Below are 72,089 nucleotides of genomic sequence, written 5' to 3' on the forward strand. Positions count from 1 at the left end.
CGTACCCTGGTGCTTAGACTGGTTTAACTACTCCAATTTTTTTTTGGATCATATCCAAGCTTCCAGGGATGATTTTCTCTGCCATTTCAAATAATCATGACAAATTTGAACTTATTCAGAAATCTTTCTACAAAGTACGATGAGTTTTTGTGAAAATATTTAAATTTTTCTCAATTCTTTCTGTGAATGTTTTCTTGCAATCCACTTATATCCATGGTTGGTTTTCTATGTAATTGATATTTTTCAAACAAGTACACAGGCTTGGCAAAAGTCATCGTCATTAGTCATAAAACTGTGACTGTGAAGCCTCTTGGTCCGTCAAACTCAATTGACTGTTCCACAAACGCCAGTTTGCCAGTCACTCATCTGACTCATCCCCCAATCGTTTAAACTAAAGGAAATTCATAGTCAAGCATTCATGATTCGTATTCAAACGACCGAAGACGAAAAAGAAACGCATTTATTATTATTGTTGCTCCTGCCAGCAAGCCCGTTTTCAGTTTTTTATTGTTAAATTTTTGCTCCCTATTAGCAAGTCGTTCAATTAGTTGTACCTGCCGTCAGCAGCCGATCGAAGTGTCATTCGCGGGCGAGTGTTTTGAACAAAACGGACGTTTTCATAGTTTGATCTCAAAAAGTGAAGTTTTTGTCTTGCGATAGTCTCTCAGACTATTACCTTCGATGCTTTTTTTAACGGAATCTTTCTTCAGGAAGATAAAAAAAAGCGAATACTATCAGAAAGAATACGGTCAAATTGGTCTTGGGACCAACCAGCAAGGTGCCTTCGCACTTAGAAGTACTAAAGTTTGTGATAAACAACCTGAAACTGTCTGCAGCCAGCGTACACATCATCTACAAAGAGGAAAATGGAGGCCAATTCTACGTTAAAATGATCGATGAAACAATTTTTAAAGCATTCATAGCCAGTATGGACGAGACTTACAATTTTCACTTTGATGACGGTTCGGTGAACCCAGTAGAAATTGATCAAGCCTCATGAATCTTCACGTATGTCCGCCTATTTAACCTACCACCAGAAATCGAAGACCGTGAGATACAGTACGTGCTCGGTCAATATGGTTCAATATGGCAACATGTACAGGAACCCCAAGCAACCAATAGTTCCATTAATGAGTACCATAGAAGCTTAATCAGCTTCTGAAGGTGGTTTTAGAGAATGCTAATCAGCCTAAAATTTAAGTTCTTAAAGAAACTTTCAAGTTCCATCAATCGTTTGAATAGAATGCTTTTCAGCTTTAAAGCGATTTTTAAGTGCCCCTTTTGGCACCTTCTTCATTTTTTGACAGCTCTGAAAAAAAAAGTTTGACAGATGGTGATCTGACAGTCTGAAAACCGAAAAAAATAGCTTGAATTTACTTGATCATTGTATTTTTCTGCGCATGACAAGGACGGTGTTCAGTCCGACCAATGCCAGTGGACTGAAGTTGGAGAGAGCGACGAAGAAAACACGCGAGAGTACCGCACTGAGAGAGCAAGACGGCTGCTCTCGCTGAAAGCGGGATGTTTGCGCCTGGAATGTTCTAGGTGGATCCATCTGGCGCGAGCACGTGGTTGTGTGCTTGCTCCTTAGCCTATTTAAGGGCGCATTCTTTATGCGCCTAGGAGTCAGTCTTTATCAAACCGTCAAGAAGGACGGTAGTGTATATAGTGTAAATAGTTAAGCAGAGAAATAAATTAGTATTTAACCAGAGATAAGTGCCTTCTTCTTGGCTGCTTCGCTCCGTCGCCTTGCTCCCGGGTCCAGCTGCCACAATCGGCTCTTTTCAGAGCCCTTCCATTCAGAAAGAGTTTTGGATCTTGGTCAACCAGGCGATCGAGATCCCCCCGAGCCTCGGCCGCCAGGCATCGTCATGAGGACCTGCCTCCACTGATGGGACAACCATGCGTGGTTGTCTCTTCAGGTCCAATCCCAAGAGGGGAGCGGACCATCAGTGGTAGTTTTCCCGAGCGCTCACATTGTCCCGGCCTTGGCCCCCAGGCAGACAGTCTGCGGACCTGCCTCCACTATTTGGCAACCACCAGGGGTTGTCAAAACCTTATCCCTGAGGGGGAAAAGGCAAGCAGTGGTAGTTTTGCCAAGGCCCCTCCGTCCTACAGTCCTATGGCTTTTCATGGCCACAACAGACGGGAACTAGTTTTTTGGCATCTCGTTCTTTTGATAACGTTTGACTGCATGAGTTCGTATTTACATTGTGTTGCAATTTGTTCCGGAAAATGAGAATCGATCCGCTAATATTGTGATTGACGAGTAAGTGTGCTAGCCACTTGACCGTATCGGGTTAATTTTTTCGTTTGTCTAAAGTTGTATTTAAATCAACAATTTCGTACAGAGCATTTTGTTTGAAACTTAACCGTACTGTTTATTTCCAGCTAGTCCATTATGTACGCGATTGTCCAAACTCTAGATGGAAAAGGTCGAAAGGAGCTCACTGCCGTTCCAGCTAGTTGGGTTAAAAAATTCAACTTTGGGCATGTCCTCCGGTGGCCTAACACCAAATCTCATTCCGAACTACAAGATTTACTTCGAAATCCATCTTCGAAGCCAAAAACAGCTTGGACTCGAAGTAAATGTAAAGTGAAACGGAATGGTTTGTGTGCATTGGCAGAAGCTAATCAACTCCTGTATTCGATGTCCGGGGAATCGAACACTGATTCCAAGATTGTGGATGCCAGAAAACTGAAAAAAAACTGGAGCTGCTGAGCACCCAAATTTTCAACAACTTATAAACGATTCTGTTGGCGCATTTTTGCCTTCCGAATCGGTCCAAATTTTTGCATATGATAAGCCATCCACATCAAGCGCACCAATAAATAGCAATTCATCTTCACCGCTCCATTCATTGTACTCGTCATCAAAATAGATTTTGGTTAAGACTCAACCCACGTTTGCCTCTCTAACTGGAGATTTAAACTCACCAATAAATGGTCAGCTAGATGAGATTCTCAAGTTGCTTCGAGAAATGTCGGAACGACAACTTCAAATGGAGAGACAGACATTAAACCATACTGTTCAACTAGATTTTATTATGAACACATTACAAGAATCCAGAATTTCAAATCCACCTGTGGAAGAAACATTTCAAGCAGTTAACAGTGAAAAGGAATTGGATGATTTAGAGAAAAAATTTGAACAAGAGCAGTTCAAGACTGATTATGTGAGTACCTATCAAAAAGCCATTTTTTATGTTTCCAAGTTATATAAATTAACGTAACTTACGTAAGTTAGAACTAATAAAGTTAGAAGAAATAAAATATTTGCCCGATCTGATACTCCAATTTAGTCGACAATTTATTTCGGTATCGAAATTTGACGATAACTATAGAAAAAAAAAAACAAAACAAACATTGGCAAGCAGAAAGTTGAAAGTGGAATTTGATTATTTGAGTCTCCAACAGCAACAGTGAGTATTTTTATAGTTAGAAGTAAATATATGTAGATACTTGTTATGTTGCAACGAACTTGCATTTTTCTTTTTTTAGGTGACACTAACTTCCCTAGAAAGACTGGATACGATGGTAAATCAGAAGCCACCGTCATTGGCGCAGGCTCTTCGAATTCTCGACCCGTGGATACGACAACCCTGGCAAACGATTTGCCACCACTTTGCAGCGCCCGAGAGAACGAAACTGTCGGACTAGTTGTTGTTTTGATGGTTTGTCTGCTGAATTCTCCGATGTGTTCAGCGGATGTTGCTGAATCATCTGCAGAGGTGGTTTAGGTGGAGCTGAACCATTGTGTTTGGGATTCCTGATTACTCCCGGTTGGGTGCTAGATGCGAAGACATGCTCGCAATCATGGTCATGCTTCTATTGAGCAAATAGTGCATATGTATGGTAAGTTGATTTTCATTTCTGTTAAGATCGCTGGAACAAGTCGCAACTCTCCGATTTCCAGGAAGTTCAAATACCCGTTCAGAAACTAATGCTTTTCCGCAAACCTAGTCTTAGAGAAGCGGCACTCTGGGTTTTAGTTAGTACAATAAAAGTAAATGTAAACATTCTATAGATGAAAATAAGTGATGTAACTACTGTTTTTTATGCAATTCTCTCTTTATTTTAGGTTATCGAAGTTTTAGCTTGTCTTTCGATCGAAGACATGGATGTGGATAACATTCTTAGCATGAAGTATTACTTACTGATGAGAATATATTGGCTTTGGTCATTTTCATAAGGAATTGGATTTTTATCCTGAAGAAATTTACATTTATGATTCATCAAGTATTAACTTATAAGCTATCAAGTGCGAGTCAAGAAGGTTAAATTTAATCCTATCATTTGAATCACAATCATGTGAATTTAGAACGTAATCAAATAAAAAGTTAGATGTTATTTCCTCCTTAAACTTTGTTGATTTATGTTAGAGTACTCTTTGGTCAATTTTGATGTTAACAGTTAAATCCATTCACACATATCGTTTAAGTAGGCAATTTGAAAAAAAACTATATTTTCCACTTTTAAGATGAAATGGACTGCTCTGATAACAGGATGCTATCAGCGCTGGATTTAATGCTCACACTTGAATTCCAAGCATCTTGTACGTGGACTGGAAAAGTCGTAAAGGACCGAAAATTGCTATGATGCCGAATCGTAGAATTCTGTCAATTTTCCAAAGAATTGGGCAGACAGAAACTGAAACAGTTAACCAAGCTAAGCTGACGGCGTTTTTCAAGAAGAAGCCTCAAAATGCTTTCAAAAGGTTGTCGAACAGCGGACAACGTCGCGATTCTCGTCACGTCAAAACTAAAATACCAAAGCTTGTGCAAGAAAAACAAGGGAACGATGATTCGGATTCGACGGATATTTCATGTGACGAATATGAATATTTAGAAGACCGAATGGATTTTTCTCAACATGACAACACTGATGAATCTTCATAAGTTTTTAATATTCACGTTTATTAGTATTAACAACAGCTTACATACTATGATAACATGAGATATTTTTTTTTTATTTGCTAGGTAACATTAAATCATTTGTTTTACTGCTAGATAAGTGTTGTTCAATTCATTTGAACTGTTTTAGTCTAAAATCTAAGTAATAGGTAAATAAGAAATAAAGAACATTCAGGAAGGTTTTGCGATTGATTTTGATGATTGCGATTCCATTGGTCCTCTACAATTAGAAGTTAGTCAAATTTCATCTGTGGTCAAATGAACATAACATATATTTTTTCCTACCTCTGTTCTCAGCAACGGTTTAATTCTCCTCTTCCCATTTTTGTTCCAACCTTCTTCGTCGATAGTAAAATAAGCCAGATTTTTTAATTTTCTTTGAGTATTCCATTTTTATTTTATCAATATTGACAGCCAACAGCGAGTAAATAAATTGTAAAGCAACAACTCCAACAACAAAAACATCCACAACAAATTCTGAAAATTTTGACAAATCGCTTAAAAGTCCCATAAAAGTTTTTTAAGTACTTCCAAGTAGCTTAATGATCGCTTACAAAGTCCACAACTCATGGGGTGTAGACCAGTTGCATGAAAAGCACTTAGAAGTTCCGTGTCCAACTTTTTTGCCTTTCAGAAGGCACTTAAGGTTTCAAGGTACTTTTTACGTAACATGAGGACCTAAAAGTGGCGAAAATGCTTTTTTCAGCCAAGTGTGAACTTGGGAATTCCATGTTTAAGTAAGTAGGCGACTTTTGGTTGCTTGGGAGGGTTCCCCAATGAAGCTAAAGTGAACATCTACACCATACCAGCAAATATCTTCATAGATCACTTTAAGGCTCGTATTTTCTATATGGGCCTAAAAAAACAGGTGTTTCTTTTGCAAAGAAGACAACAACATGAAGTCCAAATGTCCAAAACTGGCTTTGATTAAAAATTCACAAACCCGATCAGTCCAACTTCCCGATCTTGGAATTCCAAAAAAAAAACGATCGTCGATCGGTCGACCCCGAGAACATCTAAAATGACGATCCTGAAATGCAGCATATACTCTACTCAAGCCACCGGTGAAAGCTCGGGTGCACAATCCCCATCGTATATTGGGCAATCTTTATCACCCACTTTGCTGTTCAAAACGCTGATCTCGGAATCATCAAAACAATCATCATTAAGCAACACTCCAAAGCCGATCACAACAGATGAGAAGACGACGATTGACATCACCCGACAAGTATTTAGCCGATAGAATCAAAACACACGCTCTTTTTTTTTAACTCAAAATTAAGTATGACCGGGGTTTAAAACATAGTTCAATTCTATGAACTTAAAGTTAAGTACCATTTTTCCTCCTTGCGATGGATCAAAACGGAGTTCGAACTGCGAACTCAAAATTGATCCCTTTTTTTCCTTCGGCGAGGGATCAAAGCTGAGTTCGACCTTATGAACTAAAAATTGAACTCTCTTTGTTGGACGGAAAACACTTAGCGAGTTCAGTCCGAACCGGAACAGCAACTAACGAACACGTCGCAAAATTTTGTCGTTCCGGAACAATTATCGGAAGACTATGAAGGAAATTCATAATGAAATGCATGTTCACCGTGACAGCGTAAAATTCTGTCCGTCATTGTCATCATATGGTGAGCGGCTTGGAATGTCCGCAAAAATTCCGGATGTTGTTTACTTTCCGTGGGAAGTAACATCCGGAAGTTTTCTTTGACCGGGAGTGTCAACACTTTCCACCGCTCTGTAATTGCAATGCAATGTACCGGAACAGCAACATCCGGGTACAACAAATTTTAATCATCCTTTAATTCCCTGAAAATAAGCTACCCTCGAAAAAAAAGGATAAATTCGAGTTCGGCTGCCGAACTCAGTATTGAGTATGCCTATTAGAACTTAATTTTGCTATTGCCCAGTCAAACTCAAAGTTGAGGGATGCCACCGAAGTGCTGTTTTGAACCAAAACTACTTAATTTTGAGTTAAAAAAAGAGCGTGCACGATCATCATCAAATGTTCCAGTTTCTATTGAAAATGAAACTACCGAGCTGGATCCTCGTCTCACCGGAAAATGCACGAATCGGGAATCACCGGAAATCTCCGAGCACGAAGACATCATTCCACAAATCTATGTAACGCCACGGAACATGCACTTTACCACGGAACATGCACTTCTAAAGTGCATTCAATTCAATCATGTGAGAAATCATTATGATTGGGATCGATATACAAACCTCCTCGAAATGGTTCAAAACTTCGATGAAACAAAACTGAGAGAAATTCTCAGTTTTCTGGAGAAAGCTCGAATAAAAGTTTAAAGTTTAACAACTAATCGAAAAACAAGGATAAAGGAACACCCCTAAAATCTCATCGGAAACAACAAATGCCAAAAATGTAGTGGTGATATAGAGTACTAAACTCTCTGCCAGCCAGTTAGACACATACATACATACACATACATACATTCCACAAATCACCGAGGACGACAGAGAGAGAACAGCTGGTGAGGTTCACCCGAACTTAGGTATAGAGGTAAAAAAGCTAGGCGATAATTTCTTCAAAAATTTGTTCTATTAGTAATACAATGTTCTACCGAAAGTAACCCACAACTAATATCGATTCTATTAGATCCACTCTGAAGTTAAATCTGTTGAAAGACTTTATTTGGAATCATGACATTATTATTAGTAGACCCGAATAACCCGGGTGGTTAAAAGGTCTCAAATAAATAATAATAATAATAATAATGACACAGATGTACACTCAGAAATGAAAAAAATATAAATTTATTATTTTTCATGTATTTTCACGTTTTACCGTGCCCACTCCCAGAGTTATTTCTCGGGGTGTAATAGCTGAAATATTTCTTACCGAGAAATATCTCGGTTATTAAAATATTGAGAAATATCTACGGCAGTGACATCTGGTGGTGATAATCAGAACCAAATTTAAACCGACGGTTGGACTTATGAATAATTATTGGTATTGAGAATTATAATTTAAAATAAATAAAAAAAAATTGATACTTGTCACTCTCCTGTTTATTCATACTTCATACTTTTTGATGAATGATCATCAAGCTTTTCTACAAATAATAATGTTTTCATTGGCAGGGCACTTTGCCAGAAGAAAATGGTTTCCGGATCTTTCGGAACCAATCACTTTTTTTATCTTGGCATATTTCTTCACAGACCCCGTAGAATAAGAGTTGACGCAAATGGCGGCGATGGAATCTCTTTGGGATGTACATGTTCCTTCCGGATTATCTCTTCTGATTTGCCTTTTGTGAACCACCTGTAAATTGAAAAATAAAAGATTGATCAAATTATTTTTTATTTTTGTTCTATACAAGAGATTTAAAGGATGAATAAAGCATGTTAATTTCTACAAGATGTTTTATAACTTAAACTATCGTTACCTACCGTCACGGGCATTGATGGTATTTTCACAAGTAATTTTAGGCATAAAAAAACTTGGGATATAAATAAATGATAAATTTCATGAGTTGGGGGACCGCATAGATCAAATCCGGAATATTCGAGCTGTTACAGTTGAGACTTTTGAATCGGGGTATAAATAACAGATCCTTCCTGCTTCCGGCTGATTTCATGCCGAAGCTCCCAAATGAGGCTTAAAATAACGTGATGAGGTAGCGTGAATTTCAAATGAAAACAAGAAAAAAAAGAAACAGAAAACAAAACGAACCGCAAGGCAAAGAAAAAGAAGATGACAAATCGAAAAGTTTCGGCTCCAGTTTTATGCACTGAATTATTTCTTTCCGAGAAATGTTTCCGATGTATTAAAAAATAATCACCCTTATTCTGGTTTACGGCGTATCTGTCGTTCGTTCGAACAGATACTTTCGATCGAATTCGAAAAGGCTATTCTTGTTTTCGTTAGAATGCGATACGTTCGGAGTTGGTGTTAGCAGATCGAGTTCGAAAAATCAAAGCACCCTGATATGTCAAAATGACGTTTCTTTTCATAAAAATTACTGTAAACAATTGTTTTTTCTCATTCAAGCTGATTGATCGGACCACGGTCGTGGATTGATCGTTATCAACAAAGCGGAAGAAGGAACGGCGCGGGTTTTTGTTCGGTTTCATCTAAGTCCCTAGTCAACTGAAGGGTGTCAGGAAAGATGAAGCCAAAGAAGCTGATTCCGACAATGAATTTTTACTGCCATCCTTATCAGCAGCGGCTGTTAAGGCACAGGTTCCATGCCGGGTGGCCGATAAATATTGGAAAATAAGGTAATGGTTGAAAGCCGCAGTCACGAGAGCTGGTTCCAGAGACGAATCCGGATTGGAAAAACTGACAATCGACACCGAAGCGGTCTAAACTGTTCTTTTGATGGTCCACTGAGAAACCGCCGGTGGTTGCTCAAAATTTCACCCGCTGAGAGGAAGAGGGAAGATTTAAAATAAAATTTGAAATAAAAATATGCTTGAAAATTCTTTATCTAAAGTACTTATGTTTTTTTCTCAGTTCCCAAAAAAAAAAATATTCTAAACCACTTATATTTCTTAACCGTCTAGCTTCACAATCTTTTTTCTGTAATTGCCCGTATTCGTCAGTCGATAGAAGGAATACGATCGAAATAAAAACGAGAATGCAAAATTCCCGGCCATTCAGTTTGTGTTTTAAATCACAACAATTTACAACAAAGTTGAACTCCCAACAATTTAGTTATTTTGAAATAATTTTGTTTTCTATAACCGGCATTAAGCTTCAATACTTGCTTCAAACGTTCATGGTTCGCACCATCAGGCTCGCGTTTGACAGTCCATAGAAAAAATACGTTCGATCTGTGAGTAGCAATATTATGAGAACATCCCTATACGAAACATAAGTATCATCCACAGATAATCTGGCAGCACTGCAACGTCGGCCCGTTTCGCCCGCTAAACGAATGACAACTGCGGGGAACCTATCTGTCACTTCACGCGAATACGCCTTCCTCTTTTGCTGTGCAGCCGTCGAGAAGGTAAGTCCACATCGGGCGAGTCTCCGCGTGAACGAGAACCTAGTCCCACAAAATGGCGACCTTGACAGATTTTTCTGCAATGCTTGGAAGCATTGCACGAAAAAAGGGAGACTCGCCCGCTGGGGACTTTAAGTGGCTTATTTAGTTCTAGTTTTATTCTTTTCGAAGTGGTTAGTTTTGTGCCGAAGTGTGTTAGTTTGCGGTGTCCATCTGAAAAAAAAAAAAACCAGTTTGTGTCGTGTGCTGCTGAGGAAACGTGGTGAGGCGTCCTGTTTGTTTTTCATCGTCAGGAAAAGGTATGTTGAGAAATTTATTCTACTTAACCTACTTCTGGAGACAGTGGTTTTAATTTTTTTTTGCGACGGATCCGACGGAGATAATTTTATTTTGTTTTAAAGAAGTTGTTTGAAGTGAGAGTTTTTTTTCTGCATTGGCGGTTGAGATGGAACGTCCAACCAGTTTGCCTTCATATTTTCCCGGTGGGGACGAACAATTTTCCCGGTGGGGATGGACAACTTTCCCGAATTACGTTTTGGTTTCGTTCTGGCTCAATTTTCATATCCTAGTGTGATAAAATGTTTGTAATTTTCTGGCGGTTGAGATGGAACATCCAACCTGTTTGCCATTTTATTTTTTCGGAGGATGAACGAAATTCCGAATCCAATAGGGTTTTCATTCTTGAGGTTGTGACGGAACATCCAACCTAGCTTGTTCACATTATTTGAGGTGTTTAAAAACATTTTCCGATTCTTCTGGCGGTTGAGATGGAACGTCCAACCAGTTTGCCTTCATATTTTCCCGGTGGGGATGAACAATTTTCCCGGTGGGGATGGACAAGTTTCTCGTATTTAAATTTGGTTCCTTCGGAATTTTCGTAATTCTTCATTTACTGGGGTGATTGAAATGATTTTTGATTATTATGGCGGTTGAGATGGAACATCCAACCGGTTTGCCATTATATTTTTTCGTTCATGAACGAAATTCCGAATTCAATTGCGTCTTCATTCGGGAGGTTGTGACGGAACATCCAACCTAGCTTGTACACATTATTTAAGGTGATTAAGAATATTTTCCTATTGTTCTGGCGGTTGAGACGGAACATCCAACCAGTTTGCTTTTATATTTTCCCGGTGGGGAAGAACAATTTTCCCGGTGGGGATGATCAATTTTCCCGGTGGGGATGAACAATTTTCCCGGTGGGGATGAACAATTTTCCCGGTGGGGATGGACAAGTTTCCTGTATGCAATTTTGGTTTCGTTCGGACTTTTCGGAATTCTTCATGTCCTGGTGTAATTAAAATGATTGTTTGATTTTTCTGGCGGTTGAGATGGAACATCCAACCAGTTTGCCATTATATTTTTCTTTGAGGACGAACGAAATTCCGAATTCATTTGCGTCTTCATTTGGGAGGTTGTGATGGAACATCCAACCTAGCTTGTTCACATTATGTGGGGAGATTAAGATTATTTTTGATTCTCCTGGCGGTTGAGATGGAACATCCAACCAGTTTGCTTTCATATTTTTCCGGTGGGGAAGAACAATTTTCCCGGTGGGGACAGACAATTTCCCGATCTTCAATTGAATTTTCATTCGAGCTCAGCTTAGGTTACATTGAAGTGATTTTGGATTCTCCTGGCGGTTGTGATAGAACATCCAACCTGTTGCTGCAAAATATAAACTGCTGAGATGGAACGTCCAGCCCGGCTATCTTTAGTCTGAAAGTTGTCTGAATAAAATTTAAAGGCTAAAGCTACAAAAAAGGGAATTTTATTTCCGATGGTTGCGACGGAACATCCAACCCGTTCCTTAGAAATTTTTAACCAGTTGAAATGACCATCCGGCCCGCTTAATCATCAGTTAAGAATATTGGGAACTTTGACCTAGTGAAATTATGTTCCGTTTGGATAATATGACGGGACTCAAGCCTGTTTCAGCCACATCCTCAGGTATGCTGAGAATGACTGTAGTTTGTTCTAAAAGTTGTGACGGAACACTTAGGCTATACACTGAGGTCAAAAGCAAAGCACAACTTAGAAAAGCTTTCAAATGTGTATCTGGGAACGAGCAAGCCGGCAATGTTTATTAATATAAAAAAAAATAAAAGTATCAATTTGAGTTTTTTGTAAATTCTTTATTTGAACCGGCTCATACCTTTAGGCTTTCAGGAGCCAAACTCCATCAATTTGAGTTATTTAAGTCTAGAAGAATTGCTGAACGCTTAAAGAAACAAGTTTATAATTTTTCTTCCTTCGGAAAGGGTACATATGAGCTCGAGAACATCTTAATTAATTTTTGCGTTTGTACAGGTTTTGTTTCAGTATTGCAATATGAGTGAGGGAAGATACGTGCGTCCTCATACCGAGGAAGAGGACGAGGCAACGGATGTTTTGTCCTCATCTAGCTCTTCCGAAGCGTTGGGAATAGAGAGTGATGTGGAGATACATACCCCTTCGGATACCGATGAGATGCGCGCTAGATTGGCTATTCTAGAGAAAGCTGTTGTCGACATAGCAAAAGGGTTGTTGGAACGAGAACAATCGGAGAAGGAGGTCAAACCGTCTATCAAACCTGAGGAACCAAGATGTAAGGAGGAAGTTAACTCAAAGGGTTTAGAAACGGCTGATAACGCAGCGGGACGCAGCTCCAGAGGAATACGTTGGGATCACTTGCGGCCATTCCCCCAGAATCTACCAACGACCCGTTTTTGGGAGGAATGGAGCAAATTTAAAATCAATTTCGAGCTGTCAGCGGACCTCAACGGAGTTACGGGCGCGAATCGAGCACAACTACTTTTGCTCTCAATGGGGGATCAGCTACAAGGAATCTTAACATCAGCTGAAATAAAAGCGGATTACGGGAGCATGAGTTGCTACCCCGATTTTGTGAGCGACATAGAACAGTACCTGAGATCTCTAGTCGATGTAACTGCCGAACAGGACGCGTTCGCTGGTTTACGTCAGGGCTTCGACGAGTCGGCAGTGGCCTTCCATGCTCGGTTGAGAGCAAAGGGAACCCTTTGTGGTTTTGGAGGTGACGAAAAAGCCATAAGAGGGCAACTGCTAAGGGGCATGTCAAATCAGGCAGTTGCTAACCAAGCTAGATTTTACAACCACGATGCCAAAACAACGGTACAAGCTGCTACTAGGGCGGAGGCTTTTGCGGTAAATAACCCAACTTCGCCGGAAGCCATTTCAGCCGTATCCTCATCCCCAAAACCGACACGATTCCCACTGTCAAATGGCAACGTGCCCAGAAATCGATTTCCAAATAATTTTCGCGCTCGATCAGGAAGAAGAGGTGCTAGAAACTTCTCCGGGGGCAGGCGATTCGGCAATTCCCCATATGGTAGGCCATTTGAGGATCAGCGCAGGAACCAGCCTGAAGAATCGGAAAACAATCAAGCTGGTCGGAGAAAGCGGTGCGCTCGCTGCAACGACACCGATTGTTACAGAGGGGGAATGTGCCCAGCGATCTCGAGAAAGTGCTTTAACTGTGGCGTGAAAGGACACTACACGGAAACTTGCCAACAGTGGAAAAGAATTAATCGAATGGATGCAACTACAAGCGAGGTATCGGAGGAAAAGGATCAGGTATGAAATAAGCAAACTACATATATTTGGTGCCCCCCTCTAATATAACATAAACCTGTTTTGTTTTATAATCAATCGGTTGAACCGGTGTGTTTCTTTTAACAAAGTTACTTGACAAAATAAATTTAAAAAAAATGTCTGTTTAAGTTGGTTTTTCTTTTAAGTTGGTAACAACATTCCTTTCTTTTCCGATCTTTTCTCGGCAGATGATAAGAAATGTGCCAGTAGACGACGCGATTGTCAATTGTCGTGTTGGATCATCTGAACCAATTTCGTTTTTAGTCGATTCTGGAGCGGATGTAAACGTCATTGGGGGTAACGATTGGAAATGTTTGGAATCAGAATATAATGTAGGATCAGCTGTTTTAAAAATAATCCACCAATTAGATTTTCCCGAGTTGAGAGCTTACGCAACCAAGTGTCCTATGAAAATAAAAACTGCGTTTGAGGCTGTAATAGAAGTAATTGGAGCTGAGAAACCGGTCATCAAGGCAACATTTCTAGTCATACCGGAAGGCAATCGATCCTTGTTGGGGAGAGATACATCAAGTAAGATGAAACTTCTCAAAGTTGGTCTTTCCGTAAATGTCTGCTCATCAAAAAGCAATACTGCTGTTTTCCCGAAAATGCCAGGGGTGAAAGTCAAATTCACTATTGACGAAAGCGTCCTTCCAGTTAAAAATGCATATTTCAATGTCCCGGCTGCCTTTCGGGAGGCTGCAAGGCAAAGGTTGTCCGAAATGGAGGCTCGGGGGATTATAGAGAGGGTATTAACGGCCCCCACATGGATTAGTGGCATGTCGGCAATTCCAAAAGGAAAGGAGGATTTCCGATTGGTAGTGAATATGAGAGCGCCGAACAAGGCCATCAAACGAGAGTATTTTCGACTGCCTCTTATAAACGAAATGAGAACGAAACTTCACGGTGCCCAGTACTTTGCCAAACTTGATTTGACAAGTGCTTACTACCATCTCGAGTTAGCCAAAGAATCTAGGGACCTGACAACCTTCCTTTCCGAAAACGGAATGTACCGTTTTACCCGATTGATGTTCGGGGTAAACTGCGCCCCAGAGATATTTCAAAGAGAAATGTCTCGCATTTTCGAAGGATTAGAAGGGATTATAATTTATATAGACGATATCCTCGTGTTTGCGGATACGATCAAAGATTTGAGACTTAAAGTAGCTCAAGTTCTAGGCATACTGAAGGCTAATAACTTGACGGTCAACCAGGAGAAATGCGAATTTGATAAGCAACGCATAACATTCTTAGGGCATCTATTAGATAAACATGGGTTTCACATAGATGAATCGAAAATCAACCATGTTCGCAAATTCAGAGAACCCAAATCAGCATCTGAACTACGCAGTTTTTTAGGACTAGCTTCCTTTGTAAGTGCCTACATTAAGAATTTCGCGGATATTACAAGCCCTCTCTGGTCGGTGGCAAACGAAAAGACTTGGAGTTGGGGCCCTGTACATAGTAAGGCTTTCGAACAGATAAAAAAGAATATCGTTGAGTCCACAGTAGCCTTAGGCTACTTTTGTGAAGTAGACAAGACCATACTATATACCGATGCGTCCCCTATCGCACTGGGAGCGGTCTTGGTCCAGGAATCCGCTGAAGGAGAGAGGAGAATTATAAGTTTTGGATCGAAAGCATTAACCCCAACGGAAAAGAGATATGCTCAGCATCAGCGGGAAGCCCTAGCAGCAGTATGGGCAGTTGAACATTTTTCTTATTTCCTATTAGGACGTCATTTCACATTAAAGACAGATGCAAAGGGGGTGAGCTTTATTTTGAATCGATCGAGAGAGGACTCGAAAAGGGCGTTAACCCGAGCCGACGGATGGGCATTAAGATTAAGTCCTTACAGCTATGAGGTTGAATTCGTGAAAGGTAGAGAAAACATTGCTGACCCTTCGTCAAGGTTGTACGTAGGAACTGATGAACCATTTAGCGAGGAATCGAACCCCTGGGAGTTGGCCGTGCTTGAAACAAGTAACCCGCAATTTTTGACGAACGACGAAATTTCCAAAGAAACTTCCCGTGATGAAACATTGGCTGGCGTCCTAGAAGCACTGAAATCAGACATTTGGTCAACACGACTACGAAGGTTTGATCTGGTGAAGGCCGAACTTTACGAGAAAAATGGACTCTTATACAAAGGAGGCTGCGTTGTAATTCCTAAATGCCTCCAAGAAAAAACGCTGAATATCGCTCACAGTGGACACCCATCCGCTGCCAAACTAAAATCAATTCTCAGAGAACGAGTATGGTGGCCGGGTATTCCTTCGGATGCCGAGAACTGGGTAAATGGATGCAAAGTATGCGCCGCCAATGGTAGGCCTGAGAAACCAACGCCGATGAAACGTATTCCCGCACCCAAAAACGTTTGGGAAACTATTGGAATTGACTTTAATGGCCCCTACGCTCACTTTGGAGGAATTTACATTCTAGTAGTGGTTGACTACAGATCTAGATTTCTCATAGCAAAAGTAGTAAAATCTACAAACTTCGACCAGACTAAGAAAGTACTTGACGACATATTCGGTAGAGACGGATTTCCAGATTGTATTAAGAGTGACAATGGGCCACCGTTCAACGGTGCGGAATATAAGTTGTATTGTAGAGAAAGAGGGATACAAACTGTATATTCAACACCTCTTTTTCCACAGCAGAATGGTATGGTCGAGAACTATATGAAACTTATAAACAAAGCTATGTCTGCTGCTATCGTGTCAAAGACAAATTTCCACCACGAGCTGCAAGCGGCTGTGGAATCTCACAATGCAGCCAAACACCGCGTTACCAAATTATCCCCAGAAGAGGTAATGCTACGCAGAAAAGTTAAACGAGGTCTACCTTTAATGAACAGAGGAGTAATTCACGTTGATGATCAACTGTTAGACAAAGTGGATTATGAATCAAAATTGAAGGCCAAACAGCGAGAAGATATTCGCCGTGGGGCAAGGCAGTGTAGCATAAAACCGGGCGATCACGTGATTGTTGAACGACTTAAGAAAACTAAGGGAGACACAAGATTCTCTCTTAAAAGATTTACCGTTTTAAGTGAGGATAACGGCAAACTTCGCCTGACAGACGAAACAGGAAACATAATGGATCGTCATGTTTCACAGACAAAGAAAGTCCACAACTGGAGAGACGAGGAAAGTGAGCCATCTAATAGTGAATGTCTGAAGGAGTCAGTCGTCGAGCCACTGCAGAGGCCCGTAAGAGACAGAAAGAAACCTTCGCACTTGCGGGATTATGTGGACACAATCGAGAGGAAAGATTTGCAAATGTGACTGTGCTGTGAATAACATTCAGCCATTGTTTAGTTTAATTAAACGCTATATTAAATACAATTTTTTTTCTTCTTTTTCTTCGGAGAGGGAGGAGGATGTGAGTAGCAATATTATGAGAACATCCCTATACGAAACATAAGTATCATCCACAGATAATCTGGCAGCACTGCAACGTCGGCCCGTTTCGCCCGCTAAACGAATGACAACTGCGGGGAACCTATCTGTCACTTCACGCGAATACGCCTTCCTCTTTTGCTGTGCAGCCGTCGAGAAGGTAAGTCCACATCGGGCGAGTCTCCGCGTGAACGAGAACCTAGTCCCACACGATCGAAAACGGGAATGCAATGTTTTGTTCGTACGAACGATGTTCGAAAGATCGAACTGTTCTCATTCGTTCGAACGAAAACAAGAATACGAAATTGCCTAACTTTCGAACGAATGTCATTCGATCGAAAACAAGAATAATGGTGAATAACTCAATGCTTAGTTTTTAATAACTTAAATAATTACACTCAAAAAAATTAACAAGTAATTAAATATAAATATTTTTTATATTTTTTTCATTTCTGAGTGTACACAGCAAAAAATTTCTAAAAGTACACGGAATCTAAAAAACGAGTGATCTATTTTTTCTTGAGTGTAATTGCAAAAAGATGTAATTTTAAACTCCTTTTGATGTAATATTATACTTTTTTCAAAAATAGGATAGAAATAAACTGTTTTGATGTAATTTTACATTGCGTCGTGTAAAAATCAACCGGTCAATGAAATTTATGTCACAAACCGTGTAAAGTTAGATCTGTTTGATTTAAAATTGAATGCAAATATTTAACTGTCGTAACCTTTCCCCGTTTTTGCACTGATTTGATGAAGTGAAATCAGTGCAAAAACGGGGAAAGGTTACGACATTAACTTCTGCCTTTTTATATTTCGTTAGTTTGCGCACAAAGTAAACAAGTCGAAAAATTATTCGGAAACGGGTCGATCAAAGGCGTAGCTACCTACAGCAGCACTTCTAGAGTTTTTTTAAGTTGTAAGTATACGTGAAATGAAGAATGCGGTTGAAACTGACAAGTTTTTTCTCCATTACAGCAAAGGTCAGATTTTTGCGCAGAGGCTGATATCCGGACAGTTATTATCCGGAGAAACTTTTGTCATTCGAGTGTCCAAGTGCTGACCGAAAGATCATGATGTTCCGGAACCATTCGAGGATACTGATGACGCTGATCTGTAAAAACATCCCCGTGGAATCATCGGATGCAACAACAATTCCAGCTTGACGCTTTCCGTGATGGAGTTTTAATTTTCAGTTTTGTAAATAAATGTGAATTAAAAATAATACATGTGAGCGTATTCATTCAAAGACAAAAGCAAAAACCTGAATATTTAGCAAAAATATCAATATTTACAATAATAAATTTAAAAATTTACATCCCTGTGTATTTTTACACGACGGCTTTTGTGATCCTATCTCGTGCATTGATTTCAATCTAAATTTACACGCCTCAAAAATTACATCCTTGAAAAAAATTAAACCGTGATAGAATTTTACATCAAAATCGATGTTCCGTTTTCGTGCATCGTTTTCGATCTAAATTTACACGAATTTTTCTTGCTGTGTAGCATGTCTACAGGAAGTTGGTGTTCGACGATTTTAGCTTTTTGTCAAGTCATTTTGCTCTGGTTAATATTAGCGAAGATCGCAAAGGAACTGCTATATTGATCCGAAAAAGTATTGCGTTTTCAAACGTTGTGATGAACCCAAATGGACGATTGACTTCAGTTGTTATTGGAGGAATGAGGGGTAAGCGAATGTGGATGACACAATTCATTATTTGAATAACGCCCGACAAATCGATTCCTTACAAATGGGGAGCAAAACGATTTGAAATTTCGTAAGTCACGTTACTCGAGTCGCAGAATAAGCCCTACTGTTAGCATTTAGAGTCACTCTAAGTGGCTGATAGCGTTTACGTTTATTAGCAGAGGCAACCTATAAGCACATAAGTTCACAGGCTCAGTCACAGTGTCACATCGGGAGACCTGCAACTCATTTCTGCAACCGTCGTCGCCTAATGTGTTTTTTCAGGAATTTATCACACTTTGGTATGCTTCCCTAGCGTAATATGGACAAGGCTTAAGAAAACTTGATTGCAATGCTGATTATAAAGGACGGTGGCACTTCTTGATTTTTCTCTATCACTTGAGCTTTGGGAAACTTAGTTCTAAGCTGAAATTTGAAGGATTTCGATATTGAAATATTCCTAGTCCTTTAAAAATGAGAGTTCAAACCCAACGAGCAGCAGATTGGATTCAAGGATTGTGATTAGTTTTTTTTTTCAGATTGCTCTGGCGCGATAAAAATCAAAGAACATAATTTGAGAGTCCATTACATACAACTTTATTGGATAGTAGTTAGTTTGCGTTCATAAACTAGGAAAGGTGTTCCCATTTTAGTAAGTTAGTGCACAATGTTATTTTTAATCAGCAAAGGCTTGTTTCGCAAGATGCTGATTTGGTTGGTATGGGTGCTCGAAACTACGCATGAGGTGGCAGCTACAATACACGACGACTGACCACGACGACCAGGTCCTTGTTTTGTTGTGGTATGGCATTATTGGCACTAATGACGCTGATGATTGGGGGCTTTGCTACGGGATACGGGAGGTTTTTTTTATCCTAGGGAACTAACAGCAGGGTCCACAGGCCGGGTACGGCGCACACAAATCACCGCAAGGGGGAGGAACACTCGGAGTGCAAGGATTATCTGTTGGGAGAAAGGGAAGCTTTAGAGGAGGTCGTGTATTTATTTTTAAGTTGTAACTTACAGCAAGGCATACAGTTCGGCGTAGGAAGTCCAACTGGTCCACAGTCACCCTGAGGAATACAGCCACACGGGTCCCCGACGGTAGGGCAGCTTGGGTCACAAACCGGGCCACAGGGACCGCAAGGACCACACGGAGGGCAGGGTCCACAAGGTGGGCAAGGTCCACAAGGTCCGCACGGGCCACAAGGTCCACAAGGCGGCGGGGTACAGCAATCAACGCCACATGGATTACAACCGCTGCCCACCGTCGAAACGCGGCAGTTTTTGGGACACACCGGATTGCTTTTGTTGCCCATGGTGACGTTCCGGAATCGGCGGGCCCAGGTACTCGGACAACAAGTGGCTTCCGGTTTGGTCAGGCAGCATGGTTTACCCTGGAGAGGAGAGAAGTGTTTATTTTTAGGGGAGTTCTGGAAACTGGGGAAATGGGCCAATCATACTTGACATTCTGTGCGGGGACAATCATGCTGAAGACCATTTCGCTTCAGGCACTCGCAGTTGGCAATGAGAATTCCTCCCCGGAGTTCACGGCTTTTGCAGGTTCGGGCCGGTACCTGAGGAAGGAGAAAAGTGTTACGGATTAGTGTAGGGAAATTATTGGGGAGCACAGGTAGAGCACAAAGGTGGGAGGCACCTTTGTAACGTACCACCTTTGTACACTTACCTCTGCTCTTTCGGAGTTCCTCAGCCGTTATTGCACCTAGCATCGTTTGAGTGTTCCGCAAGTTGGATCACACGGGGAGCATTTAGGAGGTTTAGTGAACTCGGTACAAGTAGGCACGCAGCAGTAGTTTGTTGGCGGAGGAATCTGGACGATCTGCGGTTTCGGTTGGCAAACCATCGTAGTGCAAATTTCCTTGGGTTCGACAATGGTCCTGGGGGTACAGACGATCTTGGGATCCGGGACAATGCGTTTGTAGTACAAGATCTTGGGATCTGGAACCACCCGCTTCCGGTAGATGATGCAGGGTTCCACGTAAGTCCTAGGCTGGTAGATGATTTTGGGCTCCACGATGGTTTTGTTCCGCGGGACTACGTGCTTATCCACTACGGTGCGGCAACAGTTCATGATCTTCCGCTGGGCTACGACTCTTGGCGGTTGCTGGACTGTGATGTATCGGGGACCGCAGATGACCGGGGGACAAACCGATCGGCATTGGGGCATACAGTTCAGGTCATGGGCCGTGTAGGTTTTCGGAACGCAGGGATCGCAGAGGCTTCCGGGTACGCATGGCGGAGGACAGGGACCCTTTGGGAATCGGATAAGGAAGTTGTGCACTTGGTGGATGATGAAAAGCTTTGAAGTATACAAGCAGTTACCCGTTCCCCTTTCCTAGCTTCGCGGTATTAGTAGATACGCTTTCCGCGACAGTACATTTCTTCGTAACGGATATCCGGAATATTGGGTTCCTTGCGACGTAGATTCCAGCTATAGTGCACCGTGTCAGTGCTATCGAATACGATCAGGGGGCGTTTCCACCAGCAAAGGTAGGAAGCGGAACGGGGTGACTGCCAACAATACAACAAATGTTTCAAATAAGCTTATCGGAACAAGGTTTGTGGTAATGGCAATGTTCTGTTGATTGGTTCATTGGAAACTTAATAGATGCGTTAATAAAATTCAATTTTTTAAGGTCCAAACAAGAACTATGACCAAATTTAACTTTCTATTTTAAAACTTTCTATCGTAATCACGAAATTGAATTCCGTTCAAGATGTACGACGAATGATCTACTTTTTCATCACAGTTTAGAGCTTTTTCTTCCAGAGTTAAGGGGTGAGATACTAACGTAAACTTCCTTGTTCCTTTCGGTTGCACTAGCTTACGAAACTATTCTAGCATTACATTAAATTCGATTTCAGAGAGCAACCTATTTGAAGGGCTTTACAACAAATGATAAACTCGATAAAATTCAACACTCAACCCAAGGGATTCAATTTTACGGAACAAATCACCACCAAGGATGATCGGTAAAATGTCACCCTTCATCTTCAATTTTAACACTCCGGGAGTCTTCGATGATCCCATAGCACGGCACGGTAGGTCCCACTCCAAAATAATCATGGAACAGACCTTCCCTCCTACCTTGGCACATCACTCCCGAAGCTCGAAACGACATTGATCCAAATACAAACACTATTTCAACGAGGCGAAAATAGTATCGATTTGCAAGTAGTTATCACCCCACATTAATATCCCCTATCCAGGTCTCTCCCCTTCCGGTTCCAGGTGTTGGTGATACAAAAATTGATTGATTCTCGGGAGTGCAAGGTACTACAGAGCTACAGGAACGGGAAGGGGAAGACCCTTCAAGGAGACTTCACTTCGCAAAAAACCTATAAACTATTTCTCAATATTTGAAAACTTCGGGAAGGTCCCCAAAGGAGAGTTCCAAAACGTCCCTTCCCCAGCTCAAACTATACGGATGCGAAAACCCTCTAATGATGATGACGTAAGCACAAGTAGCAAAAACGATAGCGATGTTTGGTGCAACAGGATAGGGAACAGGAGTGGTCACATTTGTGACAGGACGAGGAGCAATGCGAGTGGCATCTTACGCAAGGATAGCACGGATAGCAGGGATCGCAGGGGGCACAGCACGGATCACACATTTTGTTCTGCGGTCTTCCGGTTTCTTCCGACTAGCACAAACGTTCCGGAATGTTCTGCAACGAAACGATGGGGGAAACACTTCAATGCCAATCCGAAAGTTCCCCTTTCCCCGAAAAACAAACTGTAAACGTTCCGGACCTACCTGAATATCGATTTAATCTGGGTCCGCAAAATCCAAAGGAACGGACGGCCTTCAACTCCCAAAAGTCCTTGACGAATGGAAAATCTTTCTTCCTTCCGCTTCAATAAAGTTGATCAGTCAGGAAACTCCCAAATTTTTCACGTTTTTTCCGGAAATAGTTTCGCCAAAACTCTTACTGTTTCAAAACTTGATGAAATTTTTGAGATTTTTCTTCACTTTTAATAATTTTTTTTGGACTACTTCCGACCTGGTCGAGTTTCGAATTGAAAGTGAAGAAAATTCATTGCCCCGAACGATGGTTTTCAGGCGCGGTTGTTATTTTCCGTTGCCATGACGGGCGTCCCGTAATAATTCGATAGCAACCCCTTTGGGCGGGGAGGAAATGCATTTGCGCCGCCAACCGTGTTTTGGAAATTTGAATTTTCCCAAACCGCCACCCTGGTTGGGCGGCAAGCACGTGGGTTTTGTTTTTGCGAAGCATGCTTGAAAAATAATTTGCGCCGCTCTCGTGGATGAAACGTGCGAGAGAGGGAGAATCGAGTAACTATTTGAGATATCAAAGCTCGTTTCCAATGCATGCTCGAACAGGAACATTGGTGTGCGTCTTTACTGATGCGTTACAAATGGGTCTGCTCGAATTTCTATCCAATTGACAAACCGGACAGTTTTCAGGGTTGATGCTATCGGTTTGGAAAGACTGCTAGCATGAACCGCGTGACCAGTTGGGTTTGCTTCTTGGATGTAATGGTTTCAAAGATAAAATAAAATTCAGCAGTTTTCAACGTAGATCGTTTAATTAGATAAACTTATACAACAGTTTGAAAAATCTGATTTCCAATAAATTTACTGTCCTTCCTTGAGGGTTAAAGAAATAGGGAAAATTTAAAGGGTTTATTTATTTTTTTTGAATATCAAAAATAACCATTTTTTGTACTCGCTTTTCTGAGTTTATAATTATGAAAATTTTGGTTAAATGTAATACTTCACATAACACAAAAGGTTGTTTCTACCGAGAGAACTTAAAATTGAGGCGCTTACGATCTGAGGGGTGCAAGTGCCGAAATTATGATTTCGAGAAAACGGAGCTCAAAGTATTTTTTTCTAAATCAAAATTATAGAATCACTTTTTCAGCTCAATTTTTGATGAAGTGTGTTTCAAGATGTCGGATATTAATGATTCTGAAAGAAAACCGAAAGTTTTTGCTATTTGTATGTTAAAACGGCGCACTACTTTTTTTTTGATATTCAACAAAATCAGATATGAGCAGGGGCGGTCCTAGAGTTGGCTCTTGGGGAGGGGGTGATTTTCCAAATTTTCAAAAATCAGTCAATAAGATGGATCGTAAATATTTGACGAAAAACGTTTATTTTGAGAAACAGAGTGGAAGAGAGGGAGGGGGGGGGGGGGTGAGGGTTTACAGTTGAAAATAAAACATGTATTTTGTAGGTTTGTAATTTGAAAACTTTGAAATTAGAAAAAAAAATAGTGAAAACTTTAAGCAAATTTTCTCAATATACTTATTTTGATATCCTTTTATAAAACCTCATCAAAATTTTGATGATTCTCATTTGCAACAATTCCAAAACAATTATTTGAGAATATTGTTCGTTAATATTTGCTCTGAATTAAAAACTGAATATTTAATTGTTTTTCTAAGGTATTGTACGAAGGTGTCGAATTTTTATTGATTCTTGTTCCAATTTTTCAATTTTTAAATATAGGTTTAATTCTTAATAAGATCATCAAAATCATATTCTTTGATATGAGGCGTTTGGAACTCCATTTTTATTTGTTTTTTCTTGAATTTCAAGCTATCATACTAGATTTTTAATTTTATTGTAACTGAATCCAAAGAAATTGTAACTAATTTGCAACGAATAATTTATGAAAAAAGTGAAAAGTAGTATTTTTTCTTCATGCTCTCAATATTTCCAAACTTTTTGTATAGTGTTTGAATGAAATAAAAGAATATTGAATATAGAGTTGATTTTTGGAGGTTAATCCTATTTCAATACTTCAGTGAAAAGTCATAATCAGTTGCAATAGAAATAGCCAAACTTTCAGATTCAGAGTGGGTTTTTTAACCCTAATTATTAGGCTGGATATCTACTCAAAATTTTGAAATATTATTGTGAAGATGAGCTCAAAACAGTATCGACGATATAATTGGTGTGAATCCTGAAATCCAGCCGTGTTGGTCAAAAATAAGAAAAATGTCTTCCGAATGTTCAACTTGAGCGAATGCTTTGTTTCCGAGAAAATAGTTGGGGATGACGGAATGGTTTTATCTCACCTGGGAAAAATTAAAACATGGGCAAGTGTTTGGAGCCTATGTTTAAAAATGATTTTCTAAATAAATTTCTGAACTTGATTTTTTATCCGTATTTATCCATCATCTCTAGTTTCAGAAGTAGTATTTTTTAGTATTAAAAAAAAAATTAATGGTCTCAGAACAACTTTATCGTAACTATTTCTTTCTTAATTACCTTAATTTTGAAAGTTTAAAACTAATGAATGTTTTTTTTTAAAAAAACTATTGGTCATTGTCAAAATTGTTTAATTGTGATAACGGCTCAAAATGTATGACGCTTTCCGATCCAAAGATGTGTAAATGCATAAAGCTAATAACGTAAAATATCACAGTAAACGAGACTTCGAAAGAAAAATAAATGATTAACTAAAAAAAAAAAAAAAATATTTCGAGAAAACTCATTTTTTATTTGATATGGCTATTTTCCATATAGGGTGAGTGCTCCTACTTTGGACCTAGAGCCTACTTTAGTCCTAAAACGCCGAAAATTGAAAATAATTCATATTGCTGGCATTAAATAAAGATATTCCTATGCACACAATGAATTCTTATTCTTCCTGAACCCTGCCATACCGTTTTTTGCCATTAAAAGTCTTTCTGATAAAATTTTCAACGTTTTTTAAAATGTACCTCTTCATCAGTGGTAAATCAGACAGCTCATTTAGTGGTGCGCGTATTGAGAAATTAGAGTGTTTAAGGAAAAATTACGATTTTTTACTTTCCAAGCTAAAGTTTAAAGGGAAATTACTTTCACTGTGAAGAATATGAACCATACTACCCATTTATTCAAAAATTCATGAAAATCAATGGAAAACTCGGAAAATTTGCAAAGGGTCCAAATATAGGAAACTTTCGACTTTGATGTTCCATGTTTAGACCTGACATCACCAAATCTTTGTATCAAAACCAACAAATAAACAATGTTGCGAATTTTTAATTGGGGCATAATTCGGGACCAATATTGAATATTTCCAACATTTTTGCCAGATTTCCGCAAATAAACTATAAGTAAGTAAACACAATCAAGTTTCAGCTATCGTTTTGCTGATAGAGCCTTCGGGGAATAAAAGTGTTTGTGATATTTATAACAGAAATTTTAGTTTTTTAAATATTAAAAAGCTGTAATACTATTTTATGATAGTAATTGATTTAAGTTTACATTTACAATAAATTTGTTTAATTTTTTTCGAAAAATAAAACTTTTTATAGGAGTTTTAGTTCTAGGTCCAATGAAAGGAACCGGTCCAGTACCAAAATAGGAACAGTAGGTTCAAAGTTGGAAATTTAAATCATCCATATCTTAGCAAATCTCTCAATAATGGCGGAACCCATGTTGAAAATTTTCATTGAAACTTGCAGATAAGATCATGACTTATAAATGAACTTCCTGAAGGATATAAATTTCCCGTCTATTCGTGAAAAAACCTTGATTATTTAAAAACCTTCGCTTAATGGGTCCAAAGTAGGGCAACTAACCCTATTTATTTAAAATTTGTATTTCTTTTCCAAAGGTAATTAAAATTAGAAAAATCTGAAAAATTACCAAATTATAAAGGATCGCTTTTTATCAATAAATCAAAATCGATCATTTTTGCTACGTCGAGGCAAATACAATCAATATTTTTAAATAAAATTCTGAAATTTAAATGTATCTTTTAAATTTAAATTGTCTAGTCAGTTTCGGTATCTTTAATATCTTATCTTTAATTTTGAAAAAAAAAAATATGGGCTTTGGAGATGCATTCTGTAAAATTCGGGGCTTGTAATGAAAAATAAACCAAGAAATTGAAATGTAGTATTGGATGTAGGCAACAAAAATTGAATTAGTTCAGGTGGACATCTGAGGAAGGGAAGTAGGGGTTGTCAAACATCCACACTTGTCCACGGAGAGGTAGAAGGGGCTAAAAATCTCTCTCAGCTATGGTCGAAATAAGTTTGCAAGTATTTATTGAACATACCGAGTGTTCGGGGAACATGGTCAAAAATGATCAGACTATAGCTAAAGTTTTAACGAAGCTAGTCTGAAAAAACATTTTTACTAAATATCCAAAAAGCGGAAAAAACTCATGAGCATTAAAAATAACTTATCAGATTAGTGAGACGTTGTTTAAGGACAGAAATACGCACGAAATTAAATTGCGTGTTTCACATGATCCCAAACTTTTTGCCGATACATCATACTGAGGGGTGAACCCAAACTTTTGATCGATACTTAAGTAGCTATTTTATCTATTTAAAGCACTATGAAAGGTTTTAGCACAAAATTTTAAATGAAAAAAAAGATTCAAACGCAACTCGAATTTTTAATGCAGTCTACCCAACCCTGAACTGATGAGGTTAAAATATAAAGTGCGATTATTTGGAAATTTTCCAACTTTAAGCCAAGTTTAAGTCATATTAAGTTAACATATGCATTTTGCCAATAACATACGAAGAAGGTTTTGCTCATCGACTTTAGAATGAGATCAAAAGAAATGCAATATGTCATAAGATAACTGAGATATGGCCAAACAAATTAGCTTGTTTGAGGGGGTGATCCAAAACTTATGGCCGGCAGCGTATATGGTCAGCAAATTCGAATTCAACGCTGTAAGTACCTACCTCAAAAAAAGTTATTTTGTGAAATTCGCTCCAGGGAATTGCAAGTTACAGCTGTTTTAGTTCGACGGACCGACTTTTTTTAAATTTTAATCTATTAATGATTAGAAATTCTTTTATTGACCAAACCCCTCACGGAGTGGAAAAAATTGAGAATCTGAAAGTACACCTACTAAGAAAAGTTCTTAGTTTTTTTATAAAATCCAGCGTTTGCGAGTACTTCGTAACGGTTTTTTGCCGCTTCGGGGGGGGGGGGGGGGGGGTGGGGGGGGGGTGTGATCACCCCGATCACCCCAGATGTAATGGTGCATACAAGTGCACTTGCACCCTTCTGACACCAAACGAAACAGGATTTTCATTAACACTTTATTTTATAAACAGCTTAAACATATCGAAATAATTTTTATTTTGACCTGTGTCTTCTACAGAATGTTAATCTATACTTTAAATTTCCAAAAAACAGTTTATCTCAGTTTTTATAAAAAAAAAATCACTTGCACCCCTCTGATCCCAAGTGCCTCTATTGAAAAAAAGAGTTTTTAATCAGTTGATTCTCGAAAAAAAAACTGTCGGATATTTAGTAATATTTGAAAGTGAAGTTAGTTTTAGGAGCTCGACCTAAACTTCACTTAGTGTCTAAAAAAGCTGAAGTTAGAAGCTATATGCTGCACATATGGAAATTTTTTTTAAAGAACATGACCACAAAAAAAGTAAAAAAGTGGTGTAAAAATCGTACTTTTTAATGAATCAATCGCCATAGCTTTTCCAGTCACAGTAGGAATTTTTTAAAATGTGAATTGGAAATTTGACATAATTTGTGACATTTTGTCAACTTTAGATTCAACAAACACGAAACACAGAATTTTAAAAGCTGTCATTTTAAATGTAGCTGTTTTTAGATATTTTTATCAATTTGCATTTTCTAAGACTTTTCTTACACTTACGTTCGGCATTGCACCGGATTTTGAGTATGATATCGCAAGATTGGGGTAATTAAAATATATATTAAAGAAAGGCCATTCACAAATTTACAAAGGCCGGTACAAATAGTGTTAAATTATACAATTTTGGAATATACGTGTTCATTTGGTAAAAAAGGAAGGTATTATAATTTCGGTGGCGTATGAAAATCGAGTCAAAAGACAGAGTGGTAAAAAAAGGTGGAAGTTTTGAACAAAGATTGTGACCATTCCAGCTCTTGAAGTTTTACAATACCACCTAAATTTAAGCTGATTTAAAGATTTTTTTTCAAGTAAAGCAAAGTTCATGGCTTCTAATGTCATAGGCCAAAAAAGTGTATATAAGAAAAACTAAAAATTCAATGTTTATTTTTTATTAAAAACATTTTTTCCTTGAATTATAAGTTAACTGGACTGCCAATTGATATATTTTACAGAAACATCAATATCGTAAAACTGGGTATATTTGACCAACAATAAATTTTTTCACATTACCATCAATAACTCAGTCTATACTTTGAATTTATTAAAACTTTTTTCTACGTTTGAAAGTCATTGAATTGAGTATCAAATAGGCAAAATTTAGTTTGTATTTGATTTTTTTTTCTGTTGGTAAAAATGTTATTCCAAATTTTTAAAATACATATTTTCCCAAGGCTTGCAAACAACCCGCTCTCCTCATGGTACCAAAAAACATTTAGAAGCAAACGGGTCGTTGAATGTGAAAGAACAACTTTTTTCTTTTTATAGTTATAGTGCTATTTTTATAGTCAACGAACAGTACGTTCGTATTGGAAAAATGGATAGGAACCCTTTAAAATGGTTAAATTTGAAGAAAAAATGAAATTTGAAATAGGGGGATGACCTAGGAGAATTTGTGGAGGTTAAATTTTTTATTAGGTATTTTTTAAGCTAAAACTATTAAACAATTGTTATGATTTTTGCCCCTAAATGTACGCAATATCATTTTTTCTTTTTTCGATCGTAAATGGTTTTTAAGGAAAACGTGAAAAGCAGGGTAGAATTGATAAACTTGCATTTGTAAATATTATGAAGGTGTTTTGTATCCTTTATGATCAAGAAAACTTGATAAAACCGTCAAAATAGAGACTGATCAATGTTACCCCAAAGCATCAAATTCTAAACAAAGATGAAATCGATTTTTGAATCAAATATTAAGTAGTCTAATAAATTTCATTTCTGCAACCATGTTTTACGATCATAGGAGTCCAGTACTGGTTTTAAAAACATGAAGCATGCCACATTCCCCTTGACAGAAACAATAATTGAAAAATATTGAAAAAAGTGAACAACCTTACCCCGGATTACGGTACTTATTAAATCTAACTAAATTTGAAATTCAGTGATATTTTTATCACATTATGAATCGCGAAAAACATACAACGATCGATTTCAGAGATTAAACCTTGCTATGTTTCAACATAAAATGGGGCAAATATGCAGATTTCAAATTCTTGAGTTAGACGGAGGGGCGTATTTGATTTCTTATTATACAATTTAATAACTATATTTCAAGTATTGTACTTGTAAGTTGTACTCAGTGTAACGAAAATCATACAGCAGAAATCGATTCACCTCACAATCAAATTTGGGTCTATATGATTAAATACTTAAATTGGTCACCCAATCAGTATACTTCAAAATCAAATGAAAAATATTCAAAAATAATGATAAAAAAATACATAAATATTGCTAACGTTGACAAATAAGTGTTGGTCTAAAATGTGGTGTAAAAAACTTTTGAAGCTCATTAAATGAAAACTATGAGTTCAAGTTAGATCAAATAATTGTATTTAGTAGAATCATAAAAAATTCAATCTTTCCTAAATTTAAAACATGATTTTCTCCAATCCAAATGAACTGTTTGATGCAGGGGTGAGCAACTTTGGAACCAGCGAGCCAATTTGAATTTGAAATCTTTTCGGCGAGTCGCACTGAAAATAACACTGATAATGTCAAAAGTTTAATTGATGGTTAAGAGGAATTATTGAAATTAAATCTTTATATAACAAACTTAAAACGCAAAAAAAACGAAACAGTAAAAAATTAAACGAATTTATGTTCGGTTTATTTGAATCATTAGTGTGAGGAAAAATAAACACAGATTTTCTAGTGTAAAGAGGACCACACCAGCCTTAATGGATAAGGTGCTTTTTTTATTTTCTGAAAAATATAATATTTTTAGTTGATTTGAACTTCTTCGGAAATATTTAATATACGCTAGGAAATTGGCTTTAATTATTGAAAAAAAAATTTTTTTCTCTAAATACCTACTTTTGAACAAAAAAAAACTAATCAAAAAATGTTTAATGTCGAAGGCGAAAAATTCTTTCAAAAAATGAAAATTACAAAAATTTTCTCAAAATCTATAGAAATTTTCTTCTACTCTCGGCGTTTTCTGAAAAAACATAAAAATTACACGGATTGTTCAATTTTGCAAACAGAGACAGAATTTGTTTCAGTTTTCTTTCAATCAAAAACTTAAATCTTTCAGACCATTGTATTATTGTTTATTCATTCAAATCCATTTGAAAGTTTGTTTTTCTTTTTAGTGTTGGACGTTGACTCGTTATTGGAATGGATTGAGAAAAATTCCTTTTGCCTGTGTGTATTTTTGTGAAGTCTTTCCACAATTCGAATTTTTACCACAAAGTTCTGATTTTGTGTTTCTATAACTCATGAAAAAATTCCTTTCCGATGTGAAGAAAAGTTGTTGCAATCACAGAAAAATCCATTATTTCACAGATTTTCAAGCAAAGTTACAATACATTCATGGATTTAGAATTTTTCTTCTGATCTCAAAGATTTGAATTTCTTCACACTGAGATAGCACTGAAATAGGATTTCTTATGCCCATTTATTAAAATTTTATGCATTGGTACTGTAGATTGCTTATTTTCTAGTGTAATGATTTAATTTATCGATGTTTTGCATGTTACCGGTTGAGCGTCTTGCCCTACATCACCACATTAAGAACACTCAGGAAAAGCGGAGGTGGGTGTGAACGCACTCCACTGAAGCTTAGCTAATTCCTGAATGTAGGCAATAGTCAAGTCATTGAGATTCGATATTTAATAGAATATCGACTTGCTTTTTTGTACATTCCTAATTCGATAAATGTCTCATATAATATTATTTAATGTATTAGATATTTGGATAAAAAGAAATTAATTGTAATACTAAAATCACACAAGCTAGCAAGGGACTCCCAACGGTCAATTTAAAAGCACGACACATTTCAACTACAAACTCACAGCAACATCATACAAGGAACAGGTTAAAAGGCCTTTTTTATTGGTAAAGGTTGGACATGAGCAAGGAAAAACGGAAATAGATTTGTATGAAAGGAAAATATAAGGGGCAGCAGGCTGATATGCGATAGATACACGTCCTTTCCGCTGCAGAACGCAGAACTGTGCACATCGCAACCACATCACAGTTTTCTAATATAAAGTGCGTTAAAAGTGGAAAATAAAGCTATATTGTGAATTAAGCGAAAATCAGGTAGCTTAAAGCGAGTGTTATCCCTTAAACGCAATTCTAAGACCTGTTTGTCCTAGGGCCCATTTTATTCCCTTTGCTGAAAGCCAGAGCAAAGTGAGGTTAGGCCAGGCTGTCTGAGGGGCAGCTTCCACAAGGAAGCACCAAGGATGGGTTGGTCCGCCACACCGAGCAACCAGCTTTGTCCCGAACTTCCCAGCCGAACGTTATTCCGGTCAACCATAGGTGTAGCTCACCGCAGGTTGAGCCAGCGGGAGGTTCTACCATCTGTGGACATAGCAACCAAGCCATCCAAAGTCGTGCATCTAAGCCAGCCAAGTCAAATCACCTGGTCGTTCGCCTAAACGATATTCTCCTACCATACTTCCAACCGTCAACAACCAGTGCCGCAACCAAAGGTACTAGCCAAACCACCTGGTCGTAATTGCCAGGTCGCCCATCGGTAATCCCGCCATCACACGAAATCAGGCCTAATCCCGTCGTAGCAGCGTTCCAGCACCAGCCGGCTTACACACCACACCATACACTTTACACAGGTTTGTAACAATACAATTACTTAACTAGAAGACCGGTGTTTTTCTGCTGTCCAGTGAAAGTCCCTGTTTTGCCCAAGACCGCCCTCGAAGGCCTCCGTTGCCGTCGAGAGCCAGTCAAGTCGCCTAAAAAGAGGCCGATGTAGTGCCCACCCCGGATCAGTTCTCGTGGCTTTAGACCAAGAACTGGGGGGATTGCTCTTTGGTCGAGGTCCCTCTGACTTAGACAGTAATATGCATTATTTTTGGATGGAATCAACGAAAATGGCATAACAGATAACCACCGAAGAATTCACAAAGAAAATCACATAATTACAGATATTGTTTTGCAACGAAATCTTAATTTTCGAAGACTTTGATGGTGAGTCATGTCGATAGAAAAAAAATCTAAGATTGTCTTTGGTTTAAATTTTTTCATCAGTATTTGAGTGCTAACGGAACTAGTGTTTTGCTGAATTTCATGCAATATAAAATTTTCATAAACAGAAAACCTATAAAAATCACTTCACAACTCTACTTAGAAATGCCTGTGATCGACTGTTATCATCTTTAATGGATTTTGTATTTTAAAATGTTTAATAAAAAAGATGAAAATCTGATTGATGCAAATACAAGAAAAAAATTTACTTATCGAAATTATTTTGGGACAAACCAAATACAACTGCATTCAAGTTGTATGTATAATGAAGTCATTGATTTATCATATTTTTGTTGAAAATTCATCAAAAATTCTGTGTTTTGTCTTTTTGATGATTCATTGATTGAAAAGTGCGGTATTTCACCTTTTTTGCCTTTCTTACAGAAAGGTATAGTTATCGGTCGATTTGGGAGATCATTAATTATGGGTCTTAGATATACCTTTATAGGTACCTATCGAATCAGCTCGATGAGTTCTGATGATGTCTGTGTATTTGTGTGTATTTGTGTGAATTTTTGTAAACTTTGTTCTCGACGTTTTTGTGAAACTGAGCAGTACAATAAAAATGATTTTTATCTTGAAAAATTTGATTTTTTTTCTTCTTCAACCTATAAAAGAAAGAAAAAAATACAAAATAGTTTGAATTTTTTTTTTTTCATAGTAAATATCAAAAATCATCACTCCAAAAAACGTGGCCATTTGGCTTGCTAGCCACAACCAGCAATCACTAAAATCAAAATTACCGTGTATATGACGTCAAGTTATACATGACGTCATTTACACGATGTGCACGCTCACTACCTTACACAAACGATGCGTTCAAGTGAGGAACGACAACTTTCACTCCCACTCAGAATAGCTGATTGTGTAGGAGGAAAATAATATTTATGGAAGCCCAATTAATTTACTAAGTTGTTTCTGGTTCAACTTTTCGCCGAACCATCTCAAAAAATTTGGAGCCTAGTTTCAATTAGTTATATTTACTATGGTTTTCACCAAGGGGTACAACCCCGAGTTTAAAGGAATCAGTCTTGAGTACTTGTGGCCAACATCGCATGGTACGAAAGCGATTGTTACTTCGATGTTTCGCTAAACGCTATATCCGCAAGCAAAGGTTGCTCTGTGAAGGAGATAACGACGAAGGGACGCGTGCGGGCGGACGAATCAAACCATCTCAATTCCTCTCACACGCTTATTTTTTGTTAATCATTTTATATGCTTTCAGAATTTATAATCTAAAATGTTTTGATATGACAATCGAATAAGAGACATGTCCTTATTTACTTCTCTCTCTCTCTCTTTCTCATATTTTCGGATCGTATATTCCTTTCGTTTTTACTGGCGTATCCATATTTCTTTACGCTGATGTAAATCATCTGCAAGTATCTATTCTTTATATCAGATATTTATTGCATGTTGTGATGAATTTTTATTTTATATTTTATTCTGATTATTCATACTATTCACTACATTCATCTCCTCCTCTACTCTTTCCATGTAATACAACGTACGTTTTTAAATGACACATAGAAACTCACACTTTTATAGAAAGTATAACAATCTTATTTACTCAAACATGCGCAATATGATAAAATAGAATAATTTGTGTTATAGAAATTATCATCCATAATCGTAAATCGAGTTACTTCATTATTACTTATTTTCTTCGTGATATTCAGATGAGGGGCCGTTCAGATACCACGTGGACAAAAAAATGAGATTTTTGACACCCCCCTCCCCCTCCGTGGACAAGCGTGGACATTTGGCAAACCCCTAACCCCCTCCCCGGATGTTCACGTGGACAGATTTGAAATTGTTTTTTTTTTTTTCAAAAACTCATTTGACAGTTAGAAAACACTACTTTTTGCCTATTTGTTATTGGAATGGCTGATTTAAAAAAAAAAGAAATAGCATTACCTGATATAAAATAATTTAATTTTTTTTAAATTTCTTCATTATCATATTTATTACTTGCTTTCAAGTGGTTTATAATTGTTTAAACTTGAACTGGAAAGCTTTGTAATTTTAAGATTCAAACAATAAGTATGTCCACGTGGACATGTCCCAAACCCCTACCCCCCTCTCCGTGGACAAGCGTGGACATTTCCATACACCCCCCTCCCCCTAAGTTGTCCACGTGGTATGTGAACGGCCCCTGACTGAAATAGAAGCAAAATTTATAATTTGGTAATATTTGTTATTTTCTTTGCTTCCAATGCTCACTTGGTCAGTTACCTAATGAATGTTAAAACAATAAATGCAAGGGAAATAAAACCGTTAATAAGCTTTGTCTGTTTCATCAAATAATTTTTTTAACACAAGGTTTGCCCATTTATATTGATCTTTCATTACATATTCAATATAGGTAAAATTTAAAATTCAATTCCAATTTGGACATTGAACAGACTGAAACTTGAAAGCATAAATTCCATCTCAATAATGGGTTTTTCTAGCTAACCGTGCATCTTCAAAAGTAACGAGTGTAACGTATTTACATTTGCTGCTTGGAAACCGCGAAGAAGCGATCGGTAATTCAGAAACGTATTCTGAAAAAATCAGCCAATTACTAGTTTGCAGTAGTCAAATGACCCAGTAAATGCTTGCTGATAAGTGATAGGATGACCTCACATACAGCCATCACGCGCCTGCTCACGGTTCTGTTCCTGGATTTTGCCTTCCGTTCCTTTAAAGTTAGTTACAGCAGAACACTTAACAACGGAATGCTTTTCTGCCACTCTTCAACACGGACAAAATGTAGAATTTATTCGATAGCAGTGCTATCATAGCACCGAATAGCCAACTGGTAGGTATGGATTATGCAACAAAGGATTCCTGCCTTTTTTGTGCGTGGCGAACAATCTCATCATAGATTTGCTGATGTTTTCCAGCTAAGAAGTAAAATGACCCTGCAACTGTTGTATTACGGAATTCTGTCTGCCTGTTGTTACAAACCAAATCGAAACGCTATCGACAACTTAAAATGAATCGAACCGCCAACTAGGTTTATTCTAGCTATGGATTCATTGCCACCATTCAGAAGTACTTTGTTAACAAGATCAGTGTGCTTTTTAGTGTTAACGAAATGCATTGGAAGCCACACACTGATGTAAACAGAGGAATTGTACTTGCTATCTGTGCAGGATTCAAATCAATTAAGAAATCATGCAAAATATTTCATTTTCGGGTTTTACATAATTTTTCGTTTGCACATCCACAATTGTCTCGTACATATGTTCATTTTATCTGTATCATATCTTCATGGTAAATCCTTATAAAGTTGACTCGACTCTGTATATTCATCAATCAATATCTCTGCTTATTTGCAATATTGGTGGAACCACGTCGAGTAAGCTACCTCGTCAGTAACAAAGGATGCTGCTATGATTATTTGCTCTACCTTTAGCTTGGACCACTGCATTGACTGTTGAAGTTTTTCAGTCAGACAATTTCCACTAGGTTTTGAATTTTAACCGATTATTATAGCAATGAACCGAGGAAATGACAACCAATCAAAATAATCAAATCCTTCTTCGACCTTCTTCAATTTATCAAAATCAAAACTTCAAATACCTGACATATTACGTGATTAGTGTTTTAAATCATGATTACACAATTAACATTCCAACAAGCAATATTTACTTACTTCAACCTTTTTCTTTTTGATAACAATTTGAGTAAAATTATTAGGATCTTCCAGTACTAGATCTACTTATTCTTCAGCAAATTCTTTAAAAAGAAGTAGTTCATTACAAAGGTATGGCCTATTGAGTTTTCATTTAAAAATCATTTTAAACCAGTCGCTGAGGTTAATAATAGAATTTCTTAGCTTTCTGTGTTGGCTTTTTTGTTTTACTGCCTAAATCATTACTTGTCTGATAGATCCACTGCAGATTGCCTTTTTTGCATTCTTAGAATTTTTTTTAATCATCATTTCTTTCCAGTTACATTCGAAATCATGGGTATATTAAAGACGTTTTACCCTTGACTGCCAAAAACTTGAATCACTCAAAGATGAAAAATTTCTGTGCACATCAGCCTGGTACAAATAGCTTTCTTTACGACTTTTATGTGGTTCGAAAATTGGGTTCTTGGTGTAATGTCAATCGTTAATTTTTACCCAACTAATTAATATTTCAAGCCATTTCAAAGCTATGAAAACATGTAAATTGTAAACTATGTTTTCGATACTTTGTGATATGATAAGCCCTTTTCTTGATTAGCATATTTAAAATATATTGAAGAGTATTGTAATTTCATTGAGTTTCATTGCTGTTAAGGTACACCGGGGCAAGTGCAAACTCGGGCCAAGTGCAAACGATCAAGTTTCATCTGTTACAAAAAAATTTAAAAATATTTCTTCTTCTAGAAGTTGTTGTTGTTGTCCAAACCAACAATCTGACATAGATAAACTAAACTTTGTTTTAATTATTTTGTTGTTGTTCTGCATATTTTGGCTACAAAAAAGGGCAAAAAGATGAACATGATCCAACTGGCAAATGACGAAAATGGTAAACAAAATTAAAATGATCAAAATTACACAAATGACGAAAAATTATAAAAAAACGACGTAATCGACAAAGCTAATTACAATGATAAATTTAACATAACTGAAAACAATAACGCTGAAAAATCAGGATATTTCGGGGCTCCACTAAATTGCTTGGATTACATTAATAAAGCAGAACCTTGACTGACCTTCAGCTCATATCGGAAAACATCATTCAAATATCATCGGAACCAAAGATTGTCAACTGTTGAATTATTTTGTTATAGATTTGTTTAATGTTCTCATCATTATACTTAAAGTTCAGTTATACATGAGATAGTTTCTCAAAAGTCAGGAGAAATCAGGATATTTTGAATACCATTTTTAAAAGATCAGAAAAATTTAAACGATTTTTAAAAATCAGGACAGTCTCCTGAAAATTAGACAAATCCTGTAAAATCATGACGCCTGGCACCTCTGGTTCGCATATAAAAACCCGTGCGTGCAGTACAATTGTTCTGATGTTATACATGGAGATAAGAGGTGCCAGGTGTTCTGATTATTCAGGATATGTCCTAATTTTCGAAAGCCGTTTTGATTTTTCAAAAAACTTTTAAAAATGTCCTGATTAGAAAAAACAATATTACAATTATTATCAAAATTGTAGTTGAACTATAAGAACATCGATCAAATCTGTAATAATCCCATACATATTGTTCGAAAATTTCTAATCATTTTTAGCCTTGATTTTACACGGCAAAATGTCAATTGTGGTTCAAAGCAATCTTAATAGAATTCAAATTTGTGTAGACTCTCAATTCAGAATTTCAGTTTGAATTCAATGATTATTCAGTCCCGAATTCATATTCTTATGCAAAATTAGAATTCCGATTTTCGATTTGGAATTCATCATTTCAATTTCAGGTTTTAATAAATAAAATACAAATAAATTCCAGGTTCGAAATTCAAAATGAACATAAATATTTTCAAACTAAGACATCCAGATTAGGATTTATGATATTTAATGAGAATTTAAATTTTATATTATAAGGTATAAGGTCATGGATTCAGTTCAAAAAATTTTATGTTGAATTATTTATGGCTGAAATGATAGGGATTCAGATTCAGACAGTATTCTAGAGTACCGATTTTGTTTTTAAAATGAGACTTTATATTCCTTTTTTTTCCTGCATAACCAAATTCAAAATATTGGTTTCACTTTCCAAATCGTGTAATCGAAATAGATTCATTGAAAACTTCAATACACAATCTATAACGGGTATTTTGATCAACGAAGCTTTCGCTTGCGAGAATAAAGATGTTACTTTGTACGGCTCGCAAGTCCAAATTAAGCTTTGCAGTCCGGATTTATAATGTTTCGGACAGATATCATGCACATGCTCGTGTATGTCGGCAATGTTGCGGGCAGTAAACTGACACTGTACAGTAATCACTCACGCATCATGTTGTCTTATTGTCAGTACATATGAAAATCTCATGTCACGTTGGGGCGAATGATGAGCGTTTACCCCAGGTCCGCTGTATGGCCGGAAATTGCCACCGCTGCTCCTCTCCCTAGTGTATAATTACTAGGCTTCGGGTGGCTGGTGGCAATGGTAGTGACAGTTGAGGCTCATTTTTGGTGCGGCCGACGACCGCGCAGACAGAACGGATGTGTCTGACTGTGTTGTTGTGGCTTGCTAATAACTTTAGAAACGTTATGGGTGACCCGATCACTCTGTTTCAGTACACGTGTCAGGCAGTTTGTTGCCTGCGGGAGAGGATGCGGCGTCGCGATTTGGCATGGCTACCTGCTGGTGGTAAAGCAGCTAGTGCTTCCCCGGGGCATTACCGGAAGTCTAAACCTGTTTGCCTTGTGGATACAGTTAAAGTGGGCGTCGGAAGTCTAAAGCGAGCCATAGACTACACCACATATGTGCAAATGCGATGAAATTCTGTCTCTGTGAATACGATTTGCATCGTGTATGGCACTGCTTGAATGATAGCGCAAACGGTTTGAGTAAAATCGGTCGGGATCGAAATATTTTGTACAAACCACCCCCTGTGGCATGGTGAATGGTGCTGTTTTACAAACTTCAGGCCATTTACTCAGCCCCAACCAGGGTGGAGGTGGTTTTTCGATGTTGCTGTTGCTATTTTCGCCAGAAATCGTTTGTGTTCGCGCGAAATTTGCTTGTATCGTATGTAGGCGAGCATTGAATGGAACAATCGTCGAGGAATCATCGAATTTGCTCAAACCATTTGTGTAGGCTCGCTGAACACAAGACAAAGAAAAAATAGTTTCACCTAACACTAGATATCTTTCAAACCTGAAAGAAATTTATGTTTGAATTGAAACAGATTGCTATTAAGATTTAAGTTATCTTACAAAGTAAATATTTGAAAGATGTAATTTAAGCTAAGCTGGTAATTTTCAGTCAATTCTATTCGATCCTGGTCAGCGACTAGTGGTCAATGTCAACAAAAAAAGGAAGGTTAAAGTCGTCAATGAATAGAATACCATGCAACAAAGTCAGACAGGCATCAATGTCAATGTTGCATTCAGCTCGAATCCCACACTTAGCTGCTTCTATATTTAATTTTGGGTTTGTGTTGGAGTGGATTTTATGTAATAATTTTTGCAACAATTTGGAAAATTAAATATTTTATTGTGAGCAAAAAATGTCGCAGTAATCAAAATGTTGATTTCAACTTGGTCATAACATTGAAAGCATATGTCGCTTAGGGCTGACCGAAACTTAGTATTGCATGATGCATGACATAATGGATGTCTGACACTGACCATTCGCAGCTTTGAGTTTAAGTGATATAGTTACAGAGAATATTTTAAGATAATTCAAGTATTGAATACTAAATAAATGCTTCATTCTTTTTTTTGTATATTGACATTACAGTAGCTTTTAATCAAGTGATAGAAATATTGAATGAGAAATTATCCATCGATCGATATTAAATATTGCAATAAAAATTTGGATACATTCAGATGTACATCTCAAAATAGTAAAATTGAACGTTTCTACCCAAGATTTCTAAATCATGCCTTATTAGCGTTTTCTAATAAAAGTCATATGAGGCCCTTGAAGCCAAAGGGGTATAAGTGCATAAAAAATGTCTAAAAATACGAAAAAATCACCAACTATAGTTTAAAACATGAGAAATCGTTTGAAATCATTAACTCAAAATCGACCATTTTGTCACTTATACCCTTTGGTTCTGAGGGTCTCATATTTAAAAACAAATAATAGTTTGTTCTCAATAAACACATTGGTTTCAGAAAAATATTCTTTAACATTTGAAAAGCAAACGGAATCTAAAACATGGACGATGGACTTTTTACAATTTATTCCTTATAAAAACAAAAATGTTTTCAATCTGTAAGAAAGGCTCCAATCCACTGTTAAGTGTATTAAATCGGGTTTTGTAGGAGAATATTGTCTGAGAAATATATTTATGTTACATAATCTTCTTCATTGAGTGAGGGTAATGAAGATTTTTTTTTAATTAGATGCGCCTGAACAGATAACAAGCCATACAAGCCACCAAACTTCCAATAATATAATATTGACACTCAAAGTGGATTGGGGTTAAAAGCATGAACGCTTTTTTATTGTTACAGTGTTAATAAAATCCAAATTTTAATCGAAATTAACACTCTTCACAAACACTACAAACAGCTATATTAGGATTTTTTCAAGTACCGTAAAACGAACAACATTGTTCACCGGGGTAACTTTGATCAACATGAAATTTTTCCACATAACCATCAAAAGCTAAGTCTAAAGTAAAAATATTTCAAAACTTTTTTCCACGCTTAAAAACCTAGAGTTGATGGTATTTCAATGCCAAAAGACATAACCCTACTCAACAGCTAATATATTTTTTGTCTAATAAGGTACGAAGTAAGGATCTTCCTAAAAGTTGCTTAGGCGGCATCCATAAATTACGTAACGCAAAAAATGCACTTTTTTGACCCCCTCCTCCCCGTAGGTCACAAATCGTAACGCTACGACATACCCCCCTATGAAAGTTACGTAACGCTAACTATAACCCCCCCCCCCCCCACCGTCTTCCCATGATTTTAAACACTGATTTTCGAATAAAAAAAAATATAACATAATTTTTTAAACGTTCTTTAAATCGGAATTATTATCCATCCAAATCGCTTCTTAATACTCATTGATGATAACTCTCTGATAAAATAAATTAATTGTCTTATTACGAGTTGCTCTGTGCTTGTTAACTGGTGATCTACTTTGTTTACTTTATTTTGTTCAAGCAGCATTACTTGTACCTAATATTCGGTTTTCCAACGGTTATTTCACGGATATCCTATACACGTTTAGTCTATCTTAGAATCTTAGAATAGGAATGGTTACCAACCAGTTAAAATCTTGTTAAAGCTTACAAATTTTAAACTGATTTTGGTTTGCTTATCATTCAGCAAAAATTGCATGATATCAATAAAGCTGCGGTTAAACTGAAATTGTTTTAGGAAAAAAATCGTTTCCATAGAAGAAACACAATTAATGTTGATTTTTCGAACAAAATATGCAATTTTTATCATGAAAACCAAAAGTTAAAATTTATCCTTTAAAACGTTACCGTTACGTTTGTAGACCCCAGGGTTTGAGATGTTCCAAAATGACACCTACTTAGTCTGCTACATATTGTTGTGTTGTAGTTGCATTAGTTTAAAAATGTTTATAACATTGTTTAGTCTTCTTGACGGTTGTCCTAAATTTGAATTGCAAAACTTTCGAATGACTTCACCCCTTGTGCCACCCAACTTTGTCTTCATACGAGATTTCAAGCTTCAACGCGATTTTATGTCGTTTCGACAGTCCATCGCAGTTTCGTTAATTGGCACTAGTTTGGAAACTTCATCTCCTTTTATTGAGTCTAATTACCCTATCGAATTGCGAATGCATCAGCTGATGTTCACGAAACGACATGCGTAGGATCATAAACCCGAATTAGAAAACATGCTTGTAGACTTGTGATCATTTGTGGCAATTGTTAAATGCACCTAATTTGAATTCTTAGCCATATTTGTTCAAACAGCTATTTGTTGATCGCCGGAGTCTGTAATGGAGGCATATGTTTAGTAATTAGAAACGCTCATGTAGACGTTGTTTGAAGTTTACTACTAGGCCAGAGACTTGTTTTTGTTATATCTAACTATTGGTTTATATTGAAATAAAAGTAATTTTGTTTGTACGATATTAAGAGAATTTAAAAAAAAATATTTGGTTTATCAATCTTTGAATATTAATTTCGGAATTCTATCTGATTATGTTAGTTATTTTATTAGTCCGTCTATTTTTTTAAATTAATTTTATTTCGCGAATTAAAATTTGGTCTTATCTTTGATGTTGTTGCGTATGATTAGTTATAGAAAAAAAAATCAAATTATTAATAACAATTATTATTGATGCTCAGGTGTTTTTGATCAGAAACTGTTTGTTCGTTTTTCTATTCAAAACCCAGCTATGCACATCTTTTCCATTTCAAGAACTCATTATCTCAGGTCCTTGGCTGCCGGCTAGATTTATTATACTGCTCATCCAACTGAGCTAATCAACAATAACCAGCTCTTCTCTTCTTATCCACAAGCTAGTGAGGAGCATAAATTACCACCAAAGTCTCTATCTGCCTTTCAACTTGATTAGCAACGGGCAGAAATGCCAACATTGAATGAACGTTCTACAGACAACTTAATTACCAGCCAATGGTTCTAGTCTCCTAGTCATGATACTATACCTACTTACTACCGTGGCTGTAAAATTAGACAAGGTTGCTGCTCATTGATGGCACTGAAGGCTTGCGGTAAAAGGCAAATTTTAATTTCGGCTAGAATCGTCATTAGTTTCAAGCTTCATCCGGATTAGATGCTGCCACCACACCGAGGATCGGAAGAAAAATGGCTGATTGTTCAAGTTCAAAGTTATTGTGCTGAGTAGCGTGTTCTGTTTTATAAAGGCAGTGCTAGGTCGAGAATTAGAGAAGTTTTGAAAATTTAAGGCCCGTCTTTTAAGTTTTGTCGTATATGTTAACTTTTTATTGACCTGAAAAGAGCAACAGTGTTGTCCAATATTTAATGGATATTAAATTTCGGTAGTGAATTTTGAATAAGGCGAATGCGCCATATGTAAACAAATCGAGTAATCAGCTGAGAGATACGATCAACGATCAAAGATCTACAAACATCTACATATCTGTTTTGCGCAATAAGTTTTTGTGAAAAAAAGATCGTTTTTCTTGAAAATTTGCTTACGAGAGTTCTAGCAAGCCACTGTTAATAAAAAACGATAATTTCATGATGTATGGTGGTTGATACGTTATTAGCATTTTTATGGATCTAATATTTCAAAACAAACCGAAAAAAAAATTAAAAATTCATAACTATTAACTTGTGCAGAAATTTACTTACAAGTTGGAAGTTCAAAATCTGCAGTAAATGCGAACAAAATATTTTTCACAAAATCTTTTCTTGTTAAGATAGCCCTGTTTATAACCATTTTCTTGTATACTGTATGTCAAATTATCGATTTATTGCGCACATTAAAAAAAGTATACAAAAAAAATTCATTAACTTACTTCCATTTGAAATCAAATGTATCCTCCTTTAGGATTTTTTTCAACAAAACTGTACTTTTTTGCTCTTCGATTCGATCTAACTTCATGAAAATTCCAGAAATTCAATTCATTCAATTCAATTCATTACAATCAACAAATAGCTGATTTCGATTTTCAAAAATATTAATTCAATTTATTTTAGAGCAGTTTAGTTTCGTGTAGTAACGTCACGAAATTTTATGTTCAGCTACATGGAATAAATCAAAATGTAATGTAAAATTAATGCTTGATTTTTTTAAAAAGCTTAGAAACTTAACAAGTATTTTGGAGCATTTGTAAAAAATCGAATATTTTCTTTGTTTTACAACAAAAAGTAATTATTTTCACAGAATATGAGTAGCAAATAGAATGCAAAGAACATGTTACAATTAATTTGGGTTTTCAGCTTGTGTATTCTGCATACTCGGTCATTTCCCTTGGCAGGTGCATATTCCCCCGAAAAACCCTTCATTAATGGTTGTTTATTGCCGCTTAGAAACCGTTTCGGAAGCTTAAGGACTGTTTTAAAGAAAATCTTATCGAAATACGTTCTTCAGATGAAATGTTGTCATGGTTAAAGCTTTAAAATCACTCAAATTAAAAGAAAAATGGGTAGAAAAACTGTTTATTTTTTGTTCGTCTCATACAAAATCCACATCTGGCCCAAATTTTGCATGGGGACTTGTGCTAGTACACATTTAAATTTGTTTAGTTTTGTAATTTAGTTACAAGTCTCTTTTGAGGGATTTTATGGGAATACGTGTTCGATTTGGATTTTCTAGTTTTGTTAGTAACATTCTTTGAGGTGGAAGTTTAAAAAAAGGAGTATTTTCAAAATAAATTTACTAGAAATTTATTTGTTTTGAAAATCTTATAGATTTGTTTGATATAAATTATAAATCTATAAAGTTTACAATGTTCAAAGGCTTTTTGAAACTTATGGCATTTATTTAATGGACGTTCATTTTCTTGAACATAATGCCATCAAGTGATCGAAGCTATTCTCGGATTTATATTCTAATATAAATATATGAAGAACTTGATCTTTTTACAATATTTTTAATTAAATTATAGATAACTACCTGCTTTATTATACTACAATATTTTATAAATAAATCGATAAGAATTTCATTCCTTTTTCACTAGAGACGATTTAAACAACCGCGTTTAAGCCATAAAAAATAAGTTTCTTAGTTCTTATAAAAATTTTAATTGAATTCATTTATTGAAGTGCATTGTTATGTTAAACTTGTATTGAAGAAATACTTCAACAGTATTGAAGTTAAAAGTCTTGAAGGTTTTAGAAGAAACGAAAATCAATTTTTGTGACGGCACTTCTGAACCGATTTTCGACCCGACGAACGTCGAATGGTGTGTAGCCATTTTCAAGACTTAGAATGGTTTATGTAATACTTTCAATCCCCTCTAAATTAAGGAGAGGAAGGCTCCCCATTTCCGGAAACTTCTGAACCGATCAACATGAAATTTAGTGTGTAGACGTTCTAAAGACCGTGAATGATTTCTAAGATGCTTTCAAGCCCTCCAAAATTAAGAGTTGGGAGAAGGGGGCTCCCATAAAAAATTGATAAAAATATAACACAATTCGAACACTTTCCGGAAACTTCTGAACCAATCAACGTGAAATGTGATGTGTAACTGTTTAATTTCAAATCCCTCCGAATCCAAAAAGGGGAGAGGAGGTTCCCATACAAAAATATTTAAAAAAAATGATAAAATTTTTGTTGGATTTTTTGTTAAAAATTAAGCGTTTTGACATAACAAAATGATTAATTTAATTGGCCAATAAGGTATTGATAGACGCTTTCTTTTTTAATGAATGAAAATTCTCGCCCATATATATTTTAAAACTAATTTCCGTTTGGTTGTTTGTTTTTTTTTTGTTTCTTGTTTGTTTTTTTTGTTTGGTTGTTTGTTCGTTTGTGTGTTTGTAAATAGGCTCAGCCATCTTAAGACCTAGAGAGCTGCAATTTGGCATGGGTTCTCCTTAGGACCAGGAATGATGAAAAATATTTTTAAGATTTTCAAATGACCCCTTCTTAAGGGAGTCGTCCATCGTTTTCAAAGATGGATATTCGATTTGACAGATGAAATTTGGTGTAGGGGTTTGGCAAAAGGGGTCATCAATATTACCTGTTCACTGTTTTTGCGATTCTGACTTTCTGTGATTTTACCCAAAGATTCTGTGATGGTTTTTTGTGGTGCTATTTTTTTAATTTCATTGGAAATTCATGATAAATTGAGTATTTTTAACATTTTAGTGGGGAATAATTAATTAACATAACCATTCTCATCATACTTTTCTAATTCAAAGCAAGAAACTAAAATTATAATTTAAGACCAAAAATATTAGAATTTTGGAAAATTCAACAATTTTGTGAAATCTGTGAATATTAGAAAAATCTGTGATCTGTGACACGGATTCTGTGATGAAAATTTGCTCAAAATTCTGTGGAATTACAGATTTTTCTGTGATTTCGGCAACCATGTATGTGGGTTTCAAACGACAGCAGCCGATTTCAAGTATCAAATTTTGTTAAAGGGGTAGGCCAAAGGGGTCGTGGATATTACCTGTTCACTGTTTTTTTTGCGATATTTACGTTATCATACGCCGGATGGGGATGAAAATTGGGACACGGGTGTTTTTAGGGAAGAGCAATTGATTCCAATTATTCAATTTCGGGAAAAGGGTCGACAAAAGGAGTCGTCCATATTACCTGTAGTACACTATTTTTGCGATGATGACATTGTTGATGATAATCAATTTCTGTTTAAATATTTAATGTAAGGGGTCGGCAAATGTGTTTTCTATATTACCTTATTACAGGTTTTGCTAATTTGACGTTATAATACATTTAATTTAGATGCAAATCGTCACACGGAAAGTTTAAGGTACGGGCAATCGATTTCAGGTATCATATTTGGTGTAGGGTTTGCAAAAGGGGTCGTCCATTTTAACTGTTTTTTAAGATATTGATGTTATTATGCATCGGATTGGATTAGAAATTACACATCAAGGTTTTAAGAGAGGGGCAGTTATATGCATGTAAAAATCAGCACATGGCACAGTGGTTTAAAACTCGAAAAACGTGATCATGGGCTTTTTGATGCCTTAGATGTCAAAATAGCTTAATGACATGTTCTACAATGTTTCATTATTTTTAATTGCGCATATTTTGCCATTATTATTTTTCTGATCGATCCACCTAAAAGTGAGATATTTTTTTTTATTTTTTTGAATTTGTCTTCCAACCAAAATGATGTGTTCAGAAAACTTGTAGACAATACAATTTTAAAAAACTTTGTAGAAGACTTCAAAGCTCTATCTTTCAAAACAACAGATTTATAGACATTTTTCTAGAAACTAACCTCAAAAAACGAAATTTTCGTATAACTTTTTTCAAAGCGACTTTTGAGTCTTACTTTATATGAGAGAGTTGTAACAATTGTAAAAGTACACAACTTCATTGAAGGTGTCAAGTTTCTATCTTGACGTTAAATGGTACTTTTTGTGTAATTACGTTTTAAAATTGCATATTTTCAATGTTCCATATCTCTAAAAGTTGCAAATTTACGAAAACAAAATTATATGCATATGAAAGGCACATTCTTGAGCTTTAATTAACATATAATTTTATTTGTATGTATCAGGTTTTACTACTAAAATCATTTATCTGAAAGATGGTAGTTTTGAAGTTTTTGTTAAGCCAGCCTAGCAATCTCTTGCTGTTTAGCAAAAGGAAGGGTGAAACCTTCTTTTTCTTCAATTCCTACCGTTGACAAGTGAAGACGACAGTTCATAATTTGTTAAGATTGAAGAGTTGGCCCTGGCTAGAAGCGTTATTTCCATCGTTCGTTGCGTCAAGTTGAAGTTGAATGTTCCATTCTCCTTTAAGATTGAGTTTCCTTTCATCAATTCAAGTTTCCTTTCTTCAAGGCATTCAAATGTAAATAAATTTGTCTCCGTGGTATTATATACCCGCAGCAGTTCACAAAATTTTATTTCATGGGGCTCAAATTGTGAAACACTTTTTAATACCCATTGGACAATTATCTGAAGACGCTAAAGAGTCTAGGAATAAGGATATTCGAAATTTTAGAGAACATCACACTCGAAAATTTTCAAGGCAAGCAACAAAAATCGACCTTATGCATCGGATGCTCGAATCTTAGGACCCTCTTATAACATGCCTAAGAAAATCTAAACCAAGACCACATTTTCCCTTTGTTGCCGATGCAAACTACTTGCTTGATTTAGAACAATCAGAAGAAGAAGATCATGATAATTAGTTTTAATATTTCATTCTAATTTATTCTCTTACACAACTATTTAACCAAAACTAAAACTTAATAAATAAAGAAAAAACTTTAAAGAAAGCCATGAAAATTAAAGGTTACAAAATCATCCATCTATGCCATTTTCGTGTTAAAGTGGCAACATTTGTAAAGATGTTTGTTGATAAAATACGCAAATGTCCATTACTTCAAAACTGCCTTTTTCAGATAAATGATTTACTAACTATAATGGAACTAACGCTTCTAGACAGGGCCAACTCTTCAATCTTAACAAATTATGAACTGTCGTCTTCACTTGTCAACGGTAGGAATTGAAGAAAAACAAGATTTCACCCTTCTTTTTGCTAAACAGCAAGAGATTGCTAGGCTGGCTTAACAAAAACTTCAAAACTACCATCTTTCAGATAAATGATTTTAGTAGTAAAACCTGATACATACAAATGAAATTATATGTTAATTAAAGCTCAAGAATGTGCCTTTCATATGCATATAATTTTGTTTTTGTAAGTTTGCAACTTTTAGAGATATGGAACATTGAAAATATGCAATTTTAAAACGTAATTACACAAAAAGTACCATTTAACGTCAAGATAGAAACTTGACACCTTCAATGAAGTTGTGTACTTTTACAATTGTTACAACTCTCTCATATAAAGTAAGACTCAAAAGTCGCTTTGAAAAAAGTTATACGAAAATTTCGTTTTTTGAGGTTAGTTTTTAGAAAAATGTCTATAAATCTGTTGTTTTGAAAGATAGAGCTTTGAAGTCTTCTACAAAGTTTTTTAAAATTGTATTGTCTACAAGTTTTCTGAACACATCATTTTGGTTGGATGACAAATTCAAAAAATAAAAGAAATATCTCACTTTTAGGTGGATCGATCAGAAAAATAATAATGGCAAAATATGCGCAATTGAAAATAATGAAACATTGTAGAACATGTCATTAAGCTATTTTGACATCTAAGGCATCAAAAAGCCCATGATCACGTTTTTCGAGTTTTAAACCACTGTGCATGGGGGTTTTTTGAGGTAGGACGAATCGATCCGTATTGTTAAGTTGTGAGAACGAAAAAGCGTCGTTCTCGTGAACCAGCAACAGTTTTTGTGGAAATTATACGGGTAAATGCACGAATCTAAGAACGGGTTTTTTTAAAGACGTTGTTAATTTGGGTGGTTTCCAACTTTTTAATATGAATACTCTCACTAAAAAGGTATTTTTATTCAATGTAAGGAGTTTTTTACTTTGTTTGAATAACTTCAACTTATTTTAACACATTTGAATAATTGCTTGCGAAACGGAGGTCGTACGAGATCAGCTAGTTGATAAATAGGCTGACATTTTTTAGGGTATCATCCATCACTCTTCAAAATTTTTAACCGCCCGACCGGAACAAACTTTTTGAAACGCATGCCATTTGATTTAATAATGTTCGAATTCTATCATTTTTGATGTGTTATATTACAAATGGTTTAGAATGTTAAGAACATTGAAAATGGTTGAAAAAGAACATTATTTGACAAAATGGCATGCAATTCAAAATAAGTGTTCCGGTTAGGGTGGTCAAAAAATTTGACGCCTCATTAAGAGTGATTTATGCTATCAAAAAAATTTTTTTTCAGGACTAATACATATTGTATTTTTTTTTGTCTTTATTTGAGAGGTTTTCAGTCGCATTCTGGTTCGCCTCTGTAATATATTTTGTATCTTATCTCTAATCTTAATGCGGTCTTCAGATGGAATATTGATCATAATTGAGGATTTAAGAAAAATTGTATTCAAAAGCAAACGGCCGAAGGGGACCAAAGCTATTATTATTATTATTATTATTATAAATTATTAGAGATCTTTTAGCCAACCGGGTCATTCGGGTCTGTTTCTTATTGGATTTACATTTTTCTATGTTGTTACAATATTGTTAATTCAGTTGGTGTTTTTGCGTTCTTAAGAAGTCTCGTTTGTTTTAGGAAAGAAATTAGTTTGTCTTCACTTTCCAGCTTGTTTGAGAGGATTTCACTGATATCTCCATTGATGAGAAGATTTGATCTGATATTTTCATATTTTCGGCAGTCTAGAAGAATATGCTCAGTAGACTGAGTCGATTTTGAGTCATTCTTGATTTTCGCAAACCCTGGGGTCTAAAAAGCTTCTTTTTGGTCTAAAACTCATCCATGATTTTTAACAATTTTTTTAAGTAACGTTTACATGAGTAAATTTGAACTTTTAGGTGTGTATGGGAAAATTAAATATTTTGTACTGAAAAATCAACATCATTTATGTTTCGTCTGAGGAACCGAGCCAGCTGATGGTTTTTGTGCCAATTTATAAAATTCCTTAAGGAAATTTTCCGCTGAACAACTTTGTCGTAGACCGTACCTTCGTATCTTATTAAAAAAAAGTTATTTGCTGTTGAATAGGGATATGTCTTTTCATACTGCTAAACAATAAATTCGATTGTCATCACTACAGGGTGCCTAGTGAAGTATTGCGTAACTACTTTTCATGCAAAACTTCGCGAAGCTCAAGCAGTGATGTTAAATAATTGAATTTATTGTTTATCAACGCGAAAAGACATACCCCTGACAAACCGCTAATAACTATTTTTCCTAATCAGATACGAAGTTAAGGTCTTCGACAAAGCTGTTCAGCGGAAAATTTCCTGAAGGAATTTTATAAATTTGCACAAAAAGTGTCAGCTGGCTCGGTTTTACAGAAGAACAAAAATGATGTTGATTTTTCAGTACAAAATATTCGATTTTCCCATGCAAAACTAAAAGTTCAAATTTACTCATGTAAACGTAACTTTAAAATTCTGCAAAAAATCATGGATGAGTTTTGGACCAAAACGAAGCTTTTTAGACCCCAGGGTTTGGGAAATTCAAAAATGACCCCAAATCGACTCAGTCTAATGCTCAGTTGATAGTTGAACCCCACAGACTTCGCAAGTTGCTCTACATTTATCCCTGCTGAACAAGCCAGAATGTGCATGTCTTATGTGTCCGATTCTAAGACGACTGAGAACCCGGTTTTCTTCTCTGTTCGTCCTGTCTTTCCAAGCAAATGTTGTGGGTTTAACTTTTCTAAGAAATTTTTTCCTCTTCAGCTACCCATTGGTCTTCCCATATTTTCCGTATGTTAGATTTAATTTGCCTCTATGCGTCTTGTGCAGGAATTTTAATGTCAGCTATTGATTACTGTTTTTTTTCCTGTCCACGTTTTTTCCTCGTTGAGCATCCCCTTCCTGTGGTCCGATCTGACACAAATTTAGCATGGGACCTTGCACTAAGGCTTATGATCGATTTTAGCCTGCAGCGCATATTATTTTTCACGTTTAAAATTTCCCATACAAATTTGGGGCACTCAATGTACATCATCATTACCTTCATCAAATTTGTTGCATTTTGGCATCATTTGTCCATCGGCACCAATTGAGTACGAGAATTAAAAATACGTTGTTCAAAGTAGGAAACATATTAATCCAGTGTTGCTTGCTATTTGATATTTTTTACAAAAAATCTAGCTTTTATATATCTTGATTTTTTAAAACGTTTTTTTTTTGACAACAGTCCGCATTATTCGAATTCGCTAAGCTTTATGTTAAGCATTTTTTTAATCGAAATAAATTTTATCAGGAAGCATTTACAAATTTTCATCAAGTCGGCAATACTATCTGACCACCGTCTATCGCCAAAACGTTTCGTCATCGTTTTATGCTTCTGACTAGTCGGAAAGCGAGGAAGAAATTATGTCAATCTGCCAAAAACAGTACCAATGAAATGGCACAACAGCACCAACCACCGAGAAGTAGGTAGCATTTTTGGACCACCACGAGAGTGCACTTCTCGTTTATCAACGATGCTGAGCTGCTATGCAAAGAAACGTTCCAACTAATAAAAATAAACTCTAAAAAAAATTGCATAACAATTCCGGTCCATGTCTATGCAATCTAAAGTCGCTGATTGTTTTATGAAAGATGGCTAGAGTTTTTTTTCCGCGCTGCACCCGCGCAAGTCTTTCGCTTGATTCGCGTTGGTCATGTAAAGTGGGGCGTTGAGTTTCCTCTTGAGTTTTGGGGGGTGCAAATTTTCCACGGGTTCTGCAAACAATGGCACGCATACGCATGGAAGAAAGCCCGCGGCCAACAACGCCTCAAAGTGAGTGCTTGAGGAAAAGAGCCAATTCAAGACGCCTCCACGCGAAGCCGCGGCTGCTAAATTAGCCGCAGTTAAAAGGCGGGGCGTGTAGTGATGATTATTCAGTTTTCCGAATAGATAAACTGTTGATGCTTGTAATCGAGCGACGAATTGCTGTCGTACTTATTTGGATGGCAAATCGTGTTTTTCTTGCGTGTTTCGGGGCTTCTGTTATTGCTCTCGTTGTAAAGATGATGATTGAATTAGATAGCTCCAGCCTGGGTCATAATATGCTTTTTAAGAAGTAGCTCTCGTAGCTTGTTGAGTTGATTACAAAACTAAGCTTCGTGGTGAACTTCTAATCTTTAGTGCTATCTCATGGAAATTTTTCCTTCAAAAGTGTCTAAGGAAGATGCAGGAAAATGTGGAGGTTCAGGAAAATGAGCTTATGACGTAAACGTTTGATCTAAGTAATATAAATAAAAAGATTTATTAAAATTCAAGATGCTTTCCTTATGTAAATGGCATTATGCTTTTCCATTTTAGTGATTTTCTATTGTTGGTGGATTCTGTTTTGATAAAAACGGGTGGATAATAAAATTTGGTAAGTTAAATTCACCGCTTTAGAAAAACTTCAACAATGCAATATAAATCATACTAAACATTTCGAGGAAAGGATTTGACGCATGAATTTAACGAAAAACTCATAAAACCTAGTTTTATGTTTTGAAATTCATTCTATGGTAAACGTTATATAAGAACCTGATTTAATACCACCGACAGTGCGTTGTAGCCTTTTTTAACAGCCTGTAAATTATTACATATGACAAAAAAAAACAAATGATACAATTCTAAACTAATTTTACAAATGGTTTTATTAAGGCATTTGACTTATATGTTTTTAAAAGTTTTTATATGCTGGGACAATTCTAAACTCTGAATCATGAGTTATGATTAAGGAAATTCGAACGCAGAAAATCCATATTGAATCGATAATGAATCCTTAATTTTAAGATAATTTGAAACCAAATGATGATTGACTGGATTATGGAATATCCTGTTTGATCTCGTTACTATGAATTAGAAAAAAAAATATTCTCAATGTCATCTTTTTGGAATTACAACATATGGTAACTAACAAATAAAGAATACAATTTTAAAAATCGGCATCGGCCCAACCAGTGGTTCCAAATAATTTAACGTTTGCTCTGGGTTACCTCAGAAGTGAAAACGATGGAATTGAAAAATAAATAATTGCGTAAAAAATAATCGTAAAATATAAATCGGTAACATGGGGTCAATAATAAGTTGGATTAACTTTTGATATTGTGATCAATTAAACTTGTAAAAAATTGAGAAAAACCCGACTAAACAAAATTGAAAATAATGAACAAATATCAATACATATTCATTAAAAATTATCAAAATTGATGAAAAACACTCAATAAACAAAGTTAACAAAAATTGAGAAAATTATGAAAAATACCTTATGTATTATACCTGAAATATATTAATTTTATTGAACGTAATTTAGATGTAAACGTTCCACTGAATTCAAAAGAAGATATTGATTTGGCTGTAGAAAATTTGACAACTGCAATAGTCAATGCTAAAGCCGCTTCAATACCTAAAGTTAAACATAAATTCAATCAACCTTTAATTGATGATGATCTTCAGTTTTTGATACGACTGAAAAACATTCGTCGACGCCAATATCAACGTACTAGAGATCCTTATTTGAAATTAATTTATTGCGACCTTCAAAAAGAGATCAAACGTCGTTTAAATTTCATTCGTAATGAAAATTTTGCTAAAGCAGTAGAGGACATAAAACCCTACTCAAAGCCATTTTGGAAATTAACTAAAATTTTGAAAAAGCCCCAGAAGCCAATTCCTACTTTGAAAGATGGGGATAAACTTCTTTTAACTAATTCAGAAAAGGCTCAAAAATTAGCCCAACAATTTGAGTCTGCTCATGATTTTAATTTAAACGTTGTAAGTCCAATTGATGCTCAAATTTCCCTAGAATTTGATGAAATTCTTTCTAAGCAAAATGTGTTTGAAAGTTCTTGTGAGACAAATATTGATGAACTTAAATTGATTTTCAAAAAATTTAAAAATATGAAAGCTCCAGGGGATTTTCTATATTCTTATTAAAAAGTTGCCTGAAAGCACTTTAAATTTTTTAGTTAAAATTTTCAACAAATGTTTTCACTTGGCCTATTTTCCCAATAAATGGAAAAATGCCAAAGTAACTCCAATTTTGAAACCTGGAAAAAGTGCTTCAGAGCCTTCAAGTTATCGACCAATTAGTTTGCTTCCATCTTTAAGTAAACTATTTGAGAGAGTTATTTTGAATAGAATGATGATTCACATTAATCAGAATTCCATTTTCCCTGATGAACAATTTGGTTTTCGTCATGGACATTCTACTACACATCAACTTTTGAGTGTAACTAATATGATTAACGCTAGCAAATCTGAAGGTTATTCAACTGGTGTTGCTCTTCTTGATATTGAAAAAGCTTTTGACAGTGTTTGGCACAAAGGTTTAGTAGCTAAATTAGCTCGATTTGATTTTCCTGTATATCTCACCAAAATTATTCAAAATTATTTGACTAGCCGAACCTTACAAGTAAGCTATCAAAATTCATGCTCTGAAAGGACACCCATTAGAGCTGATGTCCCTCAAGGCAGTATACTTGGGCCAATTTTATACAATATTTTTACTTCTGATCTTCCTGATGTACCAGAAGGAAAAGGTAGAAGATTATTTGCTGATGATACTTTGCTTTCAGCAAAAGGTCGAAATTTACGGGTGGTACGCAGTAGATTGCAACAAAATTTAAATTCCTTTTTGAATTACTTGAAAATGTGGAAAATTTCTCCTAACGCTTCCAAAACTCAACTTATTTTATTTCCCCATAAGCCAAGAGCAAATTTTTTAAAACCTAATGAAAATCATTCCATAACTTTTAATGGGGTTTCATTAGAATGGTCTGATCACGTGAAGTACTTGGGACTTACACTTGATCGGAATCTTACTTTTAAAAATCACATTGAAGATATTCAATCTAAATGTAATAAATACACTAAATCTCTTTATTCTCTCATCAACAGGAAATCCCGGTTGTGTCTGCGAAATAAGATGCTCATCTACAAACAAGTTTTCCGACCAGCGATCATGTATGCAGTTCCGATTTGGTCTAGCTGCTGCGCGACGAGGAAGAAAGTCATCCAGAGGATTCAGAACAAAGTTCTGAAAATGATTTTGCGGCTTCCACCTTGGCACAGCACCGAAGATCTTCATCGGATTGCAGGCATTGAATCTATCGAAGAGATGGCCAACAAAATCATCTCCAACTTCAGAGGCAAATCGATGCAGTCTTCCATCGCAGAGATTCGTTCTCTTTATGTTTAGTTTAATTTTAAGATAGTGTTTAGTTTTAAGTATAAAATATTTTTGCTATTACAGGATGTTCTCCTACATGAAAAACTTGATTGCGCTCAGCAAATTTAAATCTTATAAATAAATTTTTATAATCTAGTTACTTATAGGGCTATGAACAGTTCATTATTGAGCTGAACACCTAGTTTAATGCAATAATGTAATATAAGTGTAATCATGATTTGATACAAATAAAGACATATTTAAAAAAAAAAAAATGAAAAATACCTCAATTTGCAAATAAGACGAAAATGACATAATCACCCAAATTTGAAAATTTCCAAAAGTGACCAAATAATTGAAAATGATAAAATTGATAGAATTGTAAAAAGTGACAAAATTGATAAAACTGACAATAAATTGTCAATTTTGTCAATTTTGTCAATTTTGTCAATTTTGCCATTTTTGTCAATTTTGTCCATTTTGTCAATATTGTCAATTTTGTCAATTCTGTCAATTCTGTAAATTTTGTCAATTTTGTCAATTTTGTCAATTTTGTCAATTTTATCAGTTTGATCAATTTTGTCAATTTTGTCAATTTTGTCAATTTTAACAATTTTGTCAATTTTGTCAATTTTGTCAATTTTGTCAATTTTGTCAATTTTGTCAATTTTGTCAATTTTGTCAATTTTGTCAATTTTGTCAATTTTGTCAATTTTGTCAATTTTGTCATTTTTGTCATTTTTGTCAATTTTGTCAATTTTGTCAATTTTGTCAATTTTGTCAATTTTGTCAATTTTGTCAATTTTGTCAATTTTGTCAATTTTGTCAATTTTGTCAATTTTGTCAATTTTGTCAATTTTGTCAATTTTGTCAATTTTGTCAATTTTGTCAATTTTGTCAATTTTGTCAATTTTGTCAATTTTGTCAATTTTGTCAATTTTGTCAATTTTGTCAATTTTGTCAATTTTGTCAATTTTGTCAATTTTGTCAATTTTGTCAATTTTGTCAATTTTGTCAATTTTGTCAATTTTGTCAATTTTGTCAATTTTGTCAATTTTGTCAATTTTGTCAATTCTGTCAATTTTGTCAATTTTGTCAATTTTGTCAATTTTGTCAGTTTTGTCAATTTGGTCAATTTTGTCATTTTTGTCAATTTTGTCAATTTTGTCAATTTTGTCAATTTTGTCATTGTTGTCATTTTTGTCATTTTTGTCATTTTTGTCATTTGTGTCGTTTTTGTCATTTTTGTCATTTTTGTCATTTTTGTCTTTTTTGTCATTTTTGTCATTTTTGTCATTTTTGTCATTTTTGTCATTTTTGTCATTTTTGTCATTTTTGTCATTTTTGTCATTTTTGTCATTTTTGTCATTTTTGTCATTTTTGTCATTTTTGTCATTTTTGTCATTTTTGTCATTTTTGTCATTTTTGTCATTTTTGTCATTTTTGTCATTTTTGTCATTTTTGTCATTTTTGTCATTTTTGTCATTTTTGTCATTTTTGTCATTTTTGTCATTTTTGTCATTTTTGTCATTTTTGTCATTTTTGTCATTTTTGTCATTTTTGTCATTTTTGTCATTTTTGTCATTTTTGTCATTTTTGTCAATTTTGTTCATTTTTGTTCATTTTTGTTCATTTTTGTTTTTTTTTTGTCATTTTTGTCACTTTTGTGGTTTTTTTTTTCCTTTATTCATACTAAAATACTTAAACTAAGGCTCTTGATATCATATCATTTTGAGCCGACTGCTTTTTTTTTTTAATCATTATTAATAGTATTTATACATGATATAAAACTAAAATTATTAAAATTTCGATTGGTTCTTTAATGTCTCAATTTTATAGTTCACTTTTTCTTGCATTTCCTCCAATCCAATCATTGTCGTTTTATCCTCTGGTGTATGAATTCTGGTCTGGATATTCAGAGTAGTAAGCCAACATTTTTTATGAATTCGAATATGAGTTTCATAGATACCATGTCCTTCTGACCCAGAATATCACGCAATGGTGTCCCAAACGATTGAGAGCATCTCAAAACATCTCGTTCAACAGAATACTTTGTACAGTACCATATCACATGATCAATATCTTCATATCCATTCTCACAGTCACAAATATTTGTATTTGATAAATTTACTCTAAACAACGTTTGTCGTTTTTGTCATATTTGTCATTTGTTACTATTAATAACGAGACTTTTAACTTTTTTGTTTTTTTTCGTTCAGTTTTTTATGGAAGAGTAGAAAAAATCCTGTTTTTTTGAAGATAAAATTAATTTTAATAGTTTAATTGTTTGCTCAAGTTTCTCTTAAACGCCTCTTACAAGAAAACAAAGGATACAAACACACAGACATCGTCAGAACTTGTCAAGCTGATTCGATAGGTCGATAACTAAACATTTCTGTAAGAAAAGCAACAATTTCCATTCAATTTACTTTTTTTTTCAGAATGACATGAGATTGTCCTATGATAAAGTTTTTGAATTTTTTTTTCTATACGCGTTTTGAGCAGTGTTACTGTTGCTCTAATTTGTTGATATTGGTTGTTTTTCAAGAAATTTAAGTGAAAAGTTCATCTGTTATCTACTCAGTGAAAACATTTCAATAAAAATAGGAGAAAGACCTATATCCTTCATAAACCACTCGATACTAAACGTACACAGTGCACATACGTGCAGAACATATTACCACCAAGAAAAACATATCACCATTCATTGAGATCATAACTCGTCCTAAGATAACAGAACCGGTTACTGGAGCACGTAGATCCAAACAGTTTCACTATCGCTACTCTTCAATGTCGTCAGCAACCGGTGGGCATGCCTTCGGGCGACAACTGTTTCTCTTGCCTCGTCTTGGGAAAATGCGGAAATCCCCCATTCAGGAGACTAGGTCATCATCGATGAAGTACCCTCTCCACCCCCCTACGCGACCAGCTCCAGAAATCCAGAACACGGAACACTTTGCGATTCGGACAAGTGATTTGATTCAAAACAATCCATTTCATCCATTGCAAGCTGGTCCGGCATTTAGCTACTCCTCCGGGGGGAATTTCTCTTTCACAGCTATGAGTTCCGATGCTGTGCTGAATTCGTACACGCTGCACTTTGCATTCCATCATGTATATTCATCACATCGAGAGATGCACTATTTTCCGCTCTTCTGCTCCAGCAATGCAAATGCTTAAGCTATGTATTTCCACATACTAAACTGTGCTGCACTTGACGCCCACATGGTTGTGTGCGGGAAATTTTGACTTGATAATGTCTCGCTAGAAAAAAAGTAGGGGAGAATGAGGATACTTGATCCCTGGGGATACTTGATTCCTTAGCTATATCTCGAAACTGGAATGTCTTACAAAGATCAAATGTTCTAGAAAAATGTGTCAAAATGAGCAAAATAACAATACTTGTAGTTTAAAAAAAATTAACAAAATAATTGTTTGAGTAATTGAACTTTGTTTGAAAAATTTCACAAAATGTAACTTGAAGATCTTTTTTCATCACTTTAAAATGTTCCTTACATGGTAAAATTATGAAAAAAATATTTGTTCCAATGTATCAATCGTTCGAGCGTAAAATGAACTTCATAATGCCATATTTTTAAAGCAATGGAAAACTTTCAACTTTTTTTCAGAAAAAGTTTTCTAAAATGTTGATTATGGGTACAATTGATCCCCTAGAGTTGGGTACAATTGATCCCCCTTCCAAACGGCATATTCTGCTTCTGAATTGATCGTTATGATTGCTGATTACGAAATTACTAATATTTATCCAAAAACTAATATTTATCAAACAATTGTCTGAAGTAAAAAGCAAAAATAATGAATTTTCTCTTAATTATAAAAAATAGCGCCTTTAAGTATGCAATGTTATTAGCGTTGAGACAAAGTTATAGAATTTTCTTCTTATGTCTGCTATAAATTGTGAAATAAGAACAAACATGACCAAAATAGTCAATTAACATTCTATATTGGGGTTTTGTTTGATTTTTATACAAGGTTTAGGGCTTCCTGAATTAAAGATCAAGTCTCCTTCGATAGGGGATCAAGTCTCCCCTAACTTCAGAAAAATCGCAATTATTTTACTCCCACGAAAATACCTCTAGTTCATCAACGGGTTCAATTATCGTTCTAATTTTTGGAGCATAGAAACTTGAAGTTACAAGCTGTCAGAAAATGTCAAAGACGGTGAGTTGCTAAATTTTTCCAAAAAGATATGGTGAAAACAAGAAAAGGGGATCAAGTATCCCCACTCTCCCCTATTGTTATTGCACAAAAAATTCTTAGTGTATTAAATCAAAATATGGTCAACGAGAATTAAAATGATTAAAACGGTCAATATTCGTTATTCGGCTGTTGACCGAATACCACTTTCTTTTGTTCAACATTGAAGGTTTATTTACATACAAAAAACCATTTTTTTCAAACTTGGTAGGAACAGTTGAACAATTTATTCATTTGTAATGATTAAAATATAGAGGAACTGTTGACTCGCAAACCTACGACAACCCTTTGTTGACATTAGAGCACCTGCAACGGTTCAGGCGTAAATATTGGTTTTAAGTATACCAGTTTAGGCACAATTTGAAATTTTTAGAATCGGCTAAAACACCCACTCCCCACCGGTGTAGGAGCAAATTTAAAACGGAAACACTTTCATTGCAGACACTCAATAAGGCCGGAACAAATTTCAAATCCTTCTTTTGTCAATCGGAGTTGGAACATCGCGAGGGGGGGACAATAAAAAATAATGCGAAAAACAAATAAATTGGAATAAATTGCACAAAAGCTTGTATGCAACACAGTTGCATAGAATATCATTGCACAAAACCTAAAAAACATGTAATTTTTTATCGAAAAATTCAATAAAATAAAGAATACAAAAGGTGGAATAACTTCCATCTTCCAAAATTTGTTTTTTCGTCTTGTATTCTTTCGGATTCTTGAATATTTTTTCGAAATTTTCATTAAATACATCAAACTTTATTTATTTCCCCCTTCGGGTTTTTGAAAATTTCGAAGGGGGGGGTGACAAAAGAAGAAATTGATATTTGTTCCAGCCTAATTGAGAAGAAAAACCCCATTTTATTAGAAAAATTGCATAAGTTTTGAGTTTCACGGTTAATTGTCTTAAAATTAATTCTACGAATATTCTTTTTGACAGAACCATGATTTCAACTATTCTACCAGGATTACATTAATTAAAAAGGTTTTGTTAAAATGAAATGAAAAAGCAATTTTTTTTTCAAGTTATTGCTGACATTGATAAAGGAAATGAGAAATGTTTATCCCAAAGTCCAAGGAAATTTTCCTTCGATTTGTCGACATTTTTGTTTGACAAAAACTTGTTTCACTTTGTAAATTTATGTATGGATACAGAAAAATTTGCTGCTATTGACGAAAACTCCGAGCAATCTATACCTACCTACCTACCTAAGGGTCCAGCGCCGATTGACCGGCGCATAGGGCTGAGATAAAAGATCTCCACTGCTGGCGATCCGGAGCCAGCGTCTTAACTTGCTGCCAGCCAAGGTTCTCGTCAACTGTGCGGATTTTAGCGGCTAGACTTCGCCGCCACGAGCTTTTGGGCCTGCCTCTTCTTCGATGCCCATCTGGATTCCAGTCAAGCGCCTCTCTGCAAATCTCGTTTTCATCTCTTCGCAGCGTGTGCCCAATCCATCTCCACTTACGTTCCCGAATCTCGATTTCTAGCGCCTTTTGATGACACCGGCGATGAAGTTCAACGTTTGAGATCCAGTTGCCAGGCCACCAAGCGCGGATGATGTTCCGCAGGCAGCGATTCACAAAAACTTGCAGTTTTCGCTTCGTTACCGCATATGTGCACCAAGTTTCACCCGTACAGCAATACGGATTTGACGTTTGAGTTGAAGATTCGGATCTTAGTTCGTAGAGAGATCTGGCGTGACCGCCAGATGTTTCGGAGACTCGCAAACGCAAATCGGGCTTTTCTGATCCGGGTTTCGATGTCCTTCTTGGTACCACCATCAGGCGTAATCTGGCTTCCAAGATACTGGAAGCACTCCACTGTCTCAACCTGTTGTCCAGCTACCACGAAATTGGAACGATTTTCTGTACTGATTTCCATCGACTTGGTCTTTTCGACATTGATATTGAGACCTGCTGCCTTGGAGCTTTCGGTGAGGTCGTCGAGTTTGCTCTGCATGTCTTGTTGTGTTTGGGCGAGCAAAACAATATCGTCTGCCAGGTCAAGGTCGTTAAGTTGCTCCATGGTTGAAGGATTCCACGGCAATCCTCGGTTTGGTCTACAATCAATCGATCCAGTCAAGATCTCATCCATTACGATGAGAAAAAGCAGCGGTGACAAAATACATCCTTGTCTCACTCCAGCAGTTACCGGGATTGGTTCGGACAAGACACCGTCGTGCAAGACCTTGCACGAAAATGCCTCGTACTGAGCTTCGATGAGATGTACTAGTTTCTCTGGGACCCCTCGTCGTCAAAGAGCAGCCCAGATGTTTTCATGGTTAAGTCGGTCGAATGCTTTTTCGAAATCAACGAACACCAGCAGAAGAGAGTCCTGGAATTCGTTGATTTGTTCCAGTATTATTCGTAGCGTTGTGATGTGGTCCACACATGATCGTCCGGATCGGAATCCAGCTTGTTGCCGTCGGAGTGTAGCGTCTATTTTCTCCTGGATCCTGTTCAGAATCACTTTGCAGAGTACTTTGAGGGTTGTACAGATCAACGTTATGCCTCGCCAGTTACCGCACTCTGTCAGGTCTCCTTTCTTCGGGACCTTTACAAGGATACCCTGCATCCAATCGGCCGGGAATGTTGCAGTATCCCAGATGTCAGCGAAAAGACGGTGCAACATTTGTGCTGATAGGGCAGGGTCGGCTTTCAGCATTTCAGCAGGGATGCAATCGATCCCAGGTGCTTTGTTGGATTTCATGTTTTTGATTGCCGCTTCTATTTCAGCCAGCGAAGGCGCTTCCGAGTTGACGCCATTTATGCGACTTAAGGCAGAAACACAATACAGCGTCGGTCGTCGCGTCACGTCAGCGGTCAACGCTGTCGATAAGTACTAAAACGCGGACGCGACGCACTCGACGATTTTTGCATCACAATTCAGCGTCAAGAGACATCTTAGATGTCTCTTGACGCTGAATTGTAATGCAAAAATCGTCGGGTGCGTCGCGTCCGCGTTTTAGTACTTATCGACAGCGTTGACCGCTGACGTGACGCGACGACCGACGCTGTATTGTGTTTCTGCCTTTACTGTTGGCGCTTCGAGCTGCAGATTCTGTTGGCCATCGCTATACGTGACTCGGAAGAGTTGTTCGTGCTCAGTCCATCGTTTGAGCTGATCTGTTCGATCGGTCAATAACTGACCTGCTCGGTCTTTTAGAGGCATTCTTGCATTAATCCTTGCACCACTGAGGCGGCGAGAAATGTCATAAAGTATCGGATATCTCCATTGGCGGCGGCTCTTTCTCCCTCTTCGGCTAGGGAGTTTGTCCAGGCTCTCTTGTCTCGTCTACAAGCTCGTTTAGGTGCCTTTTCCAGCTCCGCATATCGTAAGCGGGCGGTTGCTTTGGCTGACCCGGTACATGCCTGCTCAATTCCGACTTTCGCCTTTCTCCGATCATCGATCATCCTCCAGGTTTCATCCAACATCCATTCACTTCGTCTTTCACAAACTTTACCGAGAGTACCATGGCTCGTCGTGATAAAAGCATTCTTGATTCCACACCACTGTTCTTCGACTGTTCCGTCTGTCGGCAGCTCCGAGGCTCCGGATTCTAGCTGTTCAACGTATGCCCTTTTCACCTCTGGATTTTCCAACCGGCGGACGTCGTATCGACACCCGACTTTCTCCTCGCGCCGTTGGACACGCGCAACTCTCAGTCGTATCTCGCCAAGGACGAGGTGATGGTCAGATGCAATGTCTGCGCTTCGTTTGTTGCGGACATCAAGAAGGCTCCTTCTCCATTTTCGACTGATGCAGATGTGGCAATTTGATTTTCTGTTCGGCCATCTCGGGATACCCAAGTGACCTTATGTGCTGGTCGATGGGGGAAGAGCGATCCACCGATCACCATGTTGTTGTTGCCACAAAATTCTACAAACAGCTCTCCGTTTTCGCTTATCTGTCCTAGACCATGGCGCCCCATGATGCGCTCAAAGTCCTGATTATCGGAGCCAATCTTTGCGTTGAAGTCGCCTATGTGGATTTGAATGTCACCCTTCGGAATTCTCTCAACCACGCTGTTCAATTGACTGTAAAACTGCTCTTTCTCCTGCAAATCGGCAACGTCAGTTGGCGCATAACACTGGACTATTGTAAGGTTTCTTACCCGTGTTCTGAATCTGGCTACGATTATTCTTTCGTTTATCGGTTCCCATCTTATGAGGGCCGCATGGGCCTGCGGGCTTAACAGGAAACCAACTCCTCGTTCCCGAGTAGCATGTTCTCCTCGTATGCCAGAGTCAGGCTTGCAATTTCTCTAACGAGAATCACCGATGTGCTCGGTTTTCGATTCTCGGTAGAGATTCTCTGAAACGCACCGCAGAGATTTTTAGCCGAACCTCTGTAGAGAATCTGTAAATCAACACGACAGAGCTAACACACACTACAGTGAAAAAATGTTTTCACCGCGGAGAGCGACAGCGACGGCAGCTGGCTTGGCTTGTTGCGTTTACCAACACATACGAAGCTGAACCACTCGCCCGAAACATTCATCGTTTGTTGATGCTATTATTATGCACACCGTCGTGTTTGTTTTTGTCTTTGCTTTTTGATGGCTTCAACTAGTCGGTTCTGTGTTTTCACCGGGGTGCTCTACAGTGACAAATCGTCGCACGCCGGAGCTATTGAACTTAGGTGTGTGTGGCTTTCGAAACCGGGGTGCGAATAATGTGTGGAGAGGATCGAAAAATCTCACCCGGGTGATTTGCAACTATCACACGGGGGTGTTTTTTTCTCCGTTCTCCGTTTTTCTCGGTAGAGAATGGCATCTCTGGCCAGAGTTGAGCATTACTTGTCCGGACTGTGTCTTGTGTTCTCCAGTGTTAGGCCAACGAACTTCGCTCAGTCCCAATATCTCTAGCTTGAGGCGGCTAGCTTCTCTAGCAAGTTGAGCCAGCTTTCCTGGCTGGGCAAGGGTCAAAACATTCCAAGTTCCAATTCTAGTCCGTGTTTTCATGCTAAAAGTCGTTGCCAAAGTTCCAATTCGGTTATTTCTTCTCTCAGTTTCTGTAACAATACAAGATATCAGGAGCAGTAGGTTGTTAGCCTAAAGTCCCTATCCCGCGATGGGGCTGCCATTTTGGACTTAGCTGGCGGGAGCCGCATTTCATAAATTCAGCCGCTTGCTGCAAAACAGACGCTGTTTGAGCCGCCCCTCACCTGGAGAACAGACGCTCGGCTGTTGTTGCACGCCGCCCCTGACCCGGGGAACAGACGCGTGCGGCCACCTTCTCAGTCTGCATGCGACCAAAGCATCCACTGGGGTTGGGTACCCGATCTCCGCTTAGGTTACTCGCATCCCAGCCGATACCACGGGGAGGTAGAGGTAGGAGTTTGTGAATAAGAGGTGATATGACCACTATGGGGTCTCGTGTTGCACATTATCCACCGTTTACCAGCAATCTATACGAAACTAAAAATCTCTCAATATCTCAAATAAAACAAAAATTATAGAACAAACAATAAACATAAACAATTAAATATTTAATTTACCTCATCGAAAAAGTATTAAAATTTTCTTTTCGTTTATTTTTTTCAAATTTTGGAACGCTGACTGGATTCACTAATTCGTCGAGCCCAAATGAAAAGCTTTTTATTTAATTATATTAAATTGAGAATGTGACATCTATTATTTATACTTGATATGGTTTTTATTAACATCTATTCTCAATTCATGTTACGTTTAGGTTGTGTGGTTTTTCTCTAGTCTGGATATGTTCAGACTCAACTGAAAAAGGGTAATTTATTGATTAGTTCACAATAATTCATGTGCAAGTGTTACAAATTACTTACAAATAGATCCCTGCACTCAAATAAGTATTTCAATGTAGTTCAACAGCAGGTTTTGTTTGGCGAATACTGTAGGGAATTATCTTCGGTAAATATATTTCTCGCGTGAGCTTTCATTACGTCGAATGAAACAAAATTTGAAAAACTGAGATATTCACTAAAAAAGCTTCATTATAACATTATTTACCTAAGTGATTGATAAAACAATAAATTTAAACCCTTTTAATATATAAAATTTTAGACTTTCAAAATGACGAATGAAACAAAACCATGATCGCCAATTTCAATGTTGCTTACGTCCCTTCTTCCAAACGGCGAATGTGGAGAGGAAGAAAAACCTAGCACATTCGCTATGGATTCCATGAGCAAAGTGTATACAGGTAGAGGTTATCAGAATATCAACCTGGCAATGAATATTATTTCAGATTCTTGTTTTCAAGCGTTCTTAAATCGATACTCAAGCAGGCTTTCGAACGCTGTAAAATAATGCAGCAAGAAAAAGAAACCGAACAGCAGCAATAGCAGCAAACCTAACAACTAACAGCAGCAGGCTGATCGGCAGCAGCCTGCTGCTGTTAGTCACCCAATCACCCGATTCACATTTTTATTACGCATTCACTAATAAATTTACCGCTCCACTCGACAACTCACTAAGTTAACATTCACTATGCCGAGAAAATTGAAAATTTACCGGTAATTGCCTCAGAAACATTTGGGCGTAAGTGCAAGTTGATCGAATCAAAGGACGAATGAGACAAATTTCCCCTCCAGCTGAGCCAGCTGATCGGCAACAGAAAGCTGATCAGCAGCAGCGAGCTGATTTGACCGATGGCGCACCTGATTCACACATTTCATTATGCATTTACTCACCAATTTACCGCTACACTGGATATTTCACTTATTAAACAGCCACTACGCCGAGTAAATTGAAAATTTTCCATAGTATTTGCATCTGAAACATTTGGGCGTAAGTGCAAGTTGAACGAATCAAAGGATGAAAGAAAAGAGACGAATGAAACAAATTTCCCCTCCGAATCGCACGCGTTTTTTCAGTCCGTCCGCGAAAATTTTATAAAATTTAAATTTTTTCATCGTAAAAATGATATGAAACTACCAAAAAGGGTTCAAATGTGATGGGTGGGATAAAGTTTTAAGGTGTTAACGAAATGTTCCGCGATTTTCTCGTGAAATACGTTCAATTCAATCAGAAAGTTTGCAAAACGGGTGGCAGCGTAAGCGACGTGAAGAAATTGTTCTTTGTACTTGGTTAAGTTTGGGAAAAGTGCTTAATGTGAGGAGTGTCTGGAAAGTAGTCACTCGAATAAAACTGTTTTAGTGGGGTTAAAAAAGCTTTTAGAAAAATGTGTGCTCGCAAACGACGGTTTTTTAGTCTAAACGGTGCCGTAGAAGTGAAAAATGTGGAAAATGAAAAACTAAAATCAAGAGAGTTTAGAATGCATTGCAAAAATAGACATGGGGAAGGTTCAAACTTATTATTAGGTTATGAAAATTGATTAAGACAGTGTTCAGTAAAGTGTTGGTTAAATCCAGGAATCGAGCAAAAGCAATCATTGGCTTCGCGTATTCAAGGTTTCACTTGTAGCCGTAGGGAAAAGAAGAAAAAATCCACGTTGAGAAAACGGGGGGATTGGTTTCACAGGTTGCTGAGATGCAGTTCGGTTTTACGCGTTTAACATATAAAGACGCTTGAGTCCTGCATACGGTTCGACAGAAGAAAAATATCTTTTGAAATGGGTACATCCGAAGTTTTGTTTAATGGAAAGGTTGAGAACTAAGGTAATAGTTTGGCGCCTAGAAAAAGAAAGGATTTTGTGCGGGGAAAGGGAGGAGAAGTGTTCGTTCTGGAAGATTACCGAAGAAAAACTCCGAAGAAAAACCGTCAAACGATCGATAAGTATTGTTGTAGTAAATAAATGAATTAAAGTTTTGATTGCTTATTTTATTTTCCATAAATCTTATTTACCAAATAGGATGTGCTTTTAAAATTGGACAATTTAAATATGCACTCTTTGTCGAAAATAATTACCAATCCAAATTTGATCTAATGTTTTGCATTGAATCACACATTTTCAATGTCTTTTAGAGAAATTGAAATAATAAAAATTATAAGAACATTGAGATTGGATTACTAAGTATTCGAAAGTTTTTTTTAATTACTATTTACGTAAAACTGATTGTATATGTTTTATGGAAAACTGTCGATTTGAGTTAATTTCTATTATAAGGGTACCTTTAAAAAAAAAAAAACCTTTCGAGCTCAAACAGGCCTCGGAAAGTTTAATGTTCTACTAATATTTTTTGTTTCTCTTCTTTATTTTCAAGAGCGAGTAAATGCGCTTTATCCTTGGTCGATGACCAGAAATGATTGTACACTGAAATCCAAAACAATTCAACTAAGAAAGCTTAAACTTATATTTTCAAGATACGTTTATTAATTTTATAAAATTCTACAAAATGCTTTTGTTCAGGTTTTGTGATTTCTGTGTTCAAAATAAATCATTTCCAGCCGCTAAAGGATGGTCCTAGTTATTGGAGTAGTTAAGTTTCTTCACCAAGAAGCAATTTCTTAGCATGCTTCCAACGATACTGCCCATTTGAAACGTATGGTACTGGTGGTCCACGTTTCTTCCTGTTCCTGTGTTCCAGATGTCTCTGCGTTCTCTGCTCCATGCTAGGCCCAACCACTTTATGTTTTTGATCATTTTAATGTTTTTATGTTAAAATAATCAAACACATGAACAAAGAAAAGAAGAATAATAACAAACTTGTGTTATTCTTTGGGACTCAGACATAAGTTCTGGCTGTGGAAGTACGATTAGTGATTAGTGATTAGTGAATGAAACAAGTTTCCCCTCCAAACGATGAATGTGTTCAGACGTATGAACGATTTATGTTTGAATATGTCGTATGTTCCTATATGATTAAAAAATAGCTCTAAAAACTGCAAAAAATTAAATTCATAATGTGGAATATCTGACACATTTAGTTTCCATGAATATTGCGTATTTTTTGAAGGGTTATCGGCGAAGGAATTAAAATAGGATTTGAAAAACACTCTTCAAATTTCAGAAGCGTTTTTCTCGGTTCGGTGTTTCTGTTTCATTCGACGTAATGAAAGCTCACGCGAGATTTATATTTATATAAATCGAATCCATATTACTTACTATTGCGAAAGTAAATTCTAGCCGATCACCAAAAAAAGTAAACCCAATTATCAATTCTAGATAATCCTCACAGTGCGCACACGTGATATCTTCGACCTATGCTGACAACCTTGAGATAAACATCGTTTACTCCTTTTCCTCCTCGATCTTAAACGTCATTATATAATATTAAGAATGTCATAATAAGGAACAGATAAATTTTAGCAACTTCTTGAGAGCCCCTCGCGCAGAGTCGTACCTAGCTTATTATTGGAAACAGGCTGATTGAATCGAAAAAAACATTCAAATAATATCTCAAAAAGAAACTATTATCACACCCAATGTTACCCAAACATGAGTGAAAGAAATCATTGTTGGCTAAAATTTTCTCACCGTGAACTAAATCGGTCTGTCGTATATTTTGAAATCCTGTTCCAAATTTGCATGAATTTGGATCAAAGGCGTGTTGGGAATTTTGAAATCGATAACTGTGCTAAAACATTGATTTACGCCACCGGTGCCAGCCGAACTGTTTTAGCGTGGTCGAAAACCGTGTTTTGCATCTACCGTTGGGACAGCCCTTAGGATGCCTTTTAAAAACATTTATATCAAACTTTATCCGGCTCGAAGGACCAAATTATGGATGCTGATTTGGTATGAAAAGGCAACTGGTCAAGAAGAGAATATGCATTGGATGCAGATCTGCTGTTCTTCATACTGTAACTAGATGTTAGTTACTGAGTGTGAACATTTTAATAATATCTATAGATACTTGTTTTTGTTTTTGGTAATGTATTTTTGTGATGTTGTTCTTCGAAAACCAATTTTCTGTTATGAAATCAAACCAAACATCCGACAGATTCTTATGATACCATAGCTGAACAACTCGATGCTAAAACGTGAATAGAGTCATTTCCATGCACACATGTCCAACATACCTCGGCCGGTAGCCACAGAGTCATAACTTGCCACTCCAGAGCAAAAACATCCATTAGCTAGGTTCTCCTCTTTGGATACGTACTAGCCAGCAGCAACCGGGAGAGAGAAACGTCATTTTTACTGCCTTGGCTACACTTCCATTGGCAGAGCAAGTCATCTGGCGAGTATGGCATAGTGTACTTTCTCATTTACCGCTAGCTTTTCACGCTCGATATTGCATGTCCACACAGTTATGCCGGGTGTTCGGTGGATTAACTCGCGGAACTGGCCACACAGCCACCCAACTTTTGCCAATCGCCAATCGTGGTAGATTTTGTTGTTGTTTGGGATCACCCCACGGTGAGTTGCGGCAACTTGGTTTATATCTTCAAAGTAGAAGAATTCGTTTTATCTCGAAAGGTATGAGCTTGTTGCCGTACTCTTCCAAGACAAGACTCTCTCGCGGGAGACTCGCATAAATATCATAAATATGCTGCAAATCAGGTTCCGATTATGGTCGCTGCCTGCTTTTAGTGTTCCCCCTAGTGATGATGATGATTTTGATGATTACTACGTCGTCGTTGTCGAGGATTTGTTGTAGCCGGCACAACGCTAGACTGCCACTTACTACCGACTAGTGCAATTCACGCTTTTCGTTCGGTTGATGGGGGAGCATATCTGGGTCACACTAGTGACATACTACTAGGCTACCCCTCGTACTCACCGTGGGCAATGCAATGTGGAGGTCTGGAAAGTACAGGTTTAGTTAACGCTTTGGACCTCACCTGACGAGAGAGATCAATGACTTTGCTAGCGCCCATTGAGTGCCGTTTTATTTACCTCTTATGACGAACAGACACAAAAAAACGTTGCTGCCACAAGTTTTGCCACGAAAGGAAAAGGGGAACCTGTTCGGCTCGAATGTAGACTAGTGGCACGTGAGCCAGATGTTTGTTTTATCAATTAATAAGTTACCACAGGGTGTAGATGGGATTAAATCGATGGATTGAGGTGTAACAGGGTACGTGCATCTTATTAACACTACGATGGGTGATTTGACCACCTTACTAAGCATAAATTAATTTTCAGAAGGCTGAACAGTGAAAAGGGTAACCTGCTTTTCCTCCAAAGTTTTTTTTGAACAGCAGTTTCATGATTTAGGTTTAAGGAAAACTTGCGTTAGGAGTGGTAACAAAAATTGACACCTTTTCAGATTTTTTTGATCTTATAATTATGTTGAGCTAGCTGACCCGGTGTGCTTTGCTACTCCTTTCAAAAAGAAATGAAATTTTTGTCAAAATTATTCAAATTCTATTTGTTTTGTGAGCATTGTTTTGAATCAAATCACAAAATAATTCAACCGCTTTAATATAAGAACTGCAGGTGGAGTCTCTGAATTATCTCTCTTGAATAAGATAAGAACACCGAAATCTAACTAATCTGTTGGCCCGGGAAATTTATTCACCGTTAACCACATAACACTTAAGAAGCAATCAAATGGCACCCAGCATAACAGCTTGTTGCTTTTGATGAGTCAAGTCGGAAAAACACAACATTTGCAAACAACAGCAACAACATCATCGCAAAATACAAACAATCAACAGTGTCTTCCAACAGTCAAACAATCAACATAAGTTAGCAAGCAGAAACGCGCGTGCGAAAAGCTTACTGTCAACATTTTGCAGATCTGCAAACCGTTTTCAGTCGTCTGACGGAGATGAAGCTATTGGCGCCCCCCGCCTCTCTTGGCCCCGCTTTTGAACTGAGTTGGTACCAGACTTGATGGCGTCAATTAGGTAATGGAAGGCTTGTTTTCCCTTTGATCAGGGCCGCTTCATCAGATGGACCTGGAGCCTGTTTGTTAGATGGGCTACTCGTTTACTCAAATGGCAAGTGCAATTTGCGGAGGTGTGATTAGAATGGCGTTGCAAAGTAATTGTCTTTCAAATTGTCTATTCTTCTAAGGGCGGAAGAAAGCATCATGATAACACCTTATGTGTTCTAACAACAGAGTGATGTTTGCAATACTTGTCTGAGCATTAGTTAGTTTGTAGTATTCGTCCTTAGTATTCGTTTTTGATTGGATTCAAATTTGAAGCTCCAAAAAAAACATAACCGAAAATTACTGCAATTGGTGCTTTATGCGTAATGACATCATAAATATACCAAAAACTATAATTTTTCAAACGTTATCATTTGATTTATCATTAAAAACCAAGTTTGTTGCAACTTACCCCTTTTTCTTAGTAGGGTGAAAATCACAGTTTTGCATGATGCTCTGGTTGACGGTACCCAGAGAACATTTTGGTTTGTAT

The 72,089-nt window shown here is 36.7% G+C and overlaps 2 protein-coding genes across 2 annotated transcripts; one reads left to right on the forward strand and one right to left on the reverse strand.

The window, feature by feature from the left end:
• Positions 1–13,444: 13,444 nt before the first annotated feature.
• On the forward strand, positions 13,445–16,794 carry LOC129742992 (uncharacterized protein K02A2.6-like). The gene is made up of 2 exons (XM_055734935.1): positions 13,445–13,486; positions 13,693–16,794. Exons 1-2 carry the CDS (start codon positions 13,445–13,447, stop codon positions 16,792–16,794), a joined length of 3,144 nt encoding a protein of 1,047 aa, XP_055590910.1.
• Positions 16,795–19,171: 2,377 nt separating this feature from the next.
• On the reverse strand, positions 19,172–22,678 carry LOC129742993 (keratin-associated protein 16-1-like). Its single transcript, XM_055734936.1, is given in 7 exon segments — positions 19,172–19,561; positions 19,623–19,995; positions 20,062–20,175; positions 20,286–20,935; positions 20,980–21,130; positions 22,181–22,288; positions 22,378–22,678. Coding segments are annotated over 6 exon segments (1,422 nt in total). The 5' UTR covers positions 22,235–22,288; positions 22,378–22,678; the 3' UTR covers positions 19,172–19,481.
• Positions 22,679–72,089: the final 49,411 nt, after the last annotated feature.

This window comes from Uranotaenia lowii, chromosome 2 (assembly GCF_029784155.1).
Source record: "Uranotaenia lowii strain MFRU-FL chromosome 2, ASM2978415v1, whole genome shotgun sequence".
Classification (NCBI taxonomy): domain Eukaryota; kingdom Metazoa; phylum Arthropoda; class Insecta; order Diptera; family Culicidae; genus Uranotaenia; species Uranotaenia lowii.

What these genes read in the sequence shown, in the direction of transcription:
- LOC129742992 (XM_055734935.1), top strand. Translation starts at nt 13,445, where the DNA reads ATGGATGCAACTACAAGCGAGGTATCGGAGGAAAAGGATCAG. An exon ending in TATCGGAGGAAAAGGATCAG is followed by an intron (nt 13,487 to 13,692) that starts GTATGAAATAAG and finishes TTTTCTCGGCAG; the next exon opens with ATGATAAGAAATGTGCCAGT.